Here is a 72,089-nt window from a genome sequence, read left to right as displayed (position 1 = left end):
TATATTTCAGAGCAAAGCAACCTTCGACATCATGGCCTTGAGCACCCTGATGGAATTCACATGTTAGGTCCTGACGGAACCTGGGAGGCAATGGATTAGGCGGAGGCCTGCCTGGTCTAGTGACGCAGTGTCCCTTAGCAAGTAGAGTTGGGAGCAGCTCACCATAAAGCATTGGTATTGTTGGAAAAGAAGGTTTGGGTCGGGGACCCTGTTGTTGCTGCCGTTGCTGTTGAGCAGGAGGCTGTTGTTGTACTTGCTGGGGGATAGCATTGACGGGCATTGGTGGTTGACCCGGTGGTAGAGGATATTGCTGATAGAATGGTGGGAAGAAAGGATGTTGAGAGTATTGCATGTAGTGATAAGGCAGGGGTAATTGTGTAGCAGCTGCAGATGGGTTACCAGACACCATCCCTACGTCAGATTCTTTCCTCTTGTGATGTCCGTTACCGTACTTCTTTGGTGCACTGCTTGAAGATTCGCCCTTCTCAAGGACAATAATACCATCTCGGACAGCCTCTTCTAGACGGGTTCCCATTGTAACCATATCAGAGAAGTTGTTAGGAGCAGAGACTATCATTCTCTCCTTATATTCCTTCTTCAGAGTCTTCAGGAATGTCTGTGTTAACTCTTCCTCATCAAGTCGAGGAGAAACACGAGCAGCTGCCCCTCTCCACCTTTGAGCGTATTCGCGGAAGGTCTCATCTGATTTCTGAGATAGGGCTTTAAGAGAGTCCCTGTTTGGCCTCAGACGGGTGTTGAACTCATATTGACCTTCGAAAGCAGCAGCGAGTTCCTCAAAGGTATGGATGTTATCTTTGCTCAGACTAGTGTACCAATCTGCTGCATCATCTGTCAAGCTACTCTGGAAGCAGTGGATCATCAGTGCGTCATTGTCGGCATAGTTAGCCATCTTTCTGACATACCGGATAACATGGTTATGTGGGCAAGAAGTCCCATTGTACTTGTCAAATTCTGGCTCTTTGAATTTCTTAGGAACCTCAAATCGGGATACCAAGCATAGATCACGAGCTTTAGTAGGAGCACCATTGTTTCCTCGGCTAGCCTTGACCTCACGGAGTTCTCCAGCCAACTCCCTTAACTGTCTCTTCATAGCTTCCATTGCGGGATCTTGTCCACGCGGAGTGTCAACATCAATCACCTGTTGCACAGTGTGTACAATAGGGTCGGTAACAACAGTAGTTACTTGAGGCATAGCAGTAGACACAGGAATCTGTCCTTGACCAGCAAAACCAGAGACACCAGCGGCAGTATTAGGAGAGTAGTAAGCTGAGAGGCCATAAGGACGGCCGTTGGGCATAACAAAACGAGCATCAGTAGCCACAGTAGACAGTGGGATAGAGGGAATCACCTCAGCAGTAACTGGAACAGAAGTGGCTGGTTGTTCCTGTGCAGCCATCATAGCGGACATAGCGTCATGAGCCTTAGCCAAGTCTTCTTTCATAGCAGCCAATTCGGCACGGAGCTGAGCATTCTCTTCTTCAAAGTTAGCCATTATCCTTCTCTTGTGAAATCTTGTCTGATGAATTCTATCTGGTTGGTAGACTTTGCGAACACGAGCCACCTTTCAGACTGCGGTGGACAAAACCAGGAGGCAATGAGCACGAGAGAAGTTTTTTATGGTCGATGAATGCATATGATGCATGAAATGTGTTGATGTATATGCAAAAAGACTCTTTTTAGGTTATCGAAGGGTTTTAGACAAATTATGAACTCGTAAACATTACTAAACAATAGTTAACATAAACGGGAATCAAACAACTAACATATAGTCTTACAAGACAAATCCAACATAAACAAATGGAAATAACAACAGGAAATGGAGATCCTCAAGCATAGGAAGTGGAAGCGTCGTCCTCAGAGTCGGACTCATAGTCACAGTATCGTGCGTAGAAGTCACGGGCACCCATAGCCCTCTTGGAGTCCCTCATAAGCAGCCTATCTTTCTCCTCAATCTCTCTCTTAGCCTTAGCTAACTCTTTCTTCAGTGTCAAGACCTCATGAGTCTGCTGTTCACCTTTTCCATCCAAAGTCATAATCAAGTTCTCAGCCTCATAGTATCTAGCTCTCCACTGATGCTTCTCCCGACTCTCCATAGCTAGATGCTCCTGATACATCTCCTGGGTAGGTGGGAGTAGAGGCAAAGGCATGGTAGGAACCGTTGCAGACACATATCTCATAGAGGGGTAAGGCGTACCAGCCTCCTCAGCTCGGTTTATCACCCACTGTGTATAGGCCTCATGAGCAATACCGGACCTCACACCCATATGCTTCACCTCTTTCTTCCGAAGCTTAGTCCAAGCTTCCATGAAATCCTCTCTTATGCCTGTGGGGGCATTGGAGTAGTGAAAGAAGTAAGGAGCTGTAGCAAGATTGATGGGTTTATCTTTCATCGGGAAACCAAATTGTCGCAAAGCAAGCTCCGGGTTGTAGTTAATTCCACCCCGGGTACCAAGAAGAGGTACATTAAGAAACTTTCCACCACCAAAGATGATTTCCTTGACCCTAGAAGCGGGAGTGAGCCAAACCACTTCATTAGGAGTGAGAGCCACAATCCTCTGTGAAATAGACCAATTCCTCGGATTGTCGTGGAAAGACTGCGGAAGGTGCGAAATAAACCACCTATAGAGGAGAGGCACACAACAAAGAATGTATCCACGACCTTTGCTGGAACGATCGTGAATAGCATGGTATGTGTCAGCTAGCAAAGTAGGAACCGGATTCCTGGAGTGGAAGATCATAATAGCATTCATGTCCACGAAGCCATCAAGATTCGGAAAGAGAATAAGCCCATAGATGAGAAGTGCAAGAATAGCCTCAAGAGTGTTCTGACAAGTGGTATTGAGGTTGGCTTTTCCAAGAAGATACTCTGAAGTGAACCCTCGGATATGTGCCTTAGTGACAAGATTCTTGGAGACATCGGTGGTCTTGAGATAGAGATCCTTAGCAATAACCAATGGAGGAAGAGGATTTTCAGGTCCTGAGAAAGGTATCCCCTTAGCAATAGATAAACCCATCAAGGAAGAATAAGCCTCTAGAGTAGGCACCAACTGAAAGTCTGGAAAAGTGAAGCACCGATACCCCGGATCATAGAATTGCACTAGAGTGTGCACAAGCTTCTCATCCACATTAGTATGGAGAATAGGAAGTAAAGCCCCGTAACGGCGTCGGAAACCAGTCGGATCCTCAATCTTGAGTGCCAAATCCCTCAAACTAGCCAAATCCACTTCCTTGAACTTGTAGGATTTAGTCATCTTCATCCCTACAATGTTTACAATTTCAACTTGTCTAAGCCCTTCGATAACAATGCATGACAAAAAGTTTATGCATGTATGCATGTATGCATGAATGCATGATTATGTTCAAGTTCGGAGAAAACATGGTGGGTTTGAAGTTCAAAGTCGAGGAGTCATGGGTGGACACGGCGTCCGGTGAAACTAGGGTTTTAGGATAATAGTAACCGGGTTCTAAAAAGGTTCCCAAGTTGCAACCTCTCCGACGTATCTCATGGTGTCACGAGGCAACCCTCGCTCCATGATTATACGTGGAAGGTCTAACTTGAGTGTAGTATCGCGTGACGACTAAAACTCGAGACAACACCCGGTTTAGCCTCCGCACTACGTCCTAGAAAATGGCCATGGATGGGTTTGGTTATCTACGGTTCATAGCGTCATAGAACAATTAGAAGCAAAGTGCCTAAACGCGACGTACACGCGCCGACAACATCACCCCCAAAATGCCTCAGCTATGTGGGATTGATCGCATAATCCAAAACACGAGGCAACCCCCGGAATGAATTGTCGATTATATCCCTCCTAAATCCTAAGTTCACTCAGCCCGGGTGCAGGACTTTTGATATTCTCACCCCACACGTTTGCAAGAATTTAAACATTTATTCACATAGGAAAGCAAGTAAAGGAAGCAAGTAAAAATACAAGCGCAAGCGTGGAAATAAAGACTAGGCGTAACTCTCGAATCTCCCCAGTGAAGTCGCCAGCTGTTTTATCTTGGTTTTCGGGTGTCAAACATTGATTACGTTTGAACCTTTTAAACCGGTGATATCTTATTTTTTCTTGGGAAGGGAAAAAGTAAGCAAAACCCTTGAGAATCGAGGTCCGGGAGTTGTTTTCGCTACGGGAAGGTGTTAGGCACCCATAACGACTATAGTAACCTATAGGAACCGTCTTTAATTTTTACGCGCGCGCTTTATTTTTAAATGCTATTTTGAAAATGTTTATTAAACCTAAGAATGTTCTAAGTGAAGAATTTGGAGGGAGAAGAATGTTTTTGGATTTTTATTTTAGTTGAATTGAAGGAATTTTGTTCCTTGCCTACGTACCCGATTAAGGGATCAAATCCACCGTAGTTCTCTTTCAAAAATGTTTTTGTTTTTGTTGGTTGATTTTAAGTTTGAAAATGGATTTTGAAGAATAGAAAGAGGCCTCAAGGGCATGAGATTAGGAAATAGTGAGGTTGGATTAATGATTTGCAAAAGAAGTCAAAGTTTGATTATTTTCATTGAAATTTGATTAAGAAAATAGAAAAGAAAATACAATGGGATATTGGATCCCAAGGTTTATTTGGAAGAGGTTTGAGTGAAGTTGTTCACGTTTGTTTGGAAAATTGGTTTTTTCTAAGTATAAGTCCTAGGCATTCATCTAAACATACAATCCTAAACATACATCTAAACATGCACATTCTAGCTATAGTGGTGTGTGTGCATGTGTCGGTGCTTGTGTCGGTGTACATCATTAGAGTCCATTGTCCTTTACATCATACCCTAGATACATTCTATGGCCTCTTTGCCAAGCAAATTAAAAGCATGGAAGTAAGATATTACAAAACCCCTAAGTGTTTACATTCTAACTTTGGCACAAATTGAATTGCAAGAAAGAAAATAGAGATGAATATGAGATGAAATGAAGATGCTTATGATGAATATGAAACAATGAACAAATGGTTAGTAGCACAAGATATAAAGCAAGGCAAAGCTATCATGACAAAAGTAAGAAAATTAACATAAAAACAAGCAAGAATAATGCAAAATAGGCCTAAAGATTCACCAATAATGCAAGGCTTGAACAAGACCTATAATCCTCATATTTTAACAAGTTCCCAAAGAGTTTTATTTCAGTCCCAATACAAAGATCAATAGGACCTATCAAGCCATACCTCATAGCATATTTTTAGGCATATTTTCCACTTCATTTCCACAAACAATTATTTACATGACTTGTAAAACAAGAAACTAACAAACCAAACTCCAAAACAGTAAAGAACAGCACCAAATCATAGGCATACACATTGTAAATTCTCATATCAAGGGTCAATATGCCATAGCAAGATTTTGGGATCAAGAACATGCAAGAATTTCACAAAAAATTATCAAAAAGCCTCATAAAATCACAAGAAAATTCCACATATATTTTTACCAACTTCAATATGCAACAATTATCACAAAAATACCACAAAACTAATAAGAGATATGTATGAAAATTTTTAGGATTTTTTAGAGAATTTTTAAACACAAAAACACATGAAATTTCACAATTTTTTAACAAAAATAGCAAACAATTTGTCAAGAAAATATCACACATTTTTAACCAAGATTCAACATATGACAAGATCACCAAAAAAAATATCAAGAAAATGATCAAGAACACATAGGAAAAGATTTAGAATTTTTTTAAAGGATTTTTGGACTCAAAAACACACAAATGCTTCACAAATTTTCAAAAAAAAGGTAGACGAATTAACAAGAAAATACTATATGTATCTTTCTTGAGTTTTAACACACCAAACTATCACAAAAAGGTCAAGAAAAAAAACTAACAAACATGTGAAAAATCTACGGAATTTTTAAAGAATTCTTAGGCAAGACAGGGGGTGCAGTGAGCAATTTTTCAGCAAGAACGCAGGAAACAGGGGTGTGTACTTAGCAATACTGCAGTGTGGACGTGGTAGTGGGCTTAGAAAGGGAATGGATCGGGCTTGGATCGGGTCGAACCGGTTCAAGGAAGTATATAACAACCTGAACCGGTTCAAACCTTCATTTCCAACAATCTTTCTCTCTCTAAGTCCTCGTTCTCTCCCTTCTCTCTAGTTGCAGACCGATCAGAAAGATCGGAGAAGACGATCGGAGCAAGCTCCGGTGCGGCGGTTCGCCGGTGGCGCCACCGTACCGGAGCGTTTTCTTATAACCTTTTTTACATCAAACTGCTCCTCGTGTTCTCCTCTATCCATTTCTGAAGCTAGATTTTCGAAATAAACGAAGCAACGCCCTAGATCTACAAGAATCCAAACGAACAAAAACATCCAGTAAACAAAGAGAGAATAGGAAGGGACTTACCTCGAATTTGATTTGGAGACTGGAGACGAAACGAGAAGAACACGTCAAGGATCCTTTGGATCTTGCGAAGTGTAGACCGATCTCTTTCTTCTTCGTGCTACTAGCTCTTGTATGATTCACGAATTACCGTTTTGACTTGGTTCTGATTCTTTCTTTCCCCTGTTCCTTCGATTCGAAGTTGTTCCGTCGTTTTTGCTTCGATTTGTTGGAATTCTGGTGCTTGATTTTGTGGCCGCAGAAACTGAGATTGGAATTTGTGAATTGTTGTTGTTTATGGACGATTCACGAATTGTTTTGATGTGGATGTGACTTCTGTGAATTCGGTGATAATGATTTGTGTTCTTGAATTCGTTACTGCTTGTGATTTTGTGCAGGTGACATGAATCTGAAACTAGAATTCTGGAGCTTTTGATTGAGCTTGAAGATGAAGATTCATCTTCATCCTTCAATGTTCTTCGATTTTTCCAGAATTTGTTACTGGTTCTTGCAGTTTTGATTCGTTTTGGGTGGAGAGAGAAAAAGTAAAGGTGTTTTTGATGAGTTGTAATGTGATGAATGGATCTGCAATGATTGGAGCCTTTTATAGGCTGCCAAGTGTAGCTCCTGGACCAATAGAATACTGCCACGTGGCGCTGGACCTTGTAACAAACTTTTGGACAGATGGACAAATGAGAGACTGACACATGTACTGGACTAATGACATGGACAAAATGGGCTAAAAATGCAAATTTAGAAATTTAGGACTACAAAATAAAATAAAATGAATTAAAATTGGTAACCGGAAAATAACGTAAAGTGAAACAATTAAAACTGACAAAACGGACTAAAACGAACAAATGGCCTAAATGAGGTACTTTAAAGTACCTCTCTGCCGAAATTTCGTGTGAAATGACCAAAATGCCCCTGGGGCTAAAACGACTGAAAATGACTCAGATGCAAATTTAAAATGGATTTTTAACAGAGAAATGAAACAAAGACTTACACAAGTAAAATTAAAAGACTCAGAGACAATTTTTAGGATTTAAACAGTGACTTAACACTTGGAATGACCAAAATGCCCCTAGGGGCAAAACTGACTCAAAATGGCTTCAAATGCAATTTTTGAAATGGATTTTGCCATAGAATGAAACAGAGGCTTATTCACACTACTTGAAAGGACTCAAACAAAATTTTGAAAGACTGAGAGAAATTTGACACAGGAAATGACTAAAATACCCTTGTATGTGAATTTTGCAAATAAAATTGAAATAAAAATGCAGAGAAAGATGCAATTGATCAGAGACATATCAGATGACTTATAATGCGAGAAAAGAAGAATTGAACAAGTATTTTTAGGTCCAAAATTAGGGTATAACAATGCCAAAAGAGGGTTGCAAGCTATTCGCTTGACACACAGGGAACAAAAGATGTTTGCAAGCTATTCGCTTGACTCATAGGTAACAAAAGATGTTTGCAAGCTATTCGCTTGACACAAGATAACAATAGAGGTTTGCAAGCTATTCGCTTGACACGAAGGTAACAAAATAGGTTTGCAAGCTATCCACTTGACACCAAGGTAACAAAATAGGTTTGCAAGCTATTCGCTTGACGCACCATGAGTGAAGATCGAACTGAAGGGATACGACAAAACAAGACTATGGGTGACCAATGCGGTTATGTATGAATGATGTTGTGTATATGCTGGGTATGAATGAATGTATGAATATGTGAAAGTATTAGTGTATGAATGTATGAATGTATAAATGTATGAATGTAATTCGTATGACTGTATGAAGTGTATATGACAGGTGACTTGATGAAACGAGACAAGACAGGTAAGACAGGAGGCGGACTGACATCGCAGCACAAACACTCGACAAACTTCCTTGGAGATGATATTATTGTGAACCAATCGAGCCGTTGACGAGGTAAAGTCAGGCACGAGGTAGCAACAGATGCCTCCTGGGGATAAAGCCCATTGTTAACCAAAAGAATCTGGAAGAAGTCGCCATTTTGTAAACCGACGCGGAGTGTTCTTCCACTAGTATGCTTCAACAGTCATTTTTTGTATATTTTTTTTTTGAAAATCCCTAACTTTTGCCTGGACCGCCCTTTTAGGTTTTCAGTCCACCGGGAGTATATTCCTTTTTTTATGCCCCTAATTTTTGCCTGGACCGCCCTTTCGGGTTTTCAGTCCACCGGGACGCTCTCTATTGCCTAAGCCGCCTTTTCAGGTTTTCAACTTAGCGAGCTTTTATTTTTGTATTTTTTTGTATTTTTGGACTGTGATAGCATCTTGCTCAAAGCAGAGGTCCTTTCCACATTGCTTAGCCATGTTTCTATTTCGGAGTGTAACCATTTTCGAGGCGGATGCTGATGTACGCTTCACCTACTCATAAGCTCAAAGAGAGCGTGTTTGTTGTTCACACTTTTCAAAAGATGTAAAAAAGTTTTATATTTTGAAAATTTTTGCTTCAAGTATTGCCATCAAAAATAGAAGAAATTTTGCAAATAGAATAAACGGGAGTTCCAAATAAATGGGCACAGGCTCAAATTTGATGAATTGAGTGGGGACCTGCCAATGGCATATGGCTCCACGGATCTTTGAAAAATTTGGAAAATGGTAAATATATTGGAAGGTACATTGAACACAATAATCGTTATACTCCCTAACAACTTTGAATTGCCCCTGTTCCGAGTCCTTGATCTGCAGATGCTTCGAATCGGAGGTTCTTTGATAACATGTATGCCCCAAGTGGATTGTGCCTAACTAGATTCAGTTACTTTGTCATGATCCTTAACTTTTGCATAGATTGCCCTTTTAGGGTTTCAACCTATCAGGATAATATTTTTTATTTTCTTTTTTTTTGTCTCTAATTTTTGCCTGGACCGCCCTTTCGGGTTTTCAGTCCACCGAGACGCTCATTTTTGCCTAAGTCGCTTTTTAAGATTTGCGACTTACCGAGCTGCTACTTTTTTGACAGAGTATTTCTTGACTGCACCGGCATTCTTAGAACGTGTGAGTTTGTCACCATCCATGATTGTAAGAGTCATTGCACACAAGTCTTCATAATTAGGCGTCCACTTGCCCCTGGAGTCAAAGTTCCCTTCTTGAAATTCATGGGGACGAACCTTTTTGTTAGAAGCTTGTTTCAAACTTCTTTTGATATATTTGTACAAGGTCGTCATGCGTTTAAATTCGATCAAGCTTGGACTTTAGCAGAACTCCTATTGACGTGACTTCGATCTTCACGGGAAGCACGACCTCCATGTTGCATATTGGGGAAGGAGGGGGGTTGACCCTGTTGAAATGTGTGCTGAAGTACGATATCTGAGCAAAGCGAATGGTAGCACCCCGAGCAGTCTTTGTAATCGAATGTCATCTTCTGGACAATCTCCTTGATATTTTGTTTGCATTTTCAATGGCTAAGATGCCCCAGTATGTGAGAGATCTCATCGGGAATCTCTTCATTCTCCTTCTTCAGCTTCGGACACAGGGAACTCACAGTTGGAAGAGAGTACATGGTTAATGTGTTCAACGGGTTTATTAATGCATGATTTGATTATTGATATAAACATTATGATTATGCAGATACGTGGAAATGATTAAAGGAAAAAAATAATTTTTTGGTTTTTTGTATTACCATTTTTCCAGAAAAAAGCACAAAATAAAAACAAAGTCGGAATCAAAGCGACTTTTTTAATTGATGAAAATACATAAAGCAAAAAGCCCTAAACAAGTTCACTTCCGCCTCGGGTGGGACAAAAGGATTTTTTTTTTGAAAGACATAAAACAACAAACAAATATATTAATTGAACAGATGAGTAATAGAAATAAACATCAGCAACGACTCGATTGCAGCTTAAACATTCCATATGTCAACCTTAGATACCAAGATCCGATAGCGGATTAACTTGCACTTTCAAATTCAAACTCTTCAAAAGGTATAAGGTTTTTTCGGATCAACTTCTGAACTATCTTCTGCAACGCAAAACAGTGCTCGATATCATGACCTGGTGCCCCTTGATGGAAAGAACAAAAGAGATATGGCCTGTACCGGGATGTCAATTTTGCTGGCACTGGAGGAGGTGCCTTGGTGTAAACCAAATTCTTTTCGAGTAATTTTGGAAACAACTCTGCATACTTCATGGGAATCGGATCAATCTGTGTCCTCGGAGCCTGTTGTCGAGGTTGTTGTTGACATTGTTGGAACTGGGGTTGATAACCCGACCTTTGAACATTATTTATGATAGGCATAACAACGGCAACGGGGTGATAAGCGAGATATTGTTGTTGAGGCTGACTTTCCACCACACTCATTTCCTGGTCTTCCTCCTCTGAACTGTCAGTGGGAACACTTTCTTTGACCAAACGTCCTTCTCGGACCCCTTCTTCAAGACGTATTCCCGTAATCATCATCTTTGCAAAGTTGTTGGCAGCACTTCCAACCATTTTCTCATAATAAAACTGATCCAGAGTCTTCAAGAAAATCTCAGTCAATTCTTTCTGTTTCAGAGGTGGACGAACTTGATCAGCAAAATCTCTCCATCGCTGGGCATATGCCTTGAACGATTCATTATCATTCTGGGTCATGGCCCGGAGTTCGTCTCTGTCTGGGGCCAAGTGCAAGTTGTAGTTGTATCGTTGGACGAAAGCATTACCCAAATCTTTGAAAGTTTTGACATCAGCACGGTTTAGTCCCGTGTACCATTTCAAAGCGGCACCAGTCAGACTATCTTGAAAGTAATAGATAAGAAGCTTATCATTGCCGACTTGGGGAGACATCTTTCTGGCATACATTGTCAAATGGTCCTTAGGGCAAGTATTCCCTTTGTACTTCTCAAAATCAGGGACCTTGAATTTGGGTGGTATCACGACATGTGGTACCAAGCAGAGATCATAAGCACTTTCCTCGAACAATTCTTCCCCGCGGCGAGCTTTCAATTCCAACTGTAATGCATCAAACTTCTCTCTCAGCTCTTCTATCTGGTTATATGCAACCACACTTCCTGGTTGATAGATTGGTTCATGAACCAAAGGAGTAGAGTAGGTCATATAAGCTTGAGGGAGCAAAGGGTCTGATTGTTGCGCAAAAGGAGTTTGAACCTTAGAGACAACGGGACAGAGTATTTCACTAGCACTTAAAGGTGTACTCCAGAGATAACCTTCCAGCATAGCATGTTGAGGAGTACTAGCAAACACTGTTGAGATCGGAGTAGTGGAAGCAACCGTCTGAGCTTGAGTGCTGACGATAGGAAGAGCTAATGGCTGACTCTGCGCAACTAACACCAAAGATACTAAGTTCTTCAAAATCTCATTTTCAGCCCGGAGGGTCGTCACCTCTTCACGAAGCTTGTGGTTCTCTTGTTCAAGATGATCCATTCTGATTTGCTTAAGTGTTGTAGATGCGAGTAGACTGATGGATTGACCTTTTGTAGACAAAAACAAAGTATGAGACACGGACTAGAAACTATGAATGCAAAATGATGCATGATATGTTTATGCAAAAAAAAAAAATGGACACATTTTTTATTTATCGAAGGACTTGTCAAAGTAACTGTAAACATCATAAGGAACATTGTTTCATTTGATACTTGAAATATTACAAACAATTCCCTTAAGGGCAAAAGCAAAGTCAAGGAAAAAAGACCCTAACAAAGGCTAAGGTTTAGTTCAGACTTTTTGAAGATGTATTTCTTGGTGTTCCTCTTTACAAGGTCCACACCTCTGATGTTTATAAAAACTTATATACGTCCTTCGATGTTTTGATGAAAAAAGTTTTATGAATGTATGCATGTTGTTTTATCTTGGTTTTCGGGTGTCAAACATTGATTACGTTTGAACCTTTTAAACCGGTGATATCTTATTTTTTCTTGGGAAGGGAAAAAGTAAGCAAAACCCTTGAGAATCGAGGTCCGGGAGTTGTTTTCGCTACGGGAAGGTGTTAGGCACCCATAACGACTATAGTATCCTATAGGAACCGTCTTTAATTTCTACGCGCGCGCTTCATTTTTAAATGCTATTTTGAAAGTGTTTATTTAAACCTAAGAGTTTCTAAGTGAAGAATTGGAGGGAGAAGAATGTTTTTGGATTTTTATTTTAGTTGAATTGAAGGAATTTTGTTCCTTGCCTACGTACCCGATTAAGGGATCAAATCCACCGTAGTTCTCTTCCAAAAATGTTTTTGTTTTTGTTGATTGATTTTAAGTTTGAAAATGAATTTTGAAGAATAGAAAGAGGCCTCAAGGGCATGAGATTATGAAATTGTGAGGTTGGATTAGTGAATTGCAAAATTTGGTCTAAACATGATTATTTTTCATTGAAATTTGATTAAGAAAATAAAAGGGAAAATTACAATGCGATTTTGATCCCAAGGTTTATTTTGAAAATGATTTGAGTGAAGTTTGTTCATATTTTTGGAAAATTGATTTTTTCTAAGTATAAAGTCTAATCATTCATCTAAACATACAATCCTAAACATACATCTAAACATGCATATTCTAACTATATAGTGATGTGTGTGCATGTGTCGGTGCTTGTGTCGGTGTACATCATTAGAGTCCATTGTCCTTTACATCATGCCCTAATTACATTCTATGGTCTTGCAAGAATTTAAAAATTGCATGAAGTAAAATATTACAAAATTTCCTAAGTTTTACATTCTAATTTTTTGGTGAAACTTAAAGTGCAAGAAATTAAAGTGGAGAAAGGGATGAGAATATGGAATGCTCATGGTGTATGCAACAAATGAACAAATGGTTAGTAATAATAGGCATGTAATAGTAGAAAAGATTGACAAAGAAATAAGGCATGATAACATGATAAAATGGCAAGGAAAGATGACAAAATACATCTAACAAGATACCAAAATTCCAAGCAAACAAAAGACCTATAACTCCCACATTTTGGCGTTTTTCAAAGGGTTTTAGGTTCAGCCCCAATGTGAAAGCCACAAGAAAAATTATAAGCCAAGGAATCATGGTATGAAATTAAGCCAATTTTACACTAATTCACATGTTAAAAATAACAAGTAACTTGCTAACTAAGCAACCAATTATCACCTATCTAAAACAGCACCAAAACCACCAATCAATCACCAAATGATACCCCAAAATTATTCAACAATCCACAATTATTATGAACCAAACAATTGGAATTAAAATATGCAAAAAACTCCACAAAATTGGACGAAACAACACAAAAATTAAACAAATTCTCCATGTATTTTCTCCAACAATTTCCATCATACAAAATTCATATGCAACAATCCTAAATCCACCAACACAATTGCAACAAGAACTCACTCAATTTTTACAAGTTTTTAACAAGATTTTCAACAAAAATTAAAAGAAACACTTTAAACCAAAGCAAAAAATAATTCTCCGGTATTTCTTGATCAATCTTGACATGTAATATGTCAAAATTGATCAAAAAGTACAAAGAAAATTATAGGAATTTTTTAGGAATTTTTAAAGGACTTTTTGAACATGCAGGGGTGCAATTAGCAAAATATAACACACACACGCAGGAAAGGGGGGTTCAAACAGCAACAGAAATAACAAGAAACAACCAGGATACAAACACAGTTGGGCTAAAGAGCAAATTCAGTGGGTAGGATCCAGAACAGAAGCGGGTCATAAGCATGGGTTATGGATAGATCCAATAAGCTAGTATAAAATGGTATTGCTAGAAAATCATGGTTACACGTTACAAACTAAAAACACATGAAAGTCCCTCTTCTTCATAACTTGCAGCGCTGCCCAGCCTCCTTCTTCTCCGGTGAGACATCAATTTCCGGCACGGTGGCCGGTGGTGGCACCACCATGCCGGAGTTTCAAAACTCCACCAAACTTAGAAAAATTACATATTTCAAATCCTCTATTCATTTTTCAAATTATTTTTCAAAGAAAAGCAACGATGCAGCACAGATCTACAGTTAAAGTTTTGGAAGAAAAGGTTTACCGGAAGAGAAGAACGCGAATGGATTCACTACTTTTCTCCTTTACGCTATCGAACCTTGAGGCTCCGGTTCGAAATTGCTTCTGCTCCGTTTCATGTATTCCCTTGCTAATTTCGGTGCTGATCTTGATATACCGTTTTTTCCTTCTCCACACTTGCGTTTTGTTGTTTGAACAGTGGTTCCGGTTCAGCTGCGTTCACGCTCAGATTCGAGTTGTTGTGATGAAATCAAAAAATAAATCTTGCACTATGCTTGCTTGAAATGGTTGAGATCGTTACTGTGTTTTGCTAGAAAATGGGATCAGCTTTGGCTTGATGTTAAAGTAGTGCTGTTGAAGTTGAACTGTTCTTTTTTTGTGTGTTATTGTTGATGGATTTTGTTATGGAGATTAGAGGTGGTGGTTATGGAGGATTGTGGTGGTTATGGAGGATTGTGGTGATTGTTAGAGGTTGAAGATGAAGAAAGTGGTGGAAATAGTTAGGGTGGTGGAAAGAGTTAGTTAGGGTGGTGGAAAGTTGGTTAGAAAAGAGGGAAAGGTTGAGAGAAAAAAGAAAATTGATTTTGTGATTTTTTTGTGTATTTGTGGAAATAATTGAAAATAAAATTGGTGAAAGAAAAAAAATGATTAGTTGTGAAAAATTGACCACAAGTTTGACTTATATAGGTGATAAAAGGGATGCTTGGACCAATGAGGAAATGCCACATGGACTAAGTAGTAACAAACTCTTAAGGACCAATAGCATTTGGACACATGGCACTTGGACTCTAACACACTTAAAAGGGATTAAAATGTAAATAACAAAAGTGCGAGGACTAAAATGAAAATTAAAACTAAAATTGAATTGAAAAAGTAAATTGAAAATTAACGTAAAACGAGACGATTAAAAACAACAAAGCAGATTAGAACGAATCAGAAATATTATGCGAAATGACCAAAACGCCCCTAGGGACTAAAATGACTCGAAACGACTCAAATGCATTTTTAAAATGGATTTTTAACAGGAAATTAAAGCAAGAACTTATATAAGACTCAGAGACAATTTTTAGAATTTAAACAGGGCTTTAACACATGAAAAGACTAAAATGCCCCTAGGGGCAAAACTGACTCAAAATGACTTCAAATGCAATTTTAAAATGGACTTTTGACATAGAATTGAAATGAAGACTTATTCGAACTATTTGAAAGGACTCAAACAAATTCTTAAAAGATTGAAAGAAATTTTAATCATAGGAAATGACTAAAATGCCCCTAGGGGCTAAACTGACTAAAAGATGACTCAACTGATATTTTTTGGAATGAATTTTGACATGAGATTGAAACAAGGATTTATACAAACCAATTTAAAAGACTCAAACAATTTTCAAAGATTAAAATGAGTTAAATGCAGGAAATGACTAAAATACCCTTTTACATGAATTTTGCAAATAATATTGAAATAAAATGCAGAGAAAGATGCAATTGATCAGAGACAGTTCAAATGACTTATAATGCAAGAAAAGAAGAATTGAATAAGTATTTTTAGGTCCAAAATTAGGGTATAACACATGTATGCATGAATATGCTAAAGAACGGAGAAAACATGGTGTGGTTAAGTTCATATGTTGGAGTCAAGGGTAACAACGCCATTTGGTAAGGACTATGGTTTCATTTGTATATGTAACAAAGGTTCTACCAAGTTCCCAAAGTTTTCAACCACTTCCGAATATTTGTTAGGTGACGAGAGTACTCTCGTTCCAACAATATTCGTAGGTTAGTCTCGTTTGGGTGTAGCATCGCGTGTCAACCAATGCGAGAGTACTCTCGACTAGCCACCGCACTATGTCCTAAAAGGCCAAGATGGGTTAAAGGTGACTAAAAGTTCTCAACTTCGACGGTCACTTGAAAGTAACATGCCATACGCGAGTACTCACGACGACAAAAGTATACCTCCAAGATCCCTCCATTGAGTGGGTTATCACATGTACCAATACCGAAGAGTACTCTTGGCATGGAAACTATGATTATACCCGGTCCTATCTTAATTTCCCTCAAGTCCGGGTGTAGAACTTATCTCACCACTCACGTTAAAAGAAAGAAGAAAGAAGAAGGGGAGAATATACATACACGTATTTCCATCTTTTATTTTTTTTTTGATTTTTTTGGATTTTTTAAGCAAGTTTAAAGAACAAAATTTTAAACAAAACCAAGTTAGGCTTAACCCTCTTAAGGTATCCCCAGTGAAGTCGCCATTTCTGTCGCGTCATTTTTCGGAGATCAAGGCTATTTGATTAGCTTTTTGACTCACTAATTATTTCACGACCGAACATTTAATTTTTTAAGAAAAGGGGAAAAAGTTCAAACACCCCATTTTGAAAAGATTTTAGGTTCAGGGGTTAGTTACATAAAGGGAAGGTGTCAGCACCCTTTATGTCCGTAGTACTCTACGGGAACCTTTTGGTTTTATTTAACGTTTTGTGCTATAAACTTGCTTGCTTTTTTTAAAAAAAATGAAACTTTGAAATGATTAAAAAAAGGAAGACCTAATTATCTACATTTTATTGATTTGGAAGGACGAGTGTCCTCTGCCTACGTACCCGTGAGGGATCAAAACCTCGTAGTTCGGGGTTAAGAAAATGACGTTTGATTTGTTTTGGTGTTTTTTATTAATTTTGAAAAAAGGTTTTAAAATAAAAGCCAAGTGGCAAATGAGTATTTGTTTGTATTTTTTATATTGAAAGAAAGATGACTCAAAGTATGATTAAAATTGATTTGATATTTGATTAAGAAAGAAAGTAAAAAGAACGACCACTTGATTGAAAATCAAGGTTTATTATTAAAATATTTTTGTGATTTTTGATTTTTTGAATGTTTTTGTTGTTTTGGAATAATAAATGAAAATTAAACTAACGGAGCAATAAAATTAAAAGCGCGCGGATTTTTGTAGTGACGTTGGGTCACCACAAAATCCCTAATCTATTTTTTTTGTATTTTTTTATATATATAAAGCGATAAAGAAATAAAAGACACACACACACACACACACACACACTTTTCTTATTTATATTTACATTGGACCTAAATACATTCTAATTGCAGGAAAATAAATGACAATAATTAAAATGCTAAATAGAAATAAAATAAAATGCTAAAAAGAAATAAAATGCAAGAAAATAAAAGAAAGGGACAACCGAAGGGACAACAATTACCGAAGGGACAAAATTCCGAAGGGACTTATTCTGAAGGGACAGAAAAAAGAGAGAGAAGAAAAGAATAGCTCGTCAACACAAGCTAAATGAGGGAGAAGAGAGAAAAGTTCTTTGACAACTCAAGAGAACTTTTTGGTGTGTCAAATTGTGAAGGATGAAAGCTCTATTTATAGGTTTTAAGGTTGATGAAAAATGGAAAATTGGTTTAATGCACTTTGATGGGGATTTGAATGAGATTGATGGTTTTGGAATGTGATTTGAATGATTTTTCAAATGGGAGAGTTGATATGTAAAAATGGCATGATTGGTGGCACACTTGAGAAAGAAAAAAAAATTGGACCTTGACACTATATTTTTTGACAATTTTTGGACTCATTAAAAAAAGTTAATAAAAACCTAAAGAAGTAATTAAACGAAAAAAAATAAAAATAAAATGGTAAAAATGGAAAATAAAAAAATATAAAAATCAAGACTGAATAAAAATGAACGATAAAAATAAAAACTAAAAACTTAAAAAAAAACTAATAAATAAAAAAAAAGTGAGAAAAGGTATTGATGATGAAACGCGTTCCTGATGAAAAATGGGAAAGAACTTTCTGACTTTGTGATTGAGGCTGTGATAGTGCCATGATTGGAATAGAATTTTCTTTGGACCCCAGAGACAATTATTTCGGACTCATTAAAATGGTTAAAAAAAAACTAAAAGAAATAATTAGACTAAAAAAAATAAAAAAGGTAAATTATAAAAATAAAGACTAAATAAAAATAAAGTATTAAAAGATGGAAACTAAAAAAAAGACTAATAAATAATAATAAAAATTAAAAAAAAGTGAGAGGAGGTCTGAAAAAAAACAAGGAATATTCCTAGTCAAAAGACATGTGTCACTGGGACCTTAGGTCAAAAATTGGGGTATGACAGACACGATTGAAACTCAAATGACGAAAGCTTAGAAAAACTAGGAACTAAATGACGCATTTAATTAAGGTTGAGATGATGCAAACACTCGTTTGTAAGACATTGAGAAGAAACATATGCACATGCCACTGGGGCAGTGAGGGATGATATAGTCCTCTAACTCACTCCTTGCTCCAACCGATCATCCTTTACATCAATCTTAAACATAAACATAATTATCAACAAAATGAACTGAATAATAAGGGTATGAGTGAGCTTGTTAATTAGACTTTAAAGAAACAAGGTTTTTTTATCAATAAGAAAAATAAGGTTTATTATGTTTAGGGCTGGTCCAAGGGTAAGGCTCAGGCACGGATCCATTCAATGCCTATTGGGGTCACTTGACCCCACTTATTTAACTATGTTTTTATTGAAAATATGATAATTTTATGTTTTGCCCTCACATGAAAATTGTGGTTGACCCCACAAGAAGTCTACTAATGAAAATACATACACATATTATTACTTTTTAATTATTACAACATAAATTTAGATATACAATATTTGTAGTTTTCAATTTTTTTTACTTGCATTTATATTTCTTTTTCATGAATATTTTAGATAAATGATCATTCCCCCACTACTTAACTTTTCTGGATCCGTCACTGGTAAGGCTAGTAAAACCCCCGCTTTATGCCTCTTAATAGAAAAACATTTTTCTTTAGATTTTAGGGTTAATAGTTCTTTATCCCCTAATATATGTCATTTCCAGTTTCTCCCCCTGTAATTTTTTATTTATTTATCCCCTTGTAAAAAAATTGTTTTGGAATACCCCCCTAATAGGTCATTCAAAAACCAACTCTTTTTTTGCAGAAATTTTCGTTTTTGAATGACCTATTGGGGGATATTCCAAAAGAAATTATTTTTACAGGAGGGTAAATAAAAAAAATTACAGGGGAAAATCGGAAATGACCTATATTACAGGGGGTAAAACACCATTAACCCTAAATTTTATAAACAAAAAAGCCTCATATACAAACTAAAACGGTCGAATATACTGACATTTGTTTTAGGCCTCACCTACAAATAAAATTTATTAGGCCGATTATGCTATTTGATGGAAATCATGGGTTGGGGAAATTGTAATTTATCCATGGTGCTAAAGTGTTTTTTTTTTTTTAATCTTGAAAGTTTAATAATTCGAAAGATCAATCTCATTATTACGATAATGCGTATAAATTACAAATAGTAATTTTATGAAATTTTGATTAAAATTATTTTTATTTTGATTAAAATTATAGGTATAGATAATATATATTTTGCACTTTCATACTGTAACAAATTATATTTATCTTTTTCAATAATATTAACAATATAACAAATATAACATCTTTTAAAAAATATAACAAATATAATAAAAATTCTTATTTTTTGAATGACACCAACAAAATATAGGTTATAGTCAAATTTGTTTAATTGGAAGGAGATAAATTTAGCACAAAACTACCTATTTTCTTTATACTATAAAAAAATATATAAATAGATTATCGGGCCTAATTGAAATCAGGCAAGGCAAAACCGGTATGATTTAGGTCCCGTTTGTTACAGATTAAAATAAAAGTTATTTTGACATAAAATAATTTATAGATTATTTTGTAGAGATTTTATGAAAAATCATAATCAATTTTTTGACACGTATTTTCTTTCTCCTCTAAAAAAAATCTATTTTTTGAGAATCTGTTATTAACATCTTCTTATTTGAAGCTATTTTTAATTTTCTTTTTATATTCTGATTTTATTTTTAAAAATTGAAATACTCTTAAAAGTTATTACTCCCTCCGGTCCTTATTATAAGAAAAAGTTAACTTTTTAGGTTCATTGTGTAAATAATGTATCTAGCCTATATTTATAACAAGATACATTAATTATTCTATGAACTAAAAAAGTCAATTGTTTCTTATAATAAGCACCGGAGGAGTATTAGAAAAGAAAAAAAAATCTTAAAAAACCTATAACAAAGAGGCTCTTAGCCATGCACAGAATTTGTTAGCACTAACCGGAAACCTAAAAGAGCTCACTCAGAACTGCCAAGCATAACAACCGCTCCAAATTCTTAGCTTTTCCCAACCTAAAACTAAAAACAACGAACGAACACATTCTCATCGCCTCTCACATTCTCATCGATCATTCAATGGCAAGGTTAGTTAACACACGTAATTTTTTTTTCTCTCTCTCTCATTATTGCATCCTTAGTTCTCTTCTAATTCAACCGGTTGATCAATGCAAATTTAGATTAGCAATCGATATTTTTCCATCTCTAAGGTTACATGTTTAATAATAGAAATCGATTTTGTTTTATGATAGTTTTAGAGGTTTCATTAACAAACTTTGATTTATATAAAAAATCTTTGTTAAGCTGTTCTCTTTTACTTTTTAGTCCTTGGAGCGGCTTGGAACGCTTCAAGGGTTGAGCTAGGGTTTATTGTTGCTATTTTCGGCCTTGGATGAAAAGAGAAAATTGTGGTGACATGGAGGGGAATTCATCATCCTCTTCCTCTACAACACATGATGATCAAAATTTAGTAGATGACATCTCCCTCTTAGCCCTTCATGACCATGATGAAGAAATTTTTCGAATATCTGAAGAGACATATGCAGAAGAATTACAAATACGAGAAGCATTGTTATTTTCCGCTCTTATGTCAAATACTACTATAGATGTAAAAAATGAAATCCAAGCAGTGGATGCAAAAGTTGATCTCAAACAGAAACAGAAAGAGGCCTTTGTAGGTGAATATTCTTCCTCGTCTTCTTCTTCTCAGTTGAAACAATCCTATTGTGCTATCTGTATGGAAGCTAAACCTGTTGAAGAAATGTTCCAAAACCGAAAATGTTCACACTCTTTCTGTGAATATTGTGTTGGAAGATATCTAGCTGCAAAAATTCGGGAAAGTATATCAATGGTAAAATGTCCTGATCCAAAATGCAATGATATTTTGGAGCCTCATGATTGTAGTTCAATTTTACCAAAGGATGTGTTTGATAGATGGGAAAATGCACTTTGTGAGAATATGGTGTTAGGTTCACAAAAATTTTATTGTCCTTTTAATGATTGTTCAGCTATGTTGTTGAATGATGAAAAGGAAATTGTGACTGCTTCGGAATGTCCACATTGTCATAGATTGTTCTGTGCACAATGTAAGGTTTCATGGCACACAGGTGTTGATTGTAAAGAGTTTCAAAGCTTGAAAGTCGGCGAGCGAGGGAGGGAAGATCTAATGGCCATGGAACTTGCTAGGAACAAGAGATGGAAAAGATGTCCAAAGTGTGGCTTCTATGTGGAAAAAATTGTGGGATGTACTCGCATTTCATGCAGGTATATTCAATTCTCTCTTGTTAAGAATTCTACTTTTTTTTTTTTTTTTATTCTTCCTTGTAATCAAACTTATATGCAGGTGTGGTAATCAATTTTGCTATGGCTGTGGTTCTCCTTGGAATAATCAGTCCCATTATGCATGTCCAACTTAATAAAAATTGCATGGCGAGCTATGAAGCACGGACACTCATCGGATTAGGTGTGTCGCGGTAGTTTTAAACTGAATTATGTGATTTTCTCAAATTACTAGTGTTGTCGGCGTGTCAGTGTTTGTGTCGTGTCCGTGTCTATATCCGTGCTTCACAGATGGCGAGTGAATTTGCAAAGTACAACGTTACAGCAATTATTGATTGATGACTATATTTTGAAATGTGACTGATATGTAATTTTGAGTACAGGTTTATTTTTGTTTTGTTTTCCTGTTTTATGGTGAACAACAATTTCTGGAGACTCTCTTCCATGTTATTTTGTCTTTTTTATATTTTTTCGTTGTGCCTGGCTGTGTTAATATATAGTTCTGAGCTTGTGGTTTATGCTATGTTTATAGAGAATGTTTAAATTCCAATTTAAACTTTATAATTTGGGTTGAGTCTAACTCAATCTTACATTGTGTAAAGTCAGGACTGCTCCCATTTAATTATAAACACATCATGATATTATATATCATCAAATGTGAGAAACCTAATAGCAGATTGTCCAATAGATCTTAGATAGACATTAATGTCATCTTAGAATTTAGGTTGGACCTAACTCAATTCTATTAGCCACAAACAACTAATATCTCTAATATGAAGTCCATGTTGTGATGGGAGGCAAATTTTTCTCATCCTTTTTAATCTGTTTTTCCTCCAAAACCATGTTTTTTGTTTGTGGCTCAAGTAGTCTAGTGACTATAATTTCACCTTTAAGATAAATACGTAGGGAATATGAGGTTTGAATTCCGGCCGTTACATATACTTCATCTTTGAGTTATTTTATGTAACTATACACACCACTAAATCATCCTTTTTTGTATTATTTCTTGCCAACCTAATGCAAATTAAATTAACTTCTATGTTATGAATGTACTTTTGTCGATTTATGGCACTAGGTCATTTTTCTCAGGGGTCCAATAGCAAAGTAAAATATACACATTTTATGATTGTTTTGTGTTGTGCTGGTTTGAAATCTTTATCTTTGATCAAATGTTATGTTGCATTTTGAATGAGATATTCTAAGTGTATGCTTTTGAGAGTGTACTTTAATGTCATAGAGAGGATTTGGATTGGAGAGGGATTATGGTGCGCGGTGAAGGATTTTTACTCGGTAAGGAATTCGAATGAGAGACATGGTGTGAGCTACGATGAGCAAAATAGTGTATCATCAGATATGGTGGTTTTTAATCGGTTTCTATCTGAGATGGAGCTTGTTTGATCTTTCCCCTACGTGTATGCGATTCACATGCTTCCATCCTAGTGAGTCTTTACTATAAACAGATTTAATAGAATTTTTATATCAGTGAAATGGCTGGATAGTTGGCAAAACCTAGGTGTGCGGGTACTACCAAAACATAAACATGAAATCTCGTTCACTGTGATTTGAAAATGCTTGGTTAGAGAAGTCGGGACTTGACCACGTAGTCAAAAGAGTGTGGAATATAGATGTGAATGAATATCTCCTATACTAAGAAGTTGCATAGAAGATTCAAAAGATTGGGTGGCGAGAATCTGAATGTGCTTCAAAACAACAATTTTTTATTGTAGGTATGAAATGGAACTTAACCGTGACAGTAGAAGTGAGTTGGGTATGCACTATGCAGAAATACCAAGAAGCGCGTAGAAAATTAAGTGTAACACTCAAGCAAGAGAAAGCAGAGAGAAAAGGCGCATTAGCTACGAGATGTTGACTCGAATATAAATTTTTTCCATGTGGTAGCAACCTCAAGAACGAAATGAAATCAGATTGTAAAATTGTGCAACTCTGATGGAATTGTAATTCAAGAGCAGGAGGGCATATGTTAAGTTACAAAGGACTATTTTGTGGACTTATTTCAACAAGCTGAAACCACACATCATCAAGCTACAACACATATCACCCAGAGTCACTTAGAAGGAAGATGGTGAGCTGACAAATGAATATTTGATTGAAGAATTTAGAGAAGCACTGTATAGCATGAATTCGGATAAAGCACTGAGGCCGAATAGACTCAATCCTGCTTTTATTAGAGCTTTTGGGACTCGTGTTGTCAAGACATATTGCAAGCAACCAAGTTACAGTTGGATCAATGCTACTTCTCTCCACAACTAAACAATACAAATATTGTATTATCCTCAAAGTAGACAATCCCGTGTCGATGAAGGACATTAGATCAATTTCATTGTGTAATGTGATATATAAAGTCGTTTTGAAGGTGGTAGCCAGGAGACTTCAGCCTTTCCTTATCAAGTATATATCTATTGCGCAAGCCGCTTTTGTTGAAAATATATCGATTCTTGATAGTGTTGTGGTTATTATGGAAACTATTCATTATATAAGGTGCAAGACTAAGGGAAATGTTGGTGATACAAATCTTAAAATAGACATTAGGAAAGCTTATTTTGTTGAAGAAGCATTAGGAAAGCTTATGATAGGGTTTATTGGAGGTATCTTATATAGAGGTATGAGTAAGATAAGTTTTTGTGAAATATGGATAAAATGGATTTCTATGTGCCTCGGATCAATACATTTCTCGATGTTGGTTAATGGGAAGAGCTTGGGTCCCATTTCACCATGCTGCGGGATCCGTTAGGGTGACCCTTTATCACAATACCTCTTATATTGTGTGCAAAGGGACTAACAACCCTAACTAAAAGAGTCAAACCAAGAGGAGATATTCATCGTGTCAAGGTGTGTAGAGGAGCTCCAAGCCTATCACACCTCCTTTTTGTTGATGTTTGTTTTTTGTTTTTAGGGAAGATATTCGCGAGACGCAGTGCATAAAAGGTATACTTCATAATTACTAAATAGGATCAAGCATAACAATCAATTTAGGCAAGTCAGAGATATATTACGGCAGTAATATGCCACAGGATATCAAAGACAATATCCCAACCACATTTAATGTGACGGAAGGTATCAAAAGATGAAGGTATTTAGGTATGCAATCCATGATTGGGAGGAAGAAGAAAGCTTTTTTAGATACCTCAAAGATAGAATGTGGAAGAAGAACCAAGGATGGTCCGACAAATATTTATCGAAAGAAGGTAGAGAATTGTTAAAAAAAAATTATTAATTTAGGTGACACTGATGACCATTTTACAAATTTTCCCTAAGGGGATTCAAACTTACCACCTTGAGGTGACAAGGATAAACTCTAGAGAATAATTAATTCATTTCAATGGGGTTCCAATTAAACGATTCGTAAAAGAATTGACTGGCTTAGGTGGAAAAAGCTTACTAAGATAAAAGGAGCATGATGATGTGGGGTTTTTCCATTTTTACCGCTTCAATTAGGCAATGCTAGGGAAGCAAGGTTTGAACTTATTGATCAACCATGATACCATACTTTCTAAAGTCTTCACAGCAAAATACTATCCAAAGGGGAATTTCTAGTTGCAAAGTTGGGTCATAACCCAAGTTACGTGTGGTGTGGTGTGGTATCCAATCTTTAAACGTAGTGGTCAAGGAAAGAGTAAAATGGAAAATCAAATATGGCTCAAATATTTGTGTGTAGTATAAATTGTGGCTTCGTGACAGCACGAATGCTTTTATTATTACACCGCCAGCCATGGGGACAACAATATGAAGGTAACAAAATTAACCGATCATGCTAATGTCATTTGGAGAGAATAAATCATTCCTACAATGTTTATTTCAAGGGATGCCAATGAAATTATGAAAATACCTCTAAGCTCTCGACTAGTAGTGTTGATAGGCCAATTTGAAGGCTTTGCTACGGTGGCCAATTTGAAGGCTTAGCAAGAGTGGTCATTATTTGGTTTGTTTGGCCTATTATCATACAATGGAGGTAATCATCGATAACTTGCTTCTCAAAGAGCCAGGCAATTGGAAAGGAAAGTATTGTCGAATTTGAGGATCCTCAATCGAGAAAATGTTCCTATTGACATTGTTCTTGGAGTCTTACCCGTTAATTCAAAGAGGAGTACAATGTAGTTCAATCTGTCCAAGTCACGACACGAGTTATGAAAATGAATAGAACTATTTTATGGGATGCAAGACCGTCTAATAGGTGATTATGGATTCTGGTTTTTGGCATTTGGTGGAACCAGTTTTGATGCATGCAGCAGGCTTTGTCAAAGCAAATTTTAATCTTATTTAGCGGCTAGATAAAGTGTGTAGGCAAAGTTTGTCACGGTGTTGGGGATGGTTTGGCAAAGAAGAAATAATAAATGCTCAAATGATGAGATACTGTTGGCTTTTGAGGTGAATAGGCGCGCGAAAGAGGCGTTGAAGGACTTGATTCGGTTTAGATTTCCAACACAGGCTCGCCTAAGTTTTCAGATCAAAATCTGGTCAATAAATGGACCAAGTTGCAGCAGGCCAAAGTCAATGTAACGTAGATGGTGCATGTTTCGTCGAAGATAACATTTTCTGCAATAGAGCTTGTATCCGCAATGTAGAAGGCAATTTCATGACAACATTAACAACAAATTTCCAAGGTATGCAGAGATCAAAGAAGCTGAAGCTAGAGTTCTTAGGGAGACCATTTGGTGTCTACAAAATTTATTTCATGATCAAGTAATATAGAGAAATGGATTGTTTACAAGTAGTTGTCAATTTAAATACTAGAACTAAAAACAGCACAACGTATGCTAAAATTATTGAGGCTTGCAATCATATCACAATCATATGGAAGAGGAGAGTTTCCAGAAATTGTTGTGCACCACAAAACAAGAACCAAAAATAAAACTCCTACTCAATATGACAATCATATTTTCAAATTCTATGCATTAATCAATAATTGATGTAATGTTGTGCTTTGCAATTTCACTCGCCATGCCATTTCTATCCAGTTGCACACTTATAATGGGAGTCATTGTTCCAAGTGGATCCACATCCATAGCAAAATTGATTACCACACCTGCGGATAAAATCAATATACTAAATTTTTTCGTACAAATCAAAGTAGAATAACAAATTACTAATATTTAAGCAAGCATCCAAAATCAAAATGCTATATCTTTTCATAAAACAAGAAAAAAGGAACGGATAAAATTATATTTACACCTTACCAACAACAAATTTTATTTTCGTACAATAGAAACATTTAATAAGCTTATAACAACAAAAAAAAAATTAATAAGCTACTAAACTCCAAGTGGTAGTTCTCTGTTGGGCGATGTCTTTCATTGGTTTTCGGATTTAGAAGCTGTTTGGTTTGGGTTTTGAGATGGATACGCGCGTTTCAGCACTAATTTACCGTGGTTTTAACAAGCTACAAATAGTAGCTTCTTGGCAAACGTGGTACTCCACCGCTAAAACAAACACTGCATTAGTCTTTGATTTACTAGGTGTATGGATTTTCTGTTGGGTGTTCTGTCTATACATATGGTGCCGTTTGTTTGGTTGTTTCCGTCTATCTTTGTTTGTCTTGAATAGAGATTTGTTTATTAATATATTTTGTTGTTTCAACAAAAAAAAAAAAAAAACTACTAAACTCCTTAAAAAAACTAGAATTCTTAACAAAAGAGGATTGTCTATACCTGCATGAAATGCGAGTACATCCCTCAATTTTTTCGACATAGAAGCTGCACTTTGGACATCTTTTCCATCTCTTGTTCTTAGCAAGTTCCATGGCCATTAGATCTTTTATTAGAGGCAAGCAAGAAAGAACAAAGCATGGCAATACAAAAGAGTGAAGAAAGAGCTATTACTTGCGCGCCAAGTAAACTCTAGTTGAATTGTAATTTGAGTGACATTTACATTTCATTTAGATTGCATGTAGTTAGTTACAGTTTTAGAGCTTATAAATAAGCAATCATTGTAACCGTTTTACACATTGAATCAATAAGAGATTTTTCATTTCACTTTCTTCTTTCACAAGCTTCAAGCTTTATCCATGGCGTTTTCCATGGCAGTTACATTCTTAGATGGTATCAGAGCAAGTGAATCTTGCTCTGCTTCCGCATGATATAGATTGAACGTTATTCGGTTCATCTTTTCTCCTTCTTCGCATTTCATTGCGTTTTGATTACTCTGTTTCTTCGAATCTTTTTGCTTCTTTGAGATTCTTCGTTTGTGATTGAATCTTTGATTCAACAATGGTGAGAAATAACAATAACAATAATCAGGATCAAGCTCTTGATCCTTACTATGTTCATCCTTCAGAAAACTCTTCAACGGTTACGGTTACGCCTCAACTAACCGGTGAAAACTATCACTCTTGGTCTATGAAGATGCGAAGAGCTCTTGCAATGAAGAAAAAATTCAAATTTGTTGATGGATCTATACCTATACCAGAAGAGGATGATTTGTTATATGCAGCTTGGGAAAGGTGCAACAATCTTGTTCATACTTGGATAATCAATTCTATTTCGCCTTCAATTGCTCAAAGTGTAGTGTTTATTGAGAATGCTGTTGATATGTGGAATGATTTAAAGGATAGATTCATGAGAGGTGATAGAATTAGGGTTGCACAATTGCAAGAAGAGATTGCTAATCTGAAACAAGGAACTAAGAAGGTCACTGAATATTTCACTGATTTGAGAGGTCTATGGGAAGAGTTAGATCAGTTCAGGCCTATGCCTCAATGTACCTGTCCAATTCAGTGCACTTGTTTTGCTATGAGGAATAACAAAGATTTTCGAGCTGAAGATAGAATCATTAAGTTCTTAATGGGATTGAGTGATGATTATCAAGGTGTAACATCACAAGTTTTACTGATGGATCCTTTACCTCAAATAAATAGGGTTTTCTCTATGGTACTGCAGCAAGAAAGGAAGATGCAGTACAATGTGGTAGCAACTCCTATAGATGATACATCATCTGGTCTTGTTAATGCAATGGATGGACAAAGACAATTTGGAAGAGGTAGAGGATATTCTTCTCAAGGAAGAGGAAGAGGAAATCCCAGAGTTTGCAGTTTTTGCAATAGAACTAACCATACAGTTGAAACTTGTTACAAGAAGCATGGATATCCTCCAAATTGGGGAAGAGGAGGAGGAAATACTTTTGCTAATGCTAATTTTGTTGAAGGTGAAGAAACTGAGTTCAAAGGAAATACTTCCACTGGGAAAAATGATGAAAGTGGAATGATGCTGACCAAAGATCAGTATCAAAGTTTGATTGCATTGTTAGAGAAAAGCAATGTTGAAGCAAAAGGTTCTGCAAATATGATGAAGGCTAGCAGTTCAACTATGAATGCAGGAGGTAAATTCTTTACCAGTAATGCTAGATGCAAATTTGATGATAATAGCTGGATAGTTGACACAGGTGCTACACATCACACTTGCCATGATTTAAGTTGGTTTATTAGCTACTATGAAATTAAACCAATTAGTGTAACTTTACCTAATAAGACTATAGTGGAGGCATGTTATAAAGGAAATGTGAAGTTGACAGAATCCTTGCACATTCATGATGTGTTATACTTGCCACAATTTGCTGTGAATCTGATATCTGTTTCAAAATTATGCAAAGAGCAAGACTGTATACTGAGTTTTGAAGCTAATCAGTGTATCATACAGGACAAGAAGGATATGAGGAAGATTGGTTTGGCTGAAGAAGTGGATGGCCTTTACCATTTGAAGACTATAAAAGAGTCACAAAATATTGCTAAGATTTCTAGTATTTCTGCCTTATAAAATAAAGATAGTAGTTTAGTGCCTTCAGGAATCCTATGGCACCTTAGACTTGGGCATCTATCTCATGATAGAATGCAATGCATGAATAAATTGTACAGTTATATTTCTGTAAGTCCACATGTTGCTTGTGATGTTTGTCAGTTGTCTAGACAAAATAAGTTGCCTTTTTCCATCAGTTTAAATAATGCACAGAACATGTTTGATCTTATACATGTTGATATTTGGGGACCCTTCTCCACTGAGTGCATACATGGTTTTAGATATTTCTTGACTATTTTGGATGATCATAGTAGGCATGTTTGGGTTGCTATGTTGAAATCCAAGTCAGAAGCCTCATCAAAGGTTAAAGGTTTTGTTTGTATGATAGAAAATCAGTTTGAAAAGAAAATCAAATCCATTAGAAGTGATAATGGTCCTGAGTTCTTATTACAAGAATTTTATGCTGAGAGAGGGATTTTACACCAGAGAAGTTGTGTTTATACTCCTCAGCAGAATGGAAAAGTTGAAAGGAGGCATCAGCATATTTTGAATATCAGCAGGGCTTTAATGTTTCAGTCCAAGTTACCTAAGAAGTTTTGGTCCTATGCAGTATTGCATGCAGTGTATCTCTTGAATAGAATACCAACCAAATTACTTCAAAATAGGTCTTCTTATGAGCTCTTATATGGACATGCACCTGACTTAAGTCATCTTAGAGTTTTTGGCTGTCTCAGTTATGCATCTACTTTGCCAGTTAACAGGCACAAGTTTGACCCCAGAGCAAAGAAGTGTGCATTTCTGGGTTATAAATCAGGCATGAAGGGATACATCCTGGTTGATACTTGTAATAATGAGATTTTGATCTCCAGAAATGTGAAATTCTTTGATTTAGAGTTCCCTTTTCACTCAAAATCCTTGAATCCTCTTCCACATAATCACATTTATCTAGATAGCAGTCATGACTTGTCTGACAAGGCACCTGCTGTCACAACTGAATTTGTTGAAGATACTTCACACATTGAAGATGTGTGTAATGATGATGATCCAGAAGAGATTGTACATCAAAACAATAATGTTGAGGATGTTCAATCAGCAACTGTTAGAAGGTCACAAAGGGTTAGCAGGCCCCCTTCTCATCTGCAAGATTATGTTTGTCAGTCCAAAGATTACTCTATGGCAAACTATGTGTGCTATTCACAGCTTGCATCCCATCATCAACACTATGCTCTCTCCATTTCACATGATATAGAGCCTACTACTTATCATCAGGCTTGTCAAGATTCCAAGTGGTTAGTTGCTATGCAGAATGAAATTGAGGCACTCAATGCAAATCATACTTGGAAGTTTGTGGATTTGCCCCCTAATGCTGTTGCAATTGGAAGCAAATGGGTCTATAAAATTAAAAGACATGCTGATGGAAGTGTAGAGAGATACAAAGCTAGATTGGTGGCACAGGGATACACTCAAACTGAAGGGTTGGATTATTTTGAGACCTTTTCTCCTGTTGCCAAGTTGTCAACTATCAGAGTTCTCCTGGCACTTGCATCCATACATGGTTGGCATCTTCACCAATTGGATGTAAATAATGCTTTTCTTCATGGAGACTTGAATGAAGCTGTGTATATGAGAGTACCACAAGGAGTTTCTGCTCCTAAGTCAGGCCAGGTCTGCAAACTCCTCAAATCCTTATATGGTTTGAAACAAGCAAGCAGGCAATGGTTTGAAAAACTCACACAGTTTCTTTATGCACAAGGTTTTGTTCAGGCTGCTTCTGATCACACTTTGTTTATCAAATCCACTACCTCATCCTTTACTGCACTCTTGGTATATGTGGATGATATTATTCTTGCTGGTACATCTCTTACAATGTTTGATGAATTGAAGCTTGCTCTTCATCAAACTTTCAAGATCAAAAACCTTGGGCAGCTCAAGTTCTTCCTTGGTCTTGAGGTGGCTAGATCTTCCAAAGGTATTACTCTATGCCATAGAAAATACTGCTTGGAACTCTTGGAGGATGCAAAGCTCACTAACTGTAAACCTGCAAGTACTCCTCTGGATCCTGCAACACGTTTGCATCAAGATGGAGGTTCTCTTCATCATGATGTTTCTGGTTATAGGAGATTGGTGGGTAGATTGCTTTATCTCACTACTACCAGGCCAGACATAGCATATGCCACGCAACAATTAAGTCAATTCATGGCTTCCCCAACTGTAATACATCATCAGGCAGCTCTTAGGGTTTTGAGGTATCTTAAGAGATCTCCTGGGCGTGGTTTATTCTTCCCTCAAACCTCTGATTTGCAGTTGTTGGGTTTTAGTGATGCTGACTGGGGAGGATGTATAGATACCAGAAAATCCATTTCTGGGTATTGCTTCTTCATTGGTCACTCTCTAGTATCATGGAAGTCAAAGAAACAAAGCACAGTTTCTTGTTCATCTGCAGAGGCAGAATATAGGGCTTTGGCTTCAGCAACACGTGAATTGCAATGGATATGCTTTCTTCTTCATGACTTACAACAGTCACCCTCTCGTTTGCCTGTGTTGTATTGTGACAATCAAAGTGCACTTCATATATCAGCTAATCCTGTTTTTCATGAGCGCACTAAACATTTAGATATTGATTGTCATCTTGTGCGTGAGAAGCTACAAGCTGGAGTTATGAGGTTGCTCCCTGTTTCTTCCCATAATCAAACTGCAGATGTGTTTACCAAAGCTTCAGGACCACGCCAGTTTTATGAGTGTATCAACAAGCTTGGGATGCTGGATATTTACCAACCTCCATCTTGTGGGGGGGTATTAGAGGCAAGCAAGAAAGAACAAAGCATGGCAATACAAAAGAGTGAAGAAAGAGCTATTACTTGCGCGCCAAGTAAACTCTAGTTGAATTGTAATTTGAGTGACATTTACATTTCATTTAGATTGCATGTAGTTAGTTACAGTTTTAGAGCTTATAAATAAGCAATCATTGTAACCGTTTTACACATTGAATCAATAAGAGATTTTTCATTTCACTTTCTTCTTTCACAAGCTTCAAGCTTTATCCATGGCGTTTTCCATGGCAGTTACATTCTTAGATCTTTCCTCCCTCGCTCACCGTCTTCCAAGCTTTGAAACTCTCTACAATCAACACCCGAGTGCCATGAAACCTTACATTGTGCACAAAATAATCTATTACAGTGAGGACACTCAGAAGCAGTTACAACTTCCTCTTCATCATTCACCAACATAGCTGAACAATCATTAAAAGGACAGTAAAATTTTTGTGAACCTAACACCAAATTCTCACAAAGTGCCTTTCCCCATCTCTCAAACACATCCTTTGGTATAAGGGTACTACAATTATGAGGCTCCAAAATACCATTGCAATTTGGATCAGGACATTTTACCATTGCTGTATTCTCTTGAATTTTTGCAGCTAGATAACTTCCAACACAATTTTCACAGAAAGAGTGTGAACAGTTTTGGTTTTCAAACATTTCTTCAACAGGTTTCGCTTCCATGCAGATAGCACAATAGGATTTTTTCAATTGAGAAGAAGATTCTCCTTCAACAGGTTTGAGGTTAGTTTCAGTATCAACATTTGCATGCACTACTTGTAATTGTATTTCCTCTGCATATTCCTCGTCAAATAACGGAAATATCTCTTCAGCATGATCATGAAGGGCTAAGGAGTCGAAATCCTCAAATAAAGTTTCATTGTCTGTTGTAGAAGATGAAGAAGTTCCCTGCATGTCCCCACAGTTTTTTTTCCTTCAGGGAGAAGTGTTACCTACATTTCTTTTGTGAGTGTTTACTACTGCATGAAATACTTGTGTTTTGAAGAGCAACGTTTGGTTTCGTGTTTTGAAGAGCAACGTTTGGTTTCGGTTTTAGATGACTTTGGAATTGGTATTAATTTGAATGCTAGTAAATGCTAGAGAATGGCAATCTAGGAATTTGGAAAGACCTTGCCCATTCCCATGGTTCATGTTTCTGACGAACGACCAAATGGATATGAGACGTATTTGAAAAACAAAAATAATTATAAAGAGAAAGGGTCATGTTAACTTGTGCCCTTAGGGCACATGTTAAGCATTAATGTTATTCCATTAATGGTAAGAATTTATTGAAAAAAGATTATATTAAACATTTTGAGCAATAAATTAACACAATTTCCGATACATAATTTCTATTAGTGGAATTCTTAACATGTGCCTAAGGGCACAAGTTAACATTTCCCAAAGAGAAAAATAATTAAAAATTTAGGAAAAAAGTTACGCTCAATTACGGGGGTGGGAATATGTCAGGACGTCCGACATAGTCTATGGTCTGATTTTTTTTTTTTTTTTGTCTTGCTAACCAATGCCCTAAGGGCAAATGGTTAAGGAATCCATAAGTAGAAATTTTATCTTGGAAATGCAAGTTGTTACATTTGATCAAGTAATGATTACACAACTTTTTATTAATAATTTACTTGTTTTAGTTGCTTAACCAATGCCCCAAGGGCACTGGTTAGCATTCTCCTTTTTTTTTTTATCAAGTAGTCTAATGACTAGAGCTCACACATTTTAAATATAGAGAACTTAGGTGTCGGGGGTTCGAACTCCGACCCCTGCATATAATATGCATATCCTTGTCTGTGGTCGGACTTTAATAGGTCCAATCAGACCTAGTATTTTTAGTAAAAGATCGAGGCTTATATTTTTTAAAAGATCTACTCCCTCCGTCCCAAATTATAAGCAAAAAAAAAATCACACTTATTAAGAAAACTAAAACATAAGAATTTGGAGTATAGTTTTGTGTTTTCTTTGAAAAAAGTTTTATAGAAAGATGTAAAAACAATTTTCATTGGCTATTGGTTATGGAAAAGAGATTTTTTAAAAAAAAAAGATTAAATAGGATAAAAGCTTGTCTTTTTTGCTTATATCTTGGGACAAAGAAAATGAGCTTTTTTTGCTTATATTATGGGACGGAGGGGATATTTACTTAAATACGCCAAGCTTGAAAATATAAATAAGTCTACCAAACCTACTCAACTAGTCTGGTTGTATATATAATTAAAAATTAATGCTAATATTTTCAATACATCTAATTAATTAATATTTTCAATAAAGATGAAATATTGTGTTGTCATAATAGTATATTAATATTTGTTATATTAAAAGAAAATAATTTAAATATTACTCCCTCCGGTCATATTAACAAAAAAACAATTGACCTTTTAAATACAGTGAATAGTTTATGTATCTAGTCTACAATCTAAACCAAATACATAAATTATTCAATGTATCTAAAAAGTCAACTATTTTTTGTAAAAAGGACCAGAGTGAGTAGTAAATTTTTAGGAGATAGTTGCATTGCATAGAAATCTTACAATCCATTTTCTCCTCTCGGTTCCTTTAACTATAATCATAATCATTTGAACTATTATTTTTTTGCAACGATTTCTCGTTTAGAACAGTCTTGTCGTTTATTTGACGAAGATTGTCTTCGAAACTTAATTAAAAATGACCTACTTAAGAGGAGAGGTGAGTTTAAGCCTTAATGTAGAGTATGCTTTTAAATAGGCTTTTAGACTTGATAGACCTTTAAAAATGTCATGCTAGACCTTGAAAATTGGCTTGTTGTAGGACAAAGGTCAAGCTCAAACCTAAATTATAGAACCCAACCTGACTTATTCCCACTCCTACACTTAAAGAATGGGGAAAGATTACCTTTTTGCGTGTTCACGCTCTAGAAGGAAGTAGACTACTTATTACGAGTCACCCTAACTACCCCCCCTCTAAGAACCAACCGAAGATTGATTTGGAATCGGGCTAGTGGTTTGTTTGAAAGCAACTAGAGTAAAATAACTAAAAAATGAAGTATGCACCATATGAAACAAAGATGATTTCGGAAAACAAATGGATGAGACAAATTTGTCACCCTAAACCCACAAGAACTTAAAATGGGCTATGAACATTCTCTGAATACAACATGACATAATCTATGCTTATATTTGTAGGTTTATGTTGTTTTATACTTTTAACATTGATGTTGTGAGTTGCAGATTAATTTATGGTGTTTTTAGCGACTTTGAATTTGGATTGTATTGATATACTCAATCAATTTAAATGAACGATTATCGTTTATTTTTGTCAAAAAAAATGTCGAAATGATATAGACACAACGAAAAATATTTAAGACAAAGTCTCATGGAATCCAGACATTATCGTTCACCATAAAACAAGAACCAAAACAAAAATAATACTACTCCCAACTCAAAAGTACATATTACAATCACATTTTAAACTATAGTCATCAATCAATTAATGTTGCAACATTGGAGTAATTTGTAGTTTCACTAGTCGCCATGCAATTTTTATCGAGTTACACATTTATAATGGGACTGGTTATTCCAAGTGGATCCGCAGCCATAGCAAAATTGATTACCACACCTGCATATAAGTTTGATTACAAGGCAGAATAATTAAAAAATAAAAGTAGAATTCTTAACAAAAGAGAATTGAATATACCTGCATGAAATGCGAGTACATCCCACAATTTTTTCCACATAGAAGCCACACTTTGGACATCTTTTCCATCTCTTGTTCTTAGCAAGTTCCATGGCCATTAGATCTTCCCTCCCTCGCTCGCCGACTTTCAAGCTTTGAAACTCTTTACAATCAACACCTGTGTGCCATGAAACCTTACATTGTGCACAGAACAATCTATGACAATGTGGACATTCCGAAGCAGTCACAATTTCCTTTTCATCATTCAACAACATAGCTGAACAATCATTAAAAGGACAATAAAATTTTTGTGAACCTAACACCATATTCTCACAAAGTGCATTTTCCCATCTATCAAACACATCCTTTGGTAAAATTGAACTACAATCATGAGGCTCCAAAATATCATTGCATTTTGGATCAGGACATTTTACCATTGATATACTCTCTTGAATTTTTTCAGCTATATATCTTCCAACACAATCTTCACGGAAAGAATGTGAACATTTTCGATTTTGGAACATTTCTTCAACAGGTTTAGCTTCCATACAGATAGCACAATAGGATTGTTTCAACTTAGAAGAAGAAGACGACGAAGAATATTCACCTACTTTTTGTTTCTGTTTGAGATCAACTTTTGCATCCACTTCTTGGATTTCATTTTCTACATCTATAGTAGTATTTGCCACAAGAGTGGAAAATAATAATGCTTCTTGTATTTGTAATTCCTCTGCATATGTCTCTTCAGATATTCGAAAAATTTCTTCATCTGCTGTAGAGGATGATGAAGTTCCCTCCATGTCCCCACGGTTTTTTTTCTTTTCTTGAAGAAGTATTTACTACATTATGAAAAGAAACTCAACCATACATATGTGTTTAGAAGACAAATGTGATTTTCATATGTTTATGTGGATTTGGTTTTGGTGGTTGCTACCATTGGAATTGGAATTAATTTGAATGCTAGTAAATGCTAGAGAATGGAAATCTAGGAATTTGGAAAGACCTTGCCCATTCCCATGGTTTTGTTTTTGAAGAACGACCAAAAGGATATGAAACGTCTGTGAAAATTAAAAATAAATTATATAGAGAAAAAATAATTAAAAATAATTACACTTACTCCCTCCGGTCACATTTATAAGCAAAAAACAACTTTTTAGGTTCATTGAATGATTAACGTATCTAGTCTATATAAAGACCAAATACATCAAATATTTAATGAATCTAATAAAGTGATTTTTGCTTATAAATGTGACCGGAGGGAGGGAGTAACTTAGAGAAATTGTTAAAGAAAATCAATGTTAAAAAAAGTGAAAAGGTAAAATATTTAAGATGACTAGAACAATAATACTTCTCCAGAAATGGCTAGAAAGAATTAAAAATAACAAAGAGTAGTAAACAATTCGCACCGTAGGAATCGATAAATGTTTATAAAGTTGATTCTGTTTAAGGTAGATGTTTATTATTTTTTGAAATAATATTAAATATATTAAATTTATATTTGCATTGATTTAATATTTATCATTTTTTAATTTTATAAAGTTGATATCGTTACGTTGGAGCACTTGACAACAATGCAGTTTGGTGGAGCGTTGTTTAAAGTCGAACTCTACTCGACATCTCTTGATCGAACACTAGATTAATAAGACCTCTTTCTCCTAGGAATCGGACAATTAACACTAAAAGAGGACGCTACTCAACAAGAGGTTGGTAATTCAATTTAAATTAGATAACAGTTTTTTACTAAAATTTAAAACAATTTTTTAGTTTAATTGTTAATTTATTATTAATATTTTTTACAATTTTTTGAAGTGCTGTGTTAAGGGGTTGCCTTGGAAAGACGAGGCTTGATTACCTTTAGGTTAATGTCCGCAAAGGGATTGCCATGATGAGACGAGGCTTGCTTACTTTTAGGGTAGAGCCCTCAATTGCCTTGACGAGACGAAACTCGTTTACTTTTAGGTCAGGTCCCTTAACGGGGTTGCCTTGGCAAGATGAGGCTTATTTACTTTTAGGTCAGAGCCCTCATAGGGGTTTCCTTGTTGAGTACAATAATAAAGATCCTTTCTCATATGGTGGCGAAAGGAGCTTTAGGTTGAAGGAGACCTTGAGGGCGGTGCACCAAAAGGTCAAGGCGATTTGTGTGTCAGTTCGACATGGGTTTTTCTAATCCTACGTATCCCTGAACATCTTAGAAAATCAGAGATATGTAGTTCTGCATTTGTTTGGGACTTAGCCTTCACTATTTGAGTGAGGGGGGTATTTATAGAGGTGGTGAGCAACATATTTCCCTATTATAAAGGGAGCCTCGTCCTTGGATATCTCATGCATTTGTATATGATGTCGTGGCCGTCCTTATCCAATAATTGGTCCTAAAGGGCGAGCCTATATCTAGGTATGTTGCCCCATTGGTATCTCGCCCTGTCATTATGGAGAAGTCAAAATTGTTATTGTGGCACACCCATAGGGCTATATTTCTTATGACATTCCACTTTCCAATTGGCTATAAAATTCTTGAAACAACAACAAATTATGTTAGCAGGTTAAATAAGTGAAGAAGCGTCTCAATTAAAATAATGCATGTCAGTATTATTTTTTTTATATGATACAGGAAAAAATATACAGCATTCTCTAAAAGAATCTATGCTTATTAATCAACAAAAATTCGCCAAAATAATTCAAATCTCGTTATACTTGCATAAGACATACCAAACTTTGTGTGGTGATTCCATTTTGGACGGGTTGATACGTATATTATCGTTGAACACGACAGATTCATCATAGTGATATGTGATGGTCGAATTTAGGCAAGTGTATCAAATCGTTAATAAGTAATAAAGTGGTAAGTAGAATATCGTATCCGCATGGATTGTTGTTTCAACTAGGCAATTTGTGTTACTTAGTTAGAACATGAAGTAAGTAAATAAATAAAGCAATAAAGATAAAATTAAATGGGTGGGGTGGGGGGTGGTGGGGGGTTTGTGCAATTTCAATTAGATTTTTTTTTATTACTTATCGTATCCACTGGGATTGTTATTTCAACTAGGTTAAAAGCATACATTTTTCGTGGTTAATGAAGTTGTGAATTGGTTAACAACACAACTCAATTTTTTATGTTACAAAATCCTCCTCTACATTAAAAGTGTTTCTTTTGCATTTTTTTTAAGGGTTTCTCTAAATCTTATAAATGAGTCAATTAATCAGTCTTTTTTCAAAAACTATTTTTTCTCTCTCATATTTTTTTCTTTTTAAAAAAAGGCGCTCTCTTATAACAACTTAAACTCCAACAAGGCAATATTCAGAAAAATACTTTAACCTTAACTTTGTCTTTAAAAATCACAAAAATGTCATTTTATTTTGTCTCTAAGAAGACTTCAGATAAAGAAAATTGGATAAAAATTTTGTTGTGCTTGATCTTCACTCTTCCTCTCTTTGGTGATTGTTTGGTTGAATGTAACTTTCTGCGATATAGCAACCATATGAGTACAAATGGGTGGTTCTTTCTCACTTGCCATATTTTCTCACTTGCCATATCCTTGATGAACTTTTTCAAAGTTGAAGGAGAAAGTGATGTGAGAGAAGAATAAAATGTTTAGCTTTAGTGTGTTTGTAGAATGTGACTTTTGACTTTCTTTGTATTTCTTAGTGGCGGTACACCGGAACTTTAATAGTTAATAGAGGAGAGAAGGAAAAAAGATCAAAATTTAAGGAAAATACTCATAATAAGATTTAGAGAAACCTAAAAATGGTGCATTAATTACCCCATTATCATGTGCAATCTTGCACATCCTTTTTTTAAAAGTGAGAAAAAGTATTGTTCACGGTATAAATATAGGGAATAGTGCAAATGTTCCGTATTGTCGTCACAAAAAAGATAACTTAAAGGTGACTAGTATTGCTGGACCAAAATAAGATAATTAGTTTACTACTCCTAGCTTACTTATAAGTTCTTTGAGCCTTCCACAAATTCTTTGAAGAATTTCAAAGATAGATAATATTGGGCCTGAGTGGTTTTTTCTGTTGTAAGGAAGGAAATATGTGTCTACTTCGAGTAGTCGGACGATCGTCCTACTCATGTTTTGTTTGGAATAAGAGCCATCGGAAGAGGCTGCGTGAGACCATAATCATTCATGAAAAATAAAGGTGTACATCGAGTCCTACAAGTTTTGTGTCTCTTCAAACAAGAAGGGAATGGAGGTGTCGACTCCTTGCTTCGTCAACTTGAAGTATTCATCAAGCAAGTTGGACATATTGTTTCTCTTACTTTGGTCTTCTTGTTATGCCTCAACTAACGTTTATTATTGATTTTTTGAATTGCCTTATCATGTTTTGCAGATGGAATGAGTAGCCTTGATTTATTCTTGCAATTGAAGAATGGTGGTTGGATCCTTTGGGCGTGGTTGTCGTCGTAGCCCGTGGCTCTGAAGGGGTGCCATAAGCTTCAGATGTGATAGATATTCAGGGTTCTCTTCCATCGCTCTCATCCTTAGGGAGTTTAAAGAGAGAGGTCCATACTACCACGGAGAGTCATCCTTGAAAATTCGCCCAAAGACTTTGTTTTTTCCCTTTCATCGGTCAGTGAGGAATCTTGGTCTACCTAAGGAAGGGTTTTTCCCGAAGTGTTTTCTTATACTCTGTTGTCTTTTAAGAAAATGAAGGCTTTCCTTTCCTCCTTTGAATTTCGCTATCTTATTTTGTATAGGCTTGTCGGGGAGAAACATTGTCCTTGTTGAGTAGCTCTTTTCTTTTTTAAAGGTTTTGACCCTACTATGTGCTTCACTCCCGATTGAGGTACCAGTAGTTGATGAGATTTAAAGTCTCCGAGGGGTAAAACATAGTTAATGCATTCAAGTAGAATGCTTTCTCTGGAAGCTTTAGTGAATCGGGCTTGTGCGGCTTGTAACACCCCACTCCTAATAAGCGGTAAAACGCGCAAACATACGAATATATTCTAGGAATAGATGCTACGTCTTCCAAATTAAAACATACATGCATAAAGAGCATGTTACATCACATAGCAGCGGAACACATAAATAATCCATAACAGCTACAAATCTCAGAATAAAGATACAAAGATACATCCTCCAATCTCAGATACAATAATATCTCAATTCCAACTACATAGACAACAAAATCCAACATGCAAGAACTACCCTAGATCAGAGCCCTAATCTAGACACTTGCACATAAAAAGAGGAATTCCGCTCCTCGGCAACATCAACACAAGTCTAAACATCCTGCACTCCATCTACCCGTCCATACGGAAAGGTAGGTGGTAAACCACTGAGGGTTAGCATTACATCATCATAATCCAATTAAAATTAACAAGAAACTTTGAGAATGAAAGATATATTTAAGAACGATGAATAACAAACTATACATGTACTCACAAGTATTCATAACATTCACATCATTCAATATCATCATCCCAAGTTCATATCAATAAGTGTATCATACACGCATCACAAATTCAACCATGTCAATCAACAATTAACAAATTCAATCATCATTCACAACTCAAATGCATTTCAATTCACCAACAAAGTATGCAATGGCTCTAGACTCATCTAGATGCATGTGGTACCAAATCACCTCAAGATCGTCACCTCCGATGCAACAAAAACATCGTAATCACCTCAATTGGATATAAAACATCGTAATCACCTCATGGTACCAAATGGATGCATGAACATATGACTCAACTCCAAAATGCATATGTTCACACATACAAATCACCTCAACATCACCAAGATTTAGTATATATGCAATCAACAACAATTCACCACCACATAACATATATACAATCACCAACAACATCCATATTCCAATTAACATGTAGTTGTCACATATATACACCATTAATCATCTCCACTTATAATGTATCAACTATCCATAAAGGATTCACAAGACAATTAGCTCTTAAAGTCATTTTCAACAAAGTTCGTCTCTCAAAATCACAACATAAAATAACTAGAGGTTAAGAACCAAAACCAATTCTACAAGCTCAATTGCCTATGCCATGTACTCTCACAAGTCACCTATGCGTGCAGTAGAGGTTACATAAGCATTTCATCAGCCACATATGGAGAATTCGCAAAAATTTCGAAGTTCGTCTCACTTGATCACTTTTCACAAAAATTTCCATTTTAAAAGTAAGACAAGTTAGATTCACCACATCATAGTTTGAATACCTTAGTTGAACTCATTAAAATCAAGTTTCAAAGATTATAACAGTCCACGAGGTTTGGGTCGACTTAGAATTAGTTATGCGGGTTTTTCGATAAAATTTTTCAAGAATATTTTCCCCATAACTTGAAAACCAAAAATCATATTCAAGTCAAACCAACGCCATTAGAAAGCTAAAAATATTATCTACAATTTTCATGTTTGTACCAAAAACCAGTTCACAAATAAAACGAGGGAAAAAGATGCAAGAATGCGAAACAGGGGGTTCTGCCCTGTGTAACTCGCCATTGCGAGTAACTTTACTCGCCATTGCTAGTTAGCTCCAGGGAGCCCCTGTTGCTCGCATCCAACTCGCCATTGCGAGTACGGTGGCGAGTTGTGACAGTAGTTTCGGGAAAAAGAACCATTTTCACCCCAAAACCCCAATTTTGACTCCTCAATGCCCAAATTTGATTCCAAGGTTTGTCCAAACATTTCTAAACATGAAAAGACACACAAATCCATATAAAATTTGCACCAAAACAACCTTACAACAAAAATCATCATTTGACCCATTTTTCATTAAAACTTCAAAAAAAAAAACAACACAAGGTCATAGCAAACTCCACAATTATGATTACCCAAGGTTTTAATCATCAACAACAACATCTCTCAACAACAACAGTAACTAACCATCATGAATTCATCAATAATTCATCACAACAACACCTCATATCATCATTTTTGGACAAAAATGCAAAGTACACATATAACCACAATTTAAGCATGTAATTTCATCATCAACAACTCAATTAACATTAAATTTACATACCCAAACATTGCATCAAAACATGAGCACAAATTTACAATTAATTAGGTTCAATTCATCAATTTCACAAAATAGGTAGAAATGAAAAGATAGGAATTATGGTTGAAACCTAACCCTCTTACCTCTAGCACCAAGAATCTCTAACTCAAGCTTCAATTTAGCTCCTAGATGATGAATCCCCTCTTGCCTCTAACCCTTGTTCTTGTTCTTCCCTCTAGCCTCTATCTCTTCTATTCTCAAATGAAAAATGTTGGTGAAAAAAAACCCTATTTCTCTACTAACATTAGTTTATATAGGCTCACTTAATTGAGCTTATCTCACAAACCTTAATGGGCCTAACCCATTTCTATTTTAACCTCAAAAATGTTATTACTCACTTAACGGTAAAATATAACACTAACGGTCACTTATCGGTAATAAAATAAATTACTACAACTCCCTAGCACTTAGTAAAATAACAACTCTCACTAAGCACTAAAATAATCCTCCGTCAAAATTACAAAATTACCCCTACTCTCTAAATGACCAAAATGCCCCTAAGTCTAAAATGACTAAAATACCCCTCTAATACCGAATTCTACGAATCCCAACAAAAAAATACACACAGAGGCAATAATCACACAAGAGCACACATAACACAAATAAATAAATAATTAAAATAAATCTAGCAAAAAATCTGGCTGTTACACGGCTTATCTATCCTGAACTTGTCTGTCCGACCTTCTCATTTTGTCTTAACGATATTTACTCTCTCTTCAACTTATTGAAAGAGGGGTTGTTCTTCAACGTGACCTTCTGGTGGAACTTAGATCTCTCATAAATTCCTTTCTCAAGAAATTATGCTTTCATTCGATTGTTCGCTCCCCAAACCAACACAACTTCTTTGGTGAACCAATCAATATAGTCCCTAAGCGATTCGTCCTTCCCATGGATGATCATTGCCAAGGAAGAATTTGACTTAGGTTGCTTATGGGATGCAGTTAAATGCATTGTGAATTGACGGAGGTCTGATTAATAGTTTATGGAGTGACGGGGGAGGCTTTACAACCAGGCCATGACTTCTTTTTTTCAAAATGAGCACGAATAGCTAACGCTTTACTGGTCATCTCCATTGTAGGTGGTTTTTGAATGTCTTTTTTAAAGAAACTAAATTAGTCCAGTCAAACTGGCACCAAACCTAATTGAACTTAAGACCTTTAGGAAGAACACACTCCCAAATCTCAAATCAATATCACAAGGCCAACTCAAGTGGGTTTGATTTTTGAATGATTAATTAAAAAAACAAATATAATATGAATATCTTAAAACTTGTTGAGTACAAGTCATAAAAATGTAAAAAAATGATATTTTTAATATAAGTTTTTTTATATTTCCTTAACTATTATCTCCGATTACTAGTTTGTATGACCCTGATCATGTTAATACTAGGGATGTATGGTTACAAAACCAATTGTAGGGTTCTTAAGCACACGTATAAAGACTAACTATCTTTTTTTTCAAGAGAAATGATATTTTGACAACCATTTTTTGACAATTTTTGGACAAAGTTCTTTCTCATACTCACATGATGTTGTTATCCTCTCTCTTCATTTTTCTCTCTCTCTCTATTGTTTTTGACCAATAAGAAGCGAGAAAAACAAGGTTGTCAACAAAGTTGTCATCAAATGTATTTCAAAATATCATTACACTTTTTTCGATTCATTTAGTTTTAATTTCTCATCATAATTTATACTAATAAAATGGAGGAAGAAGTCTCTATTTAGTAAATAAAATAAGGAAAAGGCTAACAAGTGCCCTAAGGGCATTGTTTAAGCATCTAAAAGTAGCAATTTTTGCATTGGAAATTGTACGGTTATGACTTTAAAAAGTGTTTGACTTGTATCTTCAAGACATAGTTTCCTTTTTTGGGTTCCTTAAACAATGTCCTTAGGGCACTTGTTAGCAAGACCCAATAAATAACTAATTGAATTTGTACTGTTCGGGAAAAGAAATTATTCTTCGAACTCAGCCTAGCCTAGCTTTCACTTCCGCCGTCAAATAACCAGATCCAAGTACGTGCGGGCCCACTTTATACATACTCCCTCCGTTTCAAAATATAAGCAAAATTCACTTTTTAGGTTCATTCATTTAATGATGTATGTGGTTCATATTATAAACCACATACATCATTAAATGAATGAACCTAAAAAGTGAATTTTGTTTATATTTTGAAACGGATGGAGTATATGGCTATCGTTCATTGAATCAAGGTTACTGGTTAGCATAGAGACACCAAGTCTTTAGCTTCCTATGGCCCCACACAGTTCAGCCGTCCTATTCCTGACAAATTTGCTTGGTTTAGTTGCTTCCTGTTTCTTTCTATCATAGGAGTATTATTTTATGAAGACTGATTCATGTTCTATACTAACATTTATTAGGAACAAGATGCCACATCAACGACCACATCTTACTTTGATTAGGAGAGTATTGGATGGAATTGGTAATCTTTTATCTAAGGGTCTTGTTAACCAGTGCCCCCGGGGCACTGGTTAAGGAATCCAAAAATAGAATTTTCTGTCTTGGAACTATAAACTGTCACTTTTAATCAAGTAATAATTACATTACTTTTTAACAAAAACTTCCTTCTTTTGGTGCTTAACCAGTGCCCCGGGGGCACTGGTTAACATTCTCCTTTATCTAAATATACAATTTGTAAAAGGAAACTGGAATTGGTAATCTTTTGTCATGTGAATATAAATGAGTAAATAGTCAATTACCCCTCTGAAATTGTAAGTTTCGTCAATTACTTCCTGAAATTAACAAAACTTCAATTACCCTCCTGAAATTGCACAACGTTAGTCAATTTACCCTCTCCGTCAAATTTTTCCGTTAGTCAACATGACATTTTGCAAATACCCCCTGAAGTTTTGCACTTATGTGCAAAATGCCCCATAAACTTGAAAATTTATATTTTTTTTTCTTATCCTTAAAAGTGACTGCATTATCACTGAATTGTGGAGCATATTAACTAAGTTTTTCTTGAAAGTGAGATAAGTGTGTTGGTGGTGTGCACCGCTCACAATATAAAGGAAGTGGAAATTTTCGGTGTGGTTAAAATTAGCAATAGCAAAGCCATATATTTTGACATCTTGATAATTCTTGGTTATACCAATCATATATTATTTATGTGCTTCATTATGTATGACATGTATTAGTTTTCCATCTGACAAATGTGGATGTACTTTACTATGTTGACTTTCATATCATTAGACTCTAATACATGGTTAATGTTTGATCATTTAAAGGAACATGTATGGTTGTATACCGTCAAAACTTAGCTAATATACTCCACAATTCAGTGATAATGCAGTCACTTTTAAGGATAAGAAAAAAAATATATAAATTTTCAAGTTCAAGGGGCATTTTGCACATAAGTGCAAAACTTCAGGGGGTATTTGCAAAACGTCATGTTGACTAACAGAAAAATTTGACGGAGGGGGTAAATTGATTAACGTTGTGCAATTTCAGGGGGGGTAATTGAAGTTTTGTTAATTTCAGGGGGGTAATTGACGAAACATACAATTTCAGGGGGGTAATTGACTATAAATTTGTCTATCTAGGTACTTAGTTATAGGAGTTCATATGAGCAAGTATATTTGTAGGGCATATGAATTTCTCCTCTTATTAGTTAAGGATGGTTTGAGGAGTTTCTGCCCCTCGGTAAATTTAAATCGTTCAAGTTTGAATTTGACTTGTGAAAGTTTATGTTTGCTCATTTATTTAAGGGAAATGTTAACGAGTGTCTTTGGAGCACTCTTTAAATCCTTTAAACAGTATAAGTTTTTTATGAAGTGTTGTATATTCAATAAATTAGAAATTGTAATAGTTGACCTTTTAAAAGAATAATTACTAAATTTGAGATCCTTAAAGAGTGCTTCGGAAACACTCGTTAACAAGACTCTTTATTTAAACGAGTCTGGCTAAACGTTTGGGTTTTACTTTTTTTTTACAAAAAAAACGTTTGGGTTTAACTTGTTAAACATTAATAAAACTTGAGTTTGGCTCGTCAAACTTATCTATTCCCCCCACCCCCACAATTATGCACATTTTTCTTAATCCTAATTGCAATAAAAAGGTTTGAAATTGGATTTAACAATGTCTAAGTTTGAATGAAATTTTTCATTTTCATATAAGGTTATAGACATAATTTCCCTTTTGGTCCTTCTATTTTATTAAACTCACAAAAACAATCACTATCTTTTAAATCAAATTTTTTGGTGCCTTTACCTCTAGCCCAAAACCAACAAGTTTTCCAAATTCCCTCGTATCAAATGTAGCATTAGCTAGGGGAGGGCATGGTTGGGTTCAGGATGAAAACTGAACTGAACTGTTTGCTAAAGATAAAATAAATGAATTGAATCGAACTGTTTGCATTTCGAACTGAACCGAACTGTTTCAAACTGAACTGAATTGTTCAAAACTGAACCAAACTGTTATTATTGGCACCATTGAAAAAAATATAAAAAAACAAACAAAATCGAATTTTAGTTACCGAACTGAACTGTTCCAAACTGAACTGAATTGTTTCGAATGCAACTGAACTGTTTTGAACCGAACTGCACTGTTTTAGTTCAGTTTCAGAATTGTTAGTAATGGTTTTTTTTTTTTGTTAGGTTCAATTGAGTTCAACAGTTCAGTTCGGTTTTTTGGTTTTTTTGCCCACCACTAACACTAGCTAGTGACAATTGAAGCAAGACCTCCTAAGCAGCAATTGTTGGATACCAACCTCTAAACTGATACGAACGAGAGGTACTTTGGGATACCATTAAAACCCTTGGATATAACCTAATGAGATATATTTATGATATATTTCAATGAGATATATTCCAAAAATAGTAAAAGCATTGATTTTCTTAAATAGACTATTTTAAATCTAATGAGCTTGATTAATAGGCTAAATACTACTAATACAAATAATTACAAATGTTCTTATCTGCAACACTCTTTAAAGTTGGTGAATGCATACCCTATGATTTCAAGCTCGCAAGTATGTTGGTTGGATCGTTCTGTTGTTAAATCCTTCGTTAACATATCTTTCAATGTTTAAAAAGTTTTATGCCGTCAACAAAGCCACACATCAATCATATGTATGGCTTAAACCATGAACTTGGTGGTCAAGGTGAGAGACAAGGTAGCATAAACTATCATATCTTGTCATAATCCAATGTTTAACAAGCCAACATGATTGTTATAAAAACATTGTTAAAAATATCAGTCAATATGATACAATAGTTAACTATGTCACATTATCATATTTTACCTCTCTAGCTAAGATTGTATCTAAAGTGAGGGATGGATTAAAAACCAATCAAGTATATAAGACTATTATATTTGATTTTAATCATATGTACCCTAAATATCTATCAGTGTCTCCCCCATATCTTCTATCTATCTCCCTTTTCTCTTTCTCTTTCTCGTCTTTCTCTCCCTCTCTCACGATTCTCTCTATCTCCCCCTCTCTCTCTCACATCTCTATCATATCTCTATCAAATTTCTCTTATTTCTCTCTCTCTCTCTCTCTCTCTCTCTCTCTCTCTCATCTTCTTGTGTCTTTAATATCTCTCATATTTCTCTATTTCATATATCTCCCTTTTCCTCACTTACCCATCCCTTCTCTATTTCTCTCCCCCCTCTCTCTAACTCTCTTACCCCCCCTCTCTGTATCTCCCTCTTGTTTTTCTATGTCTACATATCCTTTTTTCTCCGTCCTAGTCTTTATATATACACATGGGTTTTGCTAGAAGTCACCCATGAATGTGTCTTTTAGCAACCCACACCTCAAGGTGTTATTTCCACTTTTTAGTTATAACTTTGCTAAAAGACACCTTCATAAAAGGTGTCTTCTAGCAAAACCCTATATATATATATATATATATATATATATATATATATATATATATATCATAGTAAAAGTTATATTATTTGTCATTCCATAGACATATTAAATTAAGCATAATAAAAATTATTTCTTTTGTGCATCAACCATTAAACACAACGAAGTACAAAAAGTTGTCATATATAGTTTAGTATAGTCATATATTATTATGTCCAGTTAGGGGTGGAAATGGGCTAGGCCGGGCTTTGTAAGACCTAAGCCTTGCCTACTTCAAAAATTATAGGCCTGAGCCTGGCCTATTACTCGTCGTAGGCTCATTTTCGAGGCCTGGCCTGGCCTTTTTAAAGGCCCGATGAAGCCTGAAAGCCTATTTAAAAGTCTATTTTATGCTAAAGTCTGACAACACATGTAAGCCTACTCCTAAATAGGCCAAAACTTATTAAGGCCTAAAGCACACAAATATGTTTGCTACTAAATAATGAATTCTTACGAAGGTCTAATCACACTAATATATTAGCTGCTAAATAACCAATCATATGAAGGCTTGTGTTTGTGAAGAAAAAAAACTTCAAAAATATCAATAATGGAAGGTATATTATATATGAAAAGCTTAATAGGCCAGCCTGATGGGCTTAATAGGCTTTTTTGCAAGCCTTAGCCTGGCCTGTTTAGTTAAATAGGCCTTATAAAAAGCTTGAGCCTGACCTTGTTAATAAACGAGTTGGGCCGAGTTAGGCTTTAAATAGGCTAGGCCGTAGGCCCCTGTCGGACGGCCTGGCCTGTTCCCACCCCTATGTCCAGTACATATGTTTTGCAAGTCAAATGCACTCAATTTTTTTTATTACTTTAAAGTGCTTAAAACATTTCATCGATGATAATTGTTTGTATACAAACAATTATATCAATCTTAATATGAAAACTAGATATACATATGAATGCTCTCGCAAGCTAATGATCTGCCTCATTGGTTTGTCTTCTAACAAACTTCACCTTAAAGTTTTTAAAATGAGAGTTAACAGTATTTTGGCACCTGCTACAGACAAAACCAAATTCAGACATATCTATTTTATTGCTTTATAAGGAATCGACAACTCTCTTAGAATATAACTCAAAATCAACATGTTCTAAATGAAGTTATTTCATCCAATGTAATGCCGATAAAAGGCCAATTCCTTTGCCTATATCTACGTCACACAGAGGAGCATACCATTCGGTTTCGCAAGGACAATGTGACATTCTTCATCCCGAATGCACATTCCAACACCAACTCTCTTTAGCCTTGTTGAAAAGGAAGCATCCATGTTACATTTGAACCGTCTCTGTGTAGGGTTTTGCCATCGAGGGACATATGTTTTTGGCTGAAAAGCTTGGATTGATGTAGTCAAAGTTTGATGGGGGAATACCTAGTCTTGCAACAGTTGTGTAGCGTGGGCTACAACAGTGAAATTATAGTCCAAAACTTAGTTCCTAAACTTGTTATAACGTTGTTTCCACAAGTTGTCCCATGATATCAAATATGATATTAGATGTTATTCTTAGTGGGAACAATTCTTAACCATACTTTACTTGTCGGCTAAACTCCAAATTACTAGGGCCCCCTTCCCTTAGGAAACAGATGGGTAACACAAAAAAAAACTTTGTTTGAAAAAAATTAGTTTATAAAAAATGAGTAAGTATGAGTAAATGATAAAGAGTATAATTGACAAATTATACCTTTAAACTATCAAAATGAGAGTTAAATAGAAACAAACAAATTATGCAGAAATCACACAGAACGATGAGAGTAACTAAGACTTTGTTTTCATAAAAAATAGCGAATAACTGGTAAACTAGCTTATATCAAACGAACTTATAAGCTAGCTTATAAAAAATAAAGTTGTTGATTGAATCTGTAGTGTTTGATAAAATTAGCAGTTGAATTAACTTATAAATATAAAATAACATAAAAATATGTAATTAATGGATATTTACTTTTTGAAAATTAAGATTACATATATAAAAGTGAGATAAATAATGCTAAACTATAAGTTATATGGATTAGTTTATCAAAATATGTTATAAGATAATAAAAATAAACTATAAATTTGTGAGAATATGATAATTAGCAAAAATATTTTTTTAATCAAATAAACTTTTTTTTTTTTTGAGAAATAATCAAATAAACTTAGAAGATATAAATAAACTATACGCTATACACTCAAAATTATGTCTTACTAGATAGACATCAAGTAAATCCATTATTGTATACAAATTACATAATTTGTTTTTTCCATTATTATATACAAATTACATAATTTGTTTTTTAGATGACAACTTACATAACTTGTTTTGGCTAATCAACTCTTTTTTTATAAATGAAAAAAAATTTCAATTGAAGCCAAACAATTTTGTCAGTATCCGAAACATAAAATTGACAGTCTCTCCTCCCACTACTACTCAAAGATTTTCTCCGTAGCCATCGGAGACTGTTTCGCGTTTCTTCTCTCTTACATATGTATCTGTACAAGTTTTACCGTGTCATTAGTTAAACTGAATTAACGGAATTTCACCTTCAGCGCCGTACTACCTCAACCAAAGCCAAGCCAAGCCAAACTGAGCCGAGCCACCACAATTTCATCTAAAAGTGTTTCGTTTTATGACTTCAAGATTAACTCTACAATTTGTTTTTTTTAGGAATCCTATTATTGTATTGTAAATTAAAAGGAATTATATTATTGAGAATATTAATTATTTCCAAAACATGTGTTTGAGAAAATATTTTAATATATTGTTTGGTAAAAAATTTAATTTGTATACATGGATAACATAATCTATTTTTAGGAATACATGCAACATTATAATGTTACTTTTTAAAATATTTCTATAAATATTCGTTTGCCATGATATGGTTACATAAAAAGTTACATAAACATTAATCTCATTTGATAAATTCTTGATATTTCTAAAAATATTTATAAAAAACTTATTTAATTTAAAAATACAAAAGAGTATATTGAGAAACAATAGAAAATTGTAGTTGTATTTTATTTCAAGAGAAAAAATTATCATCCGCTAAACATGAGAATAAATAAGCAACTAGTAAGAGATTCAATTCGTGATTCTTGCTTATAAAGAAAATTGGGAAAAAAAAATTCACCTTACGTTACGTTAAACATGAGAATAAATAAGCAACTAGTTAGAGATTCGATTCATGATTCTTGCTTATAAAGAAATTTTTTAAAAAAAAATCCACCTTAGGTCACGCTAAACATGAGGATAAATAAGCAACTAGTTAGAGATTCAATTTGTGATTCTTGCTTATAAAAAAAATTAGAAAAAAAATTCACCTCACGTTACTCTAAACATGAGAATAAACAAACAACTAGTAAGGGAATCAATCCGTGATTCTTGCTTATTCACCTTACGTCACATGTTCGTGTTCACATGCTCTTGATACACATTATTTATCGTTATAAGACCATACCGATAACATGCTAATAAAAAAATAAACATGGAAATAAACAGCTGACAGTTGCATGTAAATTTATTTTTAGAAATAAATCATAATTGAAACCAATTTTTATAAACTTTCTAATCTAATCTCAATCAAAGTTCATACCCTTTTCAATCACTTTATCTTAAGCCGCGCCACAAAAAAAGCCACTAATTGAAAGAAAAGAAAAAACCATCACGCGTCTCTCTCTCTCTCTCTCTCTCTCTCTCTCTCTCTTATATCGCTCTCTCTGTCTGTCTGTCCAAAAAACTTCAGTGTACGAAAACTATCTTTCGTTGACAAAAACATGACCGGAAACCACAATCTCCGACACCAAATCTCCACCTTCTAAACCACACACCTTTCAAACCGATCTAAAAAACCAAAACAAAACTTGATTATAAGTTATAACCATGGAAGGTGAAAAAGTAAACGTGGTGATTGATTTGGTGAACGAGATAGCGAACATCTCAGACTTCAGACCTATGGTGAAGAAGCAATATTGCAACTTAGCACGAAGGTTGAAGCTGTTGATTCCTTTGTTTGAAGAGATAAGGGATATGAAAGATTCGATTCCGAATGATACTTCAAAAGCGTTGGTTTTGTTTAAAGATGCTCTTGATTCAGCTAAGGAACTTCTCAGATTTGGTTGTGAAGGAAGCAAGATTTATATGGTTTGTTATTTTTCATCATTTTTACTTTTTGATGTAGTTAAAAGTTATTTTTAGTATTAACATATCTTTGAACTTTGCTATATAACTTTTTTTTTTTTAAATTAAAAAAAAATTATTCTGCTTGGTTATGTGGGATTGATTTTTTTATGATTGGCTATGTTTACTTCAGATTTGTAGTAATATTTTATTTAGTTTGTGTTTTTTTTTTAATTCAATTAATTGTAAATTTTTATTTTATATTTTTTGAGATTGATTTCTGTTTTGAATTATGATTTTTGATTGAATTTGTATTGGTGATTATGATCTGATTTCTTTCTACTAGTTATGTGTTTTTTGTAATTAGATTTGTTTATGGTTGGTAAGTGAAACCTTCATAATTATGGATTTTTGTGCTAAATTGGGCATTTTGAGAATATATTGCATGGTGTTTAGGAAGTGTATTGAAAAGGAATTTCTGATTTTTGATCTTGTATGGTATTCAATTCAATGTTTTGGATGTAATCTGTTAAAGGTACAAGCCTATAATTTTCCGAGATCTCCGGCAAATTGTGTCCGTACTCGATTTGTCTTCTTCGGGGAAGGAGTCTTTACTATTAATTAAAGCGGCAATGATCATTTTACAATTATTATCGAGGGGGATTTGAATTCTATTCCGTGTGGTAGAGGTTATCAGATCGAACTTTTACAACCTAGCAGACACCTCATGAACCCTGAATATCGACAGAAGAATTTTCCCCCTTTCATTTCTATTGTTAAAAAGGATTTTGGTGAGGAGTTGAGTAAATATTTTTCTATGCTTGTTCTTTCTTTACTTGAGAGTTGAGACGCTTTCCACACTCCAGATGTGAAATCTGAAGATATAGTCTTTGCAGACACGAACATTTGAGCGACAAAAGGAGATTTCTGAATGCTGTAAATTTCTCTCAGCTTAAAGACCATATTGTGGGCATTCCCTTTTGAAGCTGTTGGTACTATTTGTTGATCTAGTATACCAAACATTTTACCCTTGATGTTTAATTATCATGCTATATATTATGGATCATGATCGGCACTCTTCATTTGACTAAACCCTCTTTTATCAAAGGTACCCTAGGATTCCAAAACCATGTTTTTTTTTTTAACTTTGGTAAGATTATAGCTGTTTGGTGATTCTGTCACAATGGTCCACATGTGGTCCAACTGCTTTGGACCATTGTTATTAAGATAGTTCTGGTTTCTGTTGTGTGGGGTTTTGCACAGGAAGTTAAAAAGGTAAAATGTAGAGGTAAGCGAAGAGTATTTTCCTTTAATTGTGCCCAGTGTTTCAAGCATTGCTATATTTTTACAGTACGTTGTCCATGGTGCCAAAACTTATTATGCCTCGATGAACTTTGAAAAGGTCAAACTAATCCAGGTTTTTGCAAAATTTAGTAATAATTAATAATGAATAATTCAATACAATTTACAATATTTGTACTATTTGGAATCCAATTAATATTGTGTATCTAATTATTGTTAGTATTGTATTTCTTTTTATCTATATGGGAACCTTGCCATGCTTACAGTTACATAGGAGGCATTTCATATGAATGTTCTGACCTTTGGTTGCTCACAGCTCAAATTCCCTTGTGAATCCCATTCTTAAAATTGAGTTAAACCAATATACTTAGAGGGAGCATTATGAAAACTTAAATTCTAGTAAAATGACATGTGCTGCCTTAGATGTTGATTCAGTTGTTTTGATTCATGTTTACAGGTCCTTGAGAGGGACCGGATCATGAATAATTTCTATGAGGTGACAGCTCGGTTGGAACAATCACTGGATGCAATTTCCTATGATAAACTTGACATATCCGATGAAGTTAAAGAGCAGGTATAAATACTTCTGTCATATATATATTTATTGCGGTGGAACACTGTGTGATCTTGCTAAATAACTCTTCACAGTAGAATAGACACTGCCACACTACAATTTTTTTATTTTTTATTTTATTTATTATTGTTAAATAATCTTGTGTAACTCGCTATCGTTTTAGGTTGAACTGGTTCTTACTCAGTTCAGAAGAGCCAAAGGGAGAGTTGATGAACCAGATGCCAAGTTGTATGAAGATATGTCATTTCTTTACAACAATAGCAGTGATGCAGCTATAGATCCAGCTGTTCTAAGTCGATTAGCAGACAAACTGCAATTGATGGGAATAGCTGATCTTACACAAGAATCACTCGCTTTGCATGAGATGGTGGCAGTAAGTGGTGGGGATCCAGGGGCGCGCATCGAGAAGATGTCGATGTTATTGAAGAAGATAAAGGATCATGTGCAAATAGAAAACCTAGTCAAGGATGATACTAAAACAGCAAAAGGTGTTTCTTCAGGATTTTACGGACTAGGGGAAAATGATACGAATCATCAAGCCCCTCCTATTCCTAGTGATTTTAAATGTCCGATTTCCTTGGAATTGATGATGGATCCTGTCATTGTTTCAACAGGACAGGTATGTACATTCTATGATACTCTCTTATAGACATTAAGGTTTGGTCATTTCATTATCATTCTTGACTTCAATTTGGAAAGTTCTTATCTTGCATATATGTCTGCTTGAGCGTAAGATATCTGCAAACGGAACCATGCTCTTTACACAATTTTCTCAATAGATCTAAAGGTTTATTTGGTTTAAGAAAACTTAAAATAATCTGTTTCCATTTAATAATTACAGAAACTTACCTTGTTTTCACCTTACTATTATTAGTTATCAATGATTTGTCCCAAAAATGGTATAGCCTTTTCAATATTTCCTGGATGATCATTCTCTCATTTTACTAACAAAAAGGATCATGTAGAGAGAAAGAAAGAAGCAAACTTTATTTTAAAATTTCTTCTCTATGGCTATTGAGATTTAATGTAGTCGGACATATTGCAAAATGTACAATTGTTTTATTATATATTGATGAATTTCTTTGGAACACAAGTTTTGGTTGAATTTTAAATAATTGTATAAAAAATTGAAGGCTACATGATGAATCCAGTGTGCATTATTGACATTTTACTTCTGTTTCAGAGTCAGTTTGCTGATAACTGTCTATTAATACTCAGACACATCTTGTTCTCATCTGCAGACTTATGAGCGTTCTTGTATTGAGAAGTGGTTGCAAGACGGCCACGGGACGTGCCCAAAAACACAGCAGAGTCTCACCAGTACTGTTCTCACACCCAACTATGTCTTACGAAGCCTGATAGAACAATGGTGTGAAGCCAATGGCATAGAGCCACCAAAACGACCCAGCACTTCTGAGCCAAGTAAATCAGCATCAGCCTGCACCCCAGCTGAGCGAAGTAAGATTGAAAGTCTTATCCAAAAGCTCACATCCGGTGGTCCTGAAGACCAGAGATCAGCTGCCGGAGAGATCCGGCTTCTTGCAAAACGCAATGCAGATAACCGTGTAGCTATTGCTGAAGCTGGTGCAATCCCTCTCCTTGTTGGTCTCCTCTCCGTGCCAGACTCCCGAACTCAAGAGCACGCTGTTACAGCGCTTCTGAATCTCTCCATATATGAGAGTAACAAAGGAAGCATTGTTTCTTCCGGAGCAGTTCCAGGCATAGTTCATGTGCTGAAAAGGGGAAGCATGGAAGCTCGGGAAAATGCAGCAGCAACACTTTTCAGTCTTTCAGTTATCGATGAAAATAAGGTTACAATTGGTTCTTCAGGAGCGATATCACCACTGGTGACACTGCTGAGTGAGGGTACCCAAAGGGGTAAGAAAGATGCTGCAACTGCACTCTTCAATTTGTGCATTTATCAGGGAAACAAGGGAAAAGCAGTGAGGGCTGGTGTTATTCCGACGCTGATGCGATTGCTGACAGAACCTAGCGGGGGAATGGTGGATGAAGCGTTGGCCATTTTGGCAATTTTGGCTAGTCATCCTGAAGGGAAAGCTGCCATTGGTGCTGCAGAGGCAGTGCCGGTTTTGGTAGAGTTTATTGGGAATGGATCCCCAAGGAACAAAGAGAATGCAGCCGCGGTTTTAGTTCACCTTTGTTCTGGAGATCGACAGTATATAGCACAGGCACAAGAGCTAGGGGTGATGGCTCCATTGTTGGAATTGGCTCAAAACGGCACGGACAGAGGAAAAAGAAAGGCAACACAATTGATAGAGCGTATGAGCAGGATCCGTGAGCAGGAGCAGCATGAAGTTCTGACACAAACTGAACTTCAAGCTCAGAACGATGATATCCATCCACCTTTGGTCATTAACCTTGATATTGACACCTAAATGTTTTGTTTATATATGTGTATTTTGTTTCTTTAAAATGTGTTGAAAGAGGCATCGGTTCGGAAGAAAAGGTGGAAGATCACCTTCCTGCACCAAGTTATTCGTTTGTTTGTTTGTGTTATATACAAAGACAAAATGCAAAATGCCATTTGAAATGGGAACAGATCGAAGAAAATGAGAATAGTGTGCCTGACGTGAAAAATGTATAATTGTAACATAACATGTAATGTACCTATTCTAATCATCTTCTATATTTAATGAAGAGATGTTTTGTCTATTGGCATGATAAATTTGTCCAAGTATTTTCACATATTCAAAACGTTGATTTACAAATGTTGCTGAAACATTATTTATAGCTTCTCTTTGTTGGTTCACTATACATGATGAATTTCCCAAAGTAATGTCATTCTACCCTCTAATATATATATATTTTTTTTGCAAGTGTGGTTGATTTTGAACATAGTGGAATGTGTCCTAGAAAGTTTTTTTTTATGGTGTATGTGAGTGAGGATAAAACACAGTTGAAAAAACTTGTATATATCAGTGGAGACAATTGTTAGTCTTGCAAGTAGCTGTTACAAAAAAAAAAAAGTTAGAAAAACAAACATGATTATTAATTAATATTTAACAACTAATCCATGCCAGTATGGGTTACAACTGTTGTGGTGACCCAATCTAACTTGACTTATTTGTGGGTTATTAGATTGATAAGAAAAAAAATAAACTCATAGTATGGGTTACAACTGTTGAGGTGACCCAATCTAATTTGACTTATTAGTGGGTTATTAGATTGATAAAAAAAATAAACTCATTTATTCAGGTCAAAGTGGGTTTAATCTCAGTAAGCACTTTATCCTACCTTTCTGTTTTTGTTATCTTTTTTTTCCGTTCTCATGTGTTTTGATCTCAATCAAATTTACATTTTGTTAAATTCTTCCTCTCTCATTTTTATGGATGGTGGAGATTTCAATAGACTTTCATGTCACATAATATCACACGTGTGTGTATAAGTTGATTTAGTTAGTTACTACTTGTTAACACGTGTACTTTAGTTATCAACTTACACTCACGTGTGATACATGAAATAATTTATTCCGATTTTTATTTGTTCTCGTAATTCTTTTGATTTTTTTCCACGTAAGGAACAAACAAGCACATACATGACAGCAAATCCAGTGCAAGTGCACATCCATTTATCAACAGTTTGGAAGTACATTCAATATTTTGCAGACAAATTTTGACGTCAAATTGTGCCTAATTTTTCTACAAAATGAATTAATAAACCATAAGCTACAAAAGAATGAGACAAACTTATCTCACAAGGAAAAAAATACAGGTAAAGTCGTTGTTTCTTTGTTTCTTTTTTCCTCTATCAAGACTAAACTTTTTAATTCAATCACTATGGTAGAGATCATCCGATAATCAAGGATGGACCGAAAGTTTCACAGAAGTTTCCTTCTTAGGGGTCACGACCAATTAGCCAAGTCAAGAGTCCACACTTCACCACGTACAACAAAGGCTAGATTAATGCAGAAAGAAACGGTCCTCACTTATGAGACAGATTAACAACTCTGAAAAAACCTTGGTTAGGGAAGATTTCAATGGGGAATTGGTATATAAAGTAGTTTAAATACATGATTTTGTTTAGATCAATATATAAACACACCTATGACTCTTTCTTTTTCCACCCTATTGATTTCTCTCGCATCCTATTTTGTTTGGATTATATAATCCGAACGACATAAAGACCCAATAAAAACCTCCAAAATACGTTAAAACATCGAAATTTAGAATTTGAATAGGGTGCGAGAAACTTATATGGTGTTGGCGGGAATAATAATGGCCCACACATGTATATGTGTTTGTGTGTGAAGAGAGAGAGAGATTTCAAACAAAAAATCAAATACAAATCCTGCCTTCAAGTCACTAAAACAAAACGTTTTTCTAGTCAAGGTACTCCCTCCGATCTCGAATATAAAAAAAGATTTATTTTTCAGGTTCATTAAATAAATGATATATCTAATTTATATTATAAAGCAAATACATTATTTATTGAATGAACCTTAAAAAGAAATCTTTTCTTATATCCGAAACCGGAGGGAGTAAAATGCCGTGTCCTTTGATCAGCTATCTAAGAATTAAAAAAATACCAAGTATTAAAACTTATTGAAAAAGAAAAGCATATTAATAATCTTTTCAGCACGTAGACGACTTCCTTCTATAAATGAACTGGTCTAAGACAAAATACATTAGATCATACCTCACACAACACTTTTGTTTATGGTCACCAAAACCAAGTTTTACAAAACATGTATCTAGAGACTAGAAGTAGAAGGGACCTGAATCTTCAATTCACATAAAAATAAGACCATGTATTATACAACACTAAGTGCCTGTTTGGTTTGGCGTTTGCCACTCCCAAACGCGAGTTTGGCTGTTCCAGTGTTGTTTGGACAAACACATACTAAAATTTATTAATTTGTTATTTATGAAAAAACCGTGAAAACTTTTATGTTTACGACTTGGTATGCAGATACATTGTGTCAAAACTGAAGTGCTTGCCTCAATCATGTCACTTGTAATTGCAGATATAGAAAGATCGATGAGGAAGAAATGTAACGAGGGCATTGGAGGAAGAAATCAAGTATTTATTTGCATTCGTTTATTTATCATGTCTGAAGAATGCAATAATAAAGAAATTAATGAACTATCAGTGAATTATCTAAGCCTATAAGAAAATCTGTTCTCATTACAAAAATTTGCAGGCCTGAAGAACTTGAAACTTGATTCCATCCATTTTCAATTCTTCCTTAATGATTTTCCAATTAGTAAGGCAAAGAACAATGCTGTGGGCCAACAGTACCATCATTAAGCATGGTGCATACATTGCACCTGAAATTTCTTCAAACTTCTGTACGGCGTGCAACACTAGCTGGAAAAAACTATTAGTTGATATGATTCAAAGTCAGGCTTTTCCAAAAAATAAAAAACAGAAGTTAGTTAGGCCTTTAGTTAAATAACTAACAGTTAGTTAGGTAACTTGAGCTACAAGTTTCGAGTTAGTTTTAGTTGGTTGTTAATTCCTATGTTGTATAAATAGTCCCTAATCACATACTCCCTCCGTCCCGAAATAGATGACCTCTTTGAAAATTTGCAATTTTGACCTAACTTACTTTGACCATATTTTTCTACTAACATACAGGGGCGGATCTGAACTAGGCCTGGTGTGGCAAGTGCCACACCAGCCTAGTTCCATTCAATTTTTTTTTCTCTCTTATCAGTCCACAAGCCAACCCATCAATACACAGTCACAAACACACAATTTCCTCCACTCTCAGCAACCTATGAAGAAGAAGAATAGCTAAATTTCAGTTTTGAAAGAAACCTATGAAGAAGAAGAAGAGACCTATTTCAGTGTTGAATAGAAACCATGGAACACACAAATGGGAAACGGCGCATGTAGCCATGTACTAGTTGAAACTTGAAATGGATAGAGAAAAATAGAAACTAGGGTTAGTTGCCGGTGGGCTTGGCCCAGTAACAAATAAATATGGAGTACAAAGTATAATAATCTAATAGAATGATTTTTCTTTCTTTATTTTTGACACTTAATTAAATAACTTTTTTTTTTGTTCAAGAATTAAATAACTATTTTTATTACCCCTAAAAAAACTTTTTTCACTAATTAAATAGTATATTTATAATTTTGATTATTTATTAATTATCCAGTTCAACCGGTTCAACTGTGGTTCAATCGAACCTTGAATCGAAGGTCTCGTTAGTTCAACCTCTGGTTGAATATAGAGCATTTCAACAAATGAAAAATAGAGCATTTTTTTTGTAATTTTCGTTGTTACAACTATTTTTAATATAATTTCTTATTAAATATAGTATTATTTAATTATTTAACAAAAAAATGTGCCTCACTGAAATTTGAAGTCCAGATCCGCCCCTGCTAACATACAAAGATAAATAATATCATATAAGATGTCGTTAGGTTCGTCTCGATGAGTATTTTCAAAATATCAAATTTTCATAATTTTTTCTAACATATTATTCAAGATATTTAAACTCAAAATTATGCATTGGTATGCGTAATAGGGTCAACTGTGTCATGTATTGTGGGACGGAGGGAGTAATAATCAACGTGTGATCATTCAATAAATATTTGATTGCTTATCATTTTCATTCTCTCATTCTCTCTTCATCTTCAAAATTCTCGTTATTTTCTTTCTTCACCAAATCATTTTCAGATTTTCACACACTGGTTCTTGATCTAAACCTGTCAAGTGTTCTATCAAAAATTAATTATAGGCACCTCGTCATGAAAACAAAGAACAACGAATAAATGTAAATACCGTGATCAGCAAGTAACTGCTCATCAAACATGTATAAAAAGAGGCGATGGACCAAATAGGTGGAGCGTGAATCTCAAAACCTGGTTCCATCACCAAGCCTATTGAAGATAAAAAACAATTTTGATTTATTCAATGCTTGATATATAGAGAAGGAACAAAATACATCACAATTCAGAGTTCAATTCAACAATAATTATCAGAACTCAAATGAATTGGAAGTGCTATGGATCACTTTTCTGCACTCAACTAGTCCTATATATCGTCTAGTTTGATTGACTTATTTGAACTTATATCTACTTGTATAAATACTTGTGAGATTGTTTGTCTTAGAAATTGTGGTTGGGCATAACACAACCCCACAAAACCGTTTTGTGAGATGAGGATTGCCCCCACTTATAAACATATTGTCAGGCCATCTCCTAACCAATGTGGGACTTTTAACACACCCCCTCACGCTCAGGAATGGACATCTGAAGCGTGGACATAAATGACAGGTTGCCCGATAACAGAAACCTGATAGTACTAGTAGGTGGCCCAACGGATCTTGGAGGAGGCTCTGATACCATGTTAGAAATCGTGGTTGGGCCTAACACAACCCCACAAAACCGGCTTGTAAGGTGATGATTGCCCCCACTTATAAACATATTGTCATGCCATCTCCTAACCAATGTGGGACACTTAACAAGAGTGCTCATGAAAACAACTTATGACATATCTATAACAGTTTTAAGCTTATTTCCATAAGCTTTCAAGTATAGCATATATAAAAATAGTTCGACTTTATTTTATCTTTTGTTGTATAAATAGATTATACAAAAACACTTATATGATAAGCATTTAAGCTATAAGCGCATAATTAAATTGTTTATTCAAACACGCGCTTATCATAAGTTAATACATTGCAAATGGAACCTGTAGCCAAGGAGGCCCAAGTTTTGGCTCAGGGTGTGTGGACATGTCACACCTCAAATTTTTAAATTTCAACTTACTACTCTAAATATTCTGCATTTTCGTTCCCTAAATGCTAAGTTTTGCACCACTGTCCTAAGTTCCAACACACTCTCATCTCCCTCGACAATTCCGTAGGTGATGAAGTAGTTTCTTAGCATCAAACAAGATAAGTATTTTTGTATCGTCTCCACAGGGAATAGTGCGTTATCAAGGACAGTTTAACATCGATTATCATTCAAAGTATTAAGAGTACTTGTTTGTTTGAATTGAAATGTAACTAACTAAACTAATTGCAAAAAGTAAAAGTTGAGATAAATAAGGATTGAAACTTGTTAGGAGTAGCGTTCCTTAATCAAGCGTCACACGTAACCTAATGATCCATACGAATTCTAGCTTTGTAAACAACATTATCACAATCAATTCTAAACTACCCTTCGTGTCCAAAGTGATATAATTATTTCTAAGTTATCGTTTAAACATTCGTGTTCAAATCCCTTAAACGATAACAAAGTCGATCGGATAACTTAATCGACCGTGTCCAGCCTGATTAAGCATCTGAAAGCATTAAACTCTTGATTATGGTGATTATCACAAGATTAACAAAGTTGTCAAAGAAGTTAACCTAAGATATATTGCTACTCTAGCTCTAGATTCAAGAGTTTGTGTCCAAATCATCTTGAATCTTATTGAAAGCATTAACACAAGAATAACAACAATATTGAATATAAATTGCTAGAATCATATATTGCAAGATCAAAAGGGTTACATGTTTGCAAGATCAAGTACCTCACATCCCAACAAAGGGTATTTAGCTACACATCATCATGGAAGCCTTGCAAGGATGGATTGAAAAGGAAGGATTCATTACACTTGTGATGTCTCAACAAAGTATTAAGATCCAACTTCGAAAACCAATCTCACTCAATGAAGAACTACCTTACTTCTCTCTATGAAAATATCTAAACTATGAAAACTATGAGAAAAACTAAGATAAGAACTAACTTAATAATTAGAAATGAGAGAAAATGAGCTTTTATACAAATCTGCAAAAGTCAATTTCGCCTGGCAGAATATTGCTCGCCATGGCGAGCTCAGTTTTCTTCACCAATGGGATTCTGCCACGTCACCAAAAATCAGATCAAACCGCCTTTCTTCGCCTTTTGCCTCGCCAGAGCTTCGCCTGGCGAAATTTCTCGCCATGGCCATCTCAGTGGCGAAGTGGCCTGGTGCTCTCTGGAAGTCCTCGCCATTTAGCTCGCCTTTGGCTCGCCATGGCGAGCTGGCCTTTGCCCAGATTTGTTGTTTTTGCACTTGCTTGATGTTTGGACACTCAATTCCTGCATAAATGGGTAAAGTAAGATGACTAAAGCGTAAAAGGTCAAAATTTCACTTTTCTCTCGGCTTTTCCCTGGATAACTTGTGAAACAAGTAACAAACGTGCCATAAATAAACATTAAAAGTACTACTTCCTGGCACTTATCAAACTCTCCCCAACTTAACTCTTTGTTTGTCCTCAAACAAAATATCAAAAAACATAACAAGCTACGCCAAGACACAAGTAAGAAAGACTTTGAAAGCTTTTACAGATGAATGATTTGACAAATATGCGCGGGCAAGTCTGAAGCTTCCGACTTATCTGGCAATCCACTGTAAATGTGAAATGAGTTCTAAACACAAAGTACATGTCAAATAGTTCAAAACAATAATATATTTATTTACGAACCACACCTAACACACTTCTATGAAAGTAGATAAACAATTGAAATCAAATGAATGAGGATTATGAACACACATCCGGCAATCAAGTTAACATTCCAATCAAGTTATGTGTCCATCCAAAAATCGTTTCAAAAGGTATAAAAACATGGATCAAAAGGTCTTTGAGGGTTATAACTTGGCTTGGCTATAAAAGAAATGTCATATGTGGGGCAATTGAAATCAAAAAGCCTATCAAAGAGGAACATTCCTTGTATCAACCATTAAAATTCACAATCTTTCCTACCAATCATTACAAACCCTTGGTGCTTAAACATGAAGCACTTTGATCTTGACAACTTATTTTCTTTTTGGATTTTTCTTTCTTTTTCTCTTTCTCTTTTTCTTTTCATGTACACATTGCTTTTCTTTTCTTTTTGTATTTACAACAACATGTTGTCTTGATCAAAGATAAAATTACACCATAGTACTTGACATAAGATTTACATCTACCTTCTCTCCCCAACTTGAATCAACAAATACCCTAATTGAATGTTCCTCTACTCTAAGGCAAAAGGGACAAATAAACAATGAGGTTTTAGGGTTCAACAATTAAAAACATATCAGAGTCCTAAAGTGCGTCAAGAATGAACTGAATTTTGAAAAATTTAAAGGCAACTTCATCAAGCATTGTGCTTATGAATTGACAGTTCATAATTGATGACTCCGATTCATTTGGCTCAAGTGGGTTAGCAAGTACTCGCTCTTCTCACAAGGTAGGCTATTTGTGGTCAAGTAAGTTTCACTCATAAACAAAAAATGTGCCTTGATCACTTCCATGCCTTCACACAATTTAAAACAATTATTTGATTTAACATAAAACAACTGAGTTAAACAATGAATACCGGTCTCCTTGCATATGTACAAACATTTGAGGTTTCCTCACTTTAGGCTAGTACTACGTGGTTCACAAACAAATATATTATTTCGAAGAACTAAATTACGTGAAATTTGTGCAAAGTACCCGTTTCACATTCAAGTAAACAAATCTAGAAAAACCGGAAACTTGTACCTTGGCTATGCGCTTTAATCACAACAATGAATCATTATCAATCATCTGAGATATGCTCACTTTCGCTATCTTTCAAGCACATTGCAATTTGAAGTTTTGAGCATTTTTTCAATTTCTTTCAAACAAGCAATAGTAATAACCAAAATAAACTTCCACAAATTTTTAAAAATAGCTCAAAATGAAATACATCCACAAAAATAAAATAACACAATACGTTACTAAAACAATACTAACAACCCGTAATTAAACACATTGTCTAAAACAATAACACAATACATAATCCCATAGTACGGAACAATACATAATTCAAAATATCCCAAAGTACTAAAGTCATACATAACAAAGTAAACATCAACAGAAGCAAATAGTTCAAAGAGTAATTAACAAAAAGCAATAAAAGATGAGTTCTAGAAATAAGGAATTGACTGAAAGCATCTTCAAATGTTCTCAATTCAGATGTGCTTTCAAGTTCTGCTCCCTAAAACTCCTCCTCTTCGTAACTCTGAGTGTCTTCACTAGAATTTGTTGCACTCACCACCGCATCCGGATCATGTAAATCTGCCCCACCCTGATCATCATCAGCTGGATCATCAATATGCATATCTGAAGAACCACCCCCTCCATAGACAAATGGCCTGTCCCCAGGCCAAGCACAATAAGCCTGAAAAGCCTCTGGGAAAGGAACCTGATGGTCTGCCACCTGTGGGTAACCGGCATGTAGCTGCATCCGGTACATAGAGTCATGCAATGAAGTCATCGCCCGCTTGTTAGCATCCAGGTAGTCCCAAGTGTAAGTAAAACACTGCCTCCGAGCTGGGTCCATGTGTGAGAAATCATCAGATGATGTTGGAGCTTGAGGTTGGTGCGATGAGGAAGCTCCAGTACCTTTCTTACCCTTTTTCTCTTTGTCACTGTGCCTTGCAATGATAGCATCAGTGATTGGATTCTGCAGCTCCTCATGGACATGGCTAGGGATTCTAATGCGGAGGCTAATGATCAACCCCATTATCAATCCAGGAAAGGCTAAAGGGACCCTATCCTTGTTGCTTAAAGCAACATCTTTAAGTTCTTCAGCAATGATGCGGGTAATGTCAACCGGTTGATCGGTGAGAATGTAGTACAAGAGGGGTGGGATATCTATGGTGCAAGTGGAGAGGTGACTTTTGGGTTTGACATTAAACAAGATCAGTTTCAAGAGGGTTTGAGCAATGGGGGTCATGTTACACTTCTTCACTGTATCCCTCCCAGTCACACTCTTCTCATACCCCTTCCCCGGTTGTAGAATTGTTTCTTGAATGGCTGAGTGATCCCAATCCCCTTTGTTTTGTTGGAGGTGGAAGGGACACAGTTCATCTGGGGTCTTAAGTTTGTACGGTTTCCCAAGGTAATCATTGATGCCTTCGCGATCAAAGGTGATCACCCTGCCCCTTACCATGGTTGTAAAGCTAAAACCCTCTCCTTCTAGAGGCATGGCGTTCGCATAGAACTCACGCACAATGTCAGTGTTGAGTTGAGGGTGTGGGGCAACCAGTTTCTCCCATTTTCTCTTTTGAATGATGGCAGCCAACACTTTGTATTTCCCTTGAGCTGAGATTTGGAACTGCTTGTCATGCCAAATCTTTCGGCTGCAGAGTTCCTGAAACCTTTCCTGATGGTCAGCACTAAAGAACCTGTGCTCATCATAGGGCCTAGAAGCCGGTGGATCCTCAGTTTGTTTCCTTTTTCCCCTAGCGGAAGCAGATGCTTTTTGTGAATTTTTAGGTGCCATACCTGTTAATAACAAAGCCAGGAAACCCATACAATTCACAGGACAAAAGATTAGAAAAAATTACAGTCAAAACAGAATAAAAAAAAAAATTCTGGGTCCAGTGAATTTCGCCAGGCGAAGGCTGATTTCGCCATGGCGAAATTGGTTGAAATTTTCTGGGTTTTTTGATGAACACCTCGCCATGGCGAGGTGAATGGCGAGCGTACCCAGATTTTGAAATTCAACCTATTTCTCAAAAAAAATCAACAGCTCTCCCTTGTTTCTTCCTATTGCATGATTGTTCTAACTTAAATCAACAATTTTCGACCCTAATCATGACTAAGAGATGAATTAAATCAAAGTTTTGTCACAACAACCCTTTTTATGCGAAAATTTACAACACTAGGGTTAGAGATTCAAAGTTGTGATTTGAGTGTAAAATGAACACAGATATTACTTTGATTTTCGTTCATCTCTGTTACTTAAGGATTAAAAACTACAATAAGAGAGAATCAACATTGTTCTAGTCTTCTAGCCTAGGGTTTGTTCTTAGAACATGCAATTTACAATAAGCAATGAAACAAATGAATCACAAACCTGTTGTTCAGAGTAAATCAAATGCAGATTTGATGCAAAATTGAAAGCTTGACTTGATATTACTTGAATGGAATTTGTGTGGACAATTTCTTTGTAAGTTTAGGGTTTGGAAGAGAGGAAAATGGGTTAGTGGAGAGAGAGAGGAAAAAGAAACCGAAATTTTTGAGATAATGAGGGTTAATGGGTGGTTGGGAGGAGTTATGGTGAGTTAGTGGCATGGGAAAACGTAACTGCCATTTTGGCAATTTCGCCAGGCGGAGGCTTAGCTCGCCATGGCGAGGGAAATGGTAACTCAGGTCACATGACCTGTAAATTTCGCCAGGCAGAATATTCTTGGCCTGGCGAAAATGACATTTTTAGACCAAAATTTTTAAGTTGCTTCTGCTTTGGATTGACTTTGTTATGCATATGACTCTAAACTTATTTATGCAATAAAACAATAAATGGACTTACAAAATTGGGTTGCCTCCCAACTAGCGCTTGTTTAACGTCGTTAGCTCGACGCCTTTTCCGTTAGGGTGGCCAAAATGAAACGGATAGCACATCATGCTTTGAAACCCTACACTTTGGGAGGAATTCCATGAACTTTAGAAACAAAAGATTTGGAGTCCATGACCTCCCTAGCTTTGGTTTGAACAAGGCGTTAATTTCATCAATGACTCGATCGATTTCTACCTTGTTCATCTTCTTCCCTCTTGTTACCATTAAATCTTCCTTGATTAGTAACCGTTCCTTTTTCTCAACCACCGTTGCTTCTTTAATATCAACAATTGTAACTACCTCATTTTGAACAACAACTTCTTCAACAATCTCTCCGACTCTCCCAAACATGTTTGGATTATTTTCTTGTTCTCCAAGAGTGGATTAATTGTTGGCTTGGTTATCCATGATTTGTGCTTGAATCAACTCAATTTGAAGTGATAAAGTCTTCAATCTTTGGTTGGTATCTTGCATGTTTATCATGGATTGTTGCATGAAGATGTTCAAAGTATCTTCAATCATCTTGTATCTCTCATCTTCATAAGAATGTTGCTGATACTGAGGATAGGATTCATACTCGGGTGGAGTATAGAAGTTGAAGTAACCATGATCAGCCATGATTTTGGCTAGGTGGTGATCCTAAAACGGAAACAACTAACAAGAAACTTTTCTATGTTTATCAACAAGGGGTAAGTACAAACAACTATCAAATAAAGAAAACTATTTACGGATTATATACAAATACTTAAAGCGATAAATCGATAGTACTATCTATGATAACTAAACACCATTCCCCGGCAACGGCGCCATTTTGATGAAGTAGTTTCTTAGCATCAAACAAGATAAGTATTTTTGTATCGTCTCCACAGGGAATAGTGCGTTATCAAGGACAGTTTAACATCGATTATCATTCAAAGTATTAAGAGTACTTGTTTGTTTGAATTGAAATGTAACTAACTAAACTAATTGCAAAAAGTAAAAGTTGAGATAAATAAGGATTGAAACTTGTTAGGAGTAGCGTTCCTTAATCAAGCGTCACACGTAACCTAATGATCCATACGAATTCTAGCTTTGTAAACAACATTATCACAATCAATTCTAAACTACCCTTCGTGTCCAAAGTGATATAATTATTTCTAAGTTATCGTTTAAACATTCGTGTTCAAATCCCTTAAACGATAACAAAGTCGATCGGATAACTTAATCGACCGTGTCCAGCCTGATTAAGCATCCGAAAGCATTAAACTCTTGATTATGGTGATTATCACAAGATTAACAAAGTTGTCAAAGAAGTTAACCTAAGATATATTGCTACTCTAGCTCTAGATTCAAGAGTTTGTGTCCAAATCATCTTGAATCTTATTGAAAGCATTAACACAAGAATAACAACAATATTGAATATAAATTGCTAGAATCATATATTGCAAGATCAAAAGGGTTACATGTTTGCAAGATCAAGTACCTCACATCCCAACAAAGGGTATTTAGCTACACATCATCATGGAAGCCTTGCAAGGATGGATTGAAAAGGAAGGATTCATTACACTTGTGATGTCTCAACAAAGTATTAAGATCCAACTTCGAAAACCAATCTCACTCAATGAAGAACTACCTTACTTCTCTCTATGAAAATATCTAAACTATGAAAACTATGAGAAAAACTAAGATAAGAACTAACTTAATAATTAGAAATGAGAGAAAATGAGCTTTTATACAAATCTGCAAAAGTCAATTTCGCCTGGCAGAATATTGCTCGCCATGGCGAGCTCAGTTTTCTTCACCAATGGGATTCTGCCACGTCACCAAAAATCAGATCAAACCGCCTTTCTTCGCCTTTTGCCTCGCCAGAGCTTCTCCTGGCGAAATTTCTCGCCATGGCCATCTCAGTGGCGAAGTGGCCTGGTGCTCTCTGGAAGTCCTCGCCATTTAGCTCGCCTTTGGCTCGCCATGGCGAGCTGGCCTTTGCCCAGATTTGTTGTTTTTGCACTTGCTTGATGTTTGGACACTCAATTCCTGCATAAATGGGTAAAGTAAGATGACTAAAGCGTAAAAGGTCAAAATTTCACTTTTCTCTCGGCTTTTCCCTGGATAACTTGTGAAACAAGTAACAAACGTGCCATAAATAAACATTAAAAGTACTACTTCCTGGCACTTATCAGTAGGACCACTCTCATCTCCCTCGACAATTCCGTAGGACCGACAATTGCCCCCTCTTATAAACATATCGTCAGGTCAGCTCCTATCCAATGTGGGACTCTTAACACACCTCCTCACGCTCAGGACTGGACATCTGAAGCGTGGACATAAATGACAGGTGGCCCGATAACGGAAACCTGATAGCAGGTGACCCAACGGATCTTGAAGGAGGCTCTGATACCATCTTAGAAATCGTGGTTGGGCCTAACACAACCCCGCAAAACCGGCTTGTGAGGTGATGATTGCCCCCACTTATAAACATATTGTCAGACCATCTCCTAACCAATGTGGACTCTTAACAAGAGTGCTCATGAAAACAACTTATGGCATATCTATAACAGTTTTAAGCTTATTTCCATAAGCTTTCAAGTATAGCATATATAAAAATAGTTCGACTTTATTTTATCTTTTGTTGTATAAATAGATTATACAAAAACACTTATATGATAAGCATTTAAGCTATAAGCGCATAGTTAAATTGTTTATTCAAACATGCGCTTATCATAAGTTAATACATTGCAAATGGCACCTGTAGTCAAGGGGGCCCAAGTTTGGCTCAGGGTTTGTGGACATGTCACAACTCAAATTTTTAAATTTCAACTTACTACTCTAAATATTCTGCATTTTCGTTCCCTAAATGCTAAGTTTTGCACCACTGTCCTAAGTTCCAACACACTCTCATCTCTTTCGACAATTCCGTAGGACCGACACTTATGATGGAAGACATGTCCGGTATTTGACACATTTCGGTTTGATACCAGAACGATACCGACACATAGATTACATTCAATTATTTTACTTTTTAAATTTTTTACAAATGTCGACATATTCGTGTCTGTGTCATCGCTTCTTAACTCGAGAGCTTCTCTCCCTCAATCACAATGAACACAAGAAAAATGAAAGTAATGTCTGGAAAAAAATCAACCCAAAGTTCTTCTTAATTTAGTTATAAGCAACATAGCTATATTTTTCTCTCATTCTTTAAAATGTTGGTGAAGGTTTGGAAGTTAGCGGTTAATTACATAAAGGGTGTTCCTCTAGAAGGCCAAATGGATGAGAGGTTCAAACTCAATGTCAATACCTCTCAAATAAAAATCTCAATCTCAATATGTTTGGGAATTGGAGATTAAGGCCTTTATTCATCCCCGTTTGTGATATTTTATGGGTCTTAAGCAAATTGTGAGAAAATGACTCGCTTACGTAACTATTTGAAAATATTTCAATAAAAGACAAAAAATAACTTATTTCATTTAACATCATATACATTAACACATCATAATAGTTTTACAAAATATAAAAAAACTTATCTTTTCTCTAAAATGCATACGAAGCAGTTTCTTCAAGCATTTTAAGATGAAAAAACATTTATAATCACATCAACATCAAGGTTCTCCAACATATCATCTCGATGGACAAGGTTGTCAAACCATTCAATCTCCTTTGTGGCATGATGATCTCAAGTAGGTTTTAATCAACTTTTGTTTTTAAAAAAATTCTTTCTACCAAAGCCACCGTCACGGGCACCATCAATGTGCTTGTTAATTGAAGGCAATGATGTGATTATGAATTGAATAAGAAGTCGTTTGAAAGCAACGATGTTGAGGCTATGTTTGAATGAAGAAGTCGTTTGAAGGCAACAAGCCAAGAGGGCAACACCTTTTGTTGATCCAAGCAAGCATTGCATTTCGTTCCTAAACTCAAAAGTTTTTTTTTTTTTTTTTGATATAATTTTTAGG

The 72,089-nt window shown here is 35.5% G+C and overlaps 5 protein-coding genes across 6 annotated transcripts; 2 read left to right on the top strand and 3 right to left on the bottom strand.

Annotated features, from left to right (window-relative positions):
• Positions 1–10,256: 10,256 nt before the first annotated feature.
• Positions 10,257–11,729, bottom strand: LOC146930641 (uncharacterized). The gene has a single exon (XM_085707581.1). The coding sequence runs from the start codon at positions 11,727–11,729 to the stop codon at positions 10,257–10,259; it is 1,473 nt and encodes a 490-aa protein (XP_085563707.1).
• Positions 11,730–20,383: 8,654 nt separating this feature from the next.
• On the top strand, positions 20,384–22,245 carry LOC146930640 (E3 ubiquitin-protein ligase RSL1-like). 2 transcript variants are annotated; one of them, XM_085702113.1, is made up of 3 exons: positions 20,384–20,587; positions 20,826–21,764; positions 21,844–22,245. In XM_085702113.1, exons 2-3 carry the CDS (start codon positions 20,893–20,895, stop codon positions 21,914–21,916), a joined length of 945 nt encoding a protein of 314 aa, XP_085558239.1. In that variant the 5' UTR covers positions 20,384–20,587; positions 20,826–20,892; the 3' UTR covers positions 21,917–22,245. The 2 variants fall into 2 exon arrangements, with proteins under 2 accessions (XP_085558239.1, XP_085558240.1); XM_085702114.1 differs by having other exon boundaries at positions 20,384–21,764.
• A 4,502-nt stretch (positions 22,246–26,747) lies between these two features.
• Positions 26,748–33,255, bottom strand: LOC146930639 (E3 ubiquitin-protein ligase RSL1-like). The gene is made up of 3 exons (XM_085707580.1): positions 32,606–33,255; positions 27,446–27,553; positions 26,748–26,823 (listed from the first exon to the last, which is right to left on the bottom strand). The coding sequence occupies exons 1-3, from the start codon at positions 33,253–33,255 to the stop codon at positions 26,748–26,750; spliced, it is 834 nt and encodes a 277-aa protein (XP_085563706.1).
• A 2,609-nt stretch (positions 33,256–35,864) lies between these two features.
• On the bottom strand, positions 35,865–36,797 carry LOC146930638 (E3 ubiquitin-protein ligase RSL1-like). Its single transcript, XM_085707579.1, has 2 exons — positions 36,019–36,797; positions 35,865–35,940 (listed from the first exon to the last, which is right to left on the bottom strand). The coding sequence occupies exons 1-2, from the start codon at positions 36,795–36,797 to the stop codon at positions 35,865–35,867; spliced, it is 855 nt and encodes a 284-aa protein (XP_085563705.1).
• A 15,812-nt stretch (positions 36,798–52,609) lies between these two features.
• Positions 52,610–57,547, top strand: PUB13 (plant U-box 13). Its single transcript, XM_085702112.1, has 4 exons — positions 52,610–53,009; positions 54,745–54,861; positions 55,025–55,480; positions 56,103–57,547. Exons 1-4 carry the CDS (start codon positions 52,749–52,751, stop codon positions 57,255–57,257), a joined length of 1,989 nt encoding a protein of 662 aa, XP_085558238.1. The 5' UTR covers positions 52,610–52,748; the 3' UTR covers positions 57,258–57,547.
• Positions 57,548–72,089: the final 14,542 nt, after the last annotated feature.

The sequence above is a fragment of the Medicago sativa genome, chromosome 4 (assembly GCF_051527215.1).
Source record: "Medicago sativa cultivar Bolivia chromosome 4, Bolivia_mono, whole genome shotgun sequence".
In the NCBI taxonomy this organism is placed as follows: Eukaryota; Viridiplantae; Streptophyta; class Magnoliopsida; order Fabales; family Fabaceae; genus Medicago; species Medicago sativa.
Note: the sequence above shows the minus strand (reverse complement) of the source record. Positions and strands in the feature narration are given on the sequence as shown.

Coding starts and splice junctions, on each gene's coding strand:
- LOC146930639 (XM_085707580.1), bottom strand. CDS start 33,255: ATGCAGGGAACTTCTTCATCTTCTACAACAGACAATGAAACTTTATTT. Junction 27,554..32,605: donor GAAGACGGTGAGCGAGGGAG/GAAAGATCTAAG, acceptor CTTGCCTCTAAT/AAAAGATCTAATGGCCATGG. Junction 26,824..27,445: donor TGTACTCGCATTTCATGCAG/GTATAGACAATC, acceptor TTTTATCCGCAG/GTGTGGTAATCAATTTTGCT.
- LOC146930640 (XM_085702113.1), top strand. CDS start 20,893: ATGAAAAGAGAAAATTGTGGTGACATGGAGGGGAATTCATCATCCTCT. Junction 21,765..21,843: donor TGTACTCGCATTTCATGCAG/GTATATTCAATT, acceptor ACTTATATGCAG/GTGTGGTAATCAATTTTGCT.
- PUB13 (XM_085702112.1), top strand. CDS start 52,749: ATGGAAGGTGAAAAAGTAAACGTGGTGATTGATTTGGTGAACGAGATA. Junction 53,010..54,744: donor AAGGAAGCAAGATTTATATG/GTTTGTTATTTT, acceptor TCATGTTTACAG/GTCCTTGAGAGGGACCGGAT. Junction 54,862..55,024: donor CCGATGAAGTTAAAGAGCAG/GTATAAATACTT, acceptor CTATCGTTTTAG/GTTGAACTGGTTCTTACTCA.
- LOC146930638 (XM_085707579.1), bottom strand. CDS start 36,797: ATGGAGGGAACTTCATCATCCTCTACAGCAGATGAAGAAATTTTTCGA. Junction 35,941..36,018: donor TGTACTCGCATTTCATGCAG/GTATATTCAATT, acceptor ACTTATATGCAG/GTGTGGTAATCAATTTTGCT.
- LOC146930641 (XM_085707581.1), bottom strand. CDS start 11,729: ATGGATCATCTTGAACAAGAGAACCACAAGCTTCGTGAAGAGGTGACG.